We start from the raw sequence: 72,089 nt of genomic DNA on the forward strand, positions 1-72,089 counted from the left end.
TGTGTTGACTGCATTTGTAGAGAATTGTCTAAGCTAGATCATATCAAAATTTGGAAGAAAATTGATCATTGTTTACAGAGATACAGTCAATTTTCCAGAAATATGCTGACGTCATAATATGCAAATTGAAATTTTGAGTTTGGAGGCCATTATGATGACGTCATGAGTTAATTGAGGGTCAAATGAGACATGAAATCATACCTCCAACTCATACTCTATCAAAATATGAAAAAAAACTTGGGGTCACCTTACATCCTAAAGCGCTACAATGGATTTTGTACAGGCATGTTTTTGCCCATGTATGCTATGTATTACAAAAGCTCGCGCGCACGGTAATTATCTTAAACGGACGCTCATTCCGTTATTAATGGGCAGAAAAAGTTGAACAAGGTATCAAAATGCTTGAAAAAATGTGCCAAATATGATGACAGAAAAAATTTGGCGATTCTATGTTGGAAGATGCAATTACGCGCGAAAACGCGCGCGCATGTGCGTGCGCGCGTTTTTTTGCAAAATGCTTAAAATGGCCTGAAACGTGAAGAAAATTAATTTGGAACGAATTTGAGCATTTTAAAATTTTAATGCGCGCGTACGTGCGCGTCGAGGTGCGCGCGCAAAATTTGATGACATTTTTAGTTGACCTTTTACCTGAAGTTGATGTATACCAAATATGGTTGATTTTTGATGACTCGTTATTGAGATATGATAATGACCTGATTTTTACAAAATGGCGCCTGGATGACGTCACGATGACCTAAGAACCTTGAAAAAGTTGATTTAACTTGAAATCATAGGGCTTGATGACTGACAGAAATTTGAAGGAAATTGACCATGTCGATTTCGAGTGAACGTGTGTACAAAAAAGTGTACGGAAGAAATGAAAATAAACTAGAAATTTAATTCGTCATGGGGACGATTTAGGTGGTCTGTCTTCAATTTTCATGATCATTGACAAGTCAAAAAGTAAAACAAAATTCAAGTAAAAAAATTGTTGGAGACGCCCGGACTCGAACCAGGGACCTCGAGGTCGGAAGTCAAGTGCGTTACCGATATACCAAAACATTTCCCATAGAGATTACACGTAAACGGAAAATAGTTCTCAAATCCCACTTTGTTCGTGAAATATGAGCATGATCCCGGCATCTGATCGAAAGATAAAGGGCACACCATTGATAGCTCATTGTCTCAGCTACAACATACTCAAAGCTCAGCGTAAACAAAGATAAAACGACGGAGATATTGCTCGCGAAAGACAAGAATGTAGAATCCAGTTTTGAGAAAAAGTCATGTCCCGTAGAGAATACACGCAAAATGTAAAAGATTGACATGCCTCCTTTAATCGCAAAAATACGCCATGATGCCTTTGTCAAAATGAAATATCGTGGCGACTACATTTGTAGAGAATATTCTGAGGTAGAACATATCAAAATTTGAAAGAAAATTGATCAACATTTGCAGAGATACAATCAATTTTCCAAAAATCTGCTGACGTCATAATATGAAAATTGAAATTTTGAGTTCGGAGGCCATTATGATGACGTCATGAGTTAATTGAGGGTCAAATGAAACATGAAATCATATCTCCGATTCATACTCTATCAAAATATTGACAAAAACTATGGGTCACCTTGCATCCTAAAGCGCTACAATGGATTTTGTATAGGCATGTTTTTGCCCATGTATGCTATGTATTACAAAAGCTCGCGCGCACGGTAATTATCTTAAACGGACGCTCATTCCGTTATTAATGGGCAGAAAAAGTTGAACGAGGTATCAAAATGCTTGAAAAAATGTGCCAAATATGATGACAGAAAAAATTTGGCGATTCTATGTTGGAAGATGCAATTACGCGCGAAAACGCGCGCGCATGTCCGTGCGCGCGTTTTTTTACAAAATGCTTAAAATGGCCTGAAACGTATGCAAAATTAATTTGGAACGAATTTGAGCATTTTAAAATTTTAATGCGCGCGTACGTGCGCGTCGAGGTTCGCGCGCAGAATTTGTTGAAATTTTTAGTTGACCTTTGACCTGAAGTTGATGTATACCAAATATGGTTCATTTTTGATGACTCGTTATCGAGATATGATAATGACCTGATTTTTACAAAATGGCGCCTGGATGACGTCACGATGACCTAATGACCTTGAAAAATTTCATTTGACTTGAAATTATAGGGCTTGATAATTGACAGAAATTTGAGGGAAATTGACCATGTCAATTTTGAGTGAACGTGTGTACAAAAAAGTGTACGGAAGAAATAAAAATAAATAAAGAATAAATAAAGAAAGAAAATTCTAACGAAATCAATAGGTGATCTGTCATCGACAGACCACCTAATAAAGAATAAAGAATAAACTAGAATTTAAATCGTCACGAGGACGATTAAGGTGGTCTGTCTTCAAGTCTTATGATAGATTATAATATTTACTTTATTGAGAAAGGGAGAAGTTATATAGACATGTAAACAATGATGATCATCATGATGATGATGATGATGATCTTGATAGTAATGGTGATGACGATGATGATGATGATGATGATCATGATGATGTTGATGATTATCATCAACAGACCATGATGACATCAGACTGACAAAAATGAGAGAACATTTAGATAGTATATAGTCACAGCTACAACATACTCAAAAATCAACAAAAATCAAGCCGAAATAACGGCGATATTGCTCGCAAAAGACAAGATTTTGTAGAATCCAGATTTGAGAAAAAGTCATCTCCCATAAGGATTGCACGCAAAAAATATTGGATCAAGTGATAATAGGGTAATAATAAAGTAAATATGGTTGTTTATTACATTATTTACGATTGTACGTGTTTTAATATTGAAAGGAGATGGTACAGTGATAGGTCAAAAAGAAAAAAAAGTGAAGAAAACAAATTGTTGGAGACGCCCGGACTCGAACCAGGGACCTCGAGGTCGGAAGTCAAGTGCGTTACGGATATACCAAAACATTTCCCATAGAGATTACAGGTAAACGGGAAATGGAATTCTGAAATCCCACTTTGGAAGTGAAATATGAGCATGATCCCGGCATCTGAATGAAAAATAAAGGCCACACTTATGATAGCTTATTGTCTCAGCTACAACATACTCAAAGCTCAGCGTAAATAAAGATAAAACGACGGAGATATTGCTCGCGAAAGACGAGAATGTAGAATCCAGTTTTGAGAAAAAGTCATGTCCCATAGAGAATACACGCAAAATGTGAAAAATTGACATGCCACCTTTAATCGCAAAAATACGCCATGATACCTTTGTCAAAATGAAATATTGTGTTGACTGCATTTGTAGAGAATTGTCTAAGCTAGATCATATCAAAATTTGGAAGAAAATTGATCATTGCTTACAGAGATAAAGTCAATTTTCCAGAAATATGCTGACGTCATAATATGCAAATTGAAATTTTGAGTTTGGAGGCCATTATGATGACGTCGTGAGTTAATTGAGGGTCAAATGAGACATGAAATCATACCTCCAACTCATAATCTATTTAAATATGAAAGAAATTGGGGGTTATCTATCAATTCTGAAGAGTTAAAATGAATTTTGTATAGGCATGTTTTTGCCCATGTATTGTGGATACAGATAGCGCAGGTCGGCGCGTGCGTTCAACTTTGACAGCCGCTAATTGCGGTATTACTGGTCGGAAACAGGTAAACAAGGTATCAAAATGCTTGGAAAAATGTAATAAATATGATAACAGAAAAAATTTGGCGATTCTATGTTGCAAAATGCCAGGACGCGCGCGCATAATTACGCGCGCGCAAATTTTGAAAATGCTTAAAATGGCCTGAAACGTATGCAAAATTAATTTGGAACGAATTTGACCATTTTAAAATTTTAATGCGCGCGTACGTGCGCGTCGAGGTGCGCGCGCGGAATTTTTTGACATTTTTCGTTGACCTTTGACCTGAAGTTGATGTATACCAAATATGGTTGATTTTTGATGACTCGTTATCGAGATATGATAATGACCTGATTTTTACAAAATGGCGCCTGGATGACGTCACGATGACCTAATGACCTTGAAAAAGTTGATTTAACTTGAAATCATAGGGCTTGATGACTGACAGAAATTTGAAGGAAATTGACCTTGTCGATTTCGAGTGAACGTGTGTACAAAAAAGTGTACGGAAGAAATAAAAACTAGAATTTAAATCGTCACGAGGACGATTAAGGTGGTCTGTCTTCAAGTCTTATGATAGATTATAATATTTACTATATTGAGAAAGGGAGAAATTATATAGACATGTAAACAATAATGATCATGATGATGATCATGATGATCTTGATAGTAATAGTGATGACGATGATGATGATGATGATCATGATCATGATGATGTTGATGATTATCATCAACATACCATGATGACATCAGACTGAAAAAAATGAGAGAACATTTAGATAGTATAAAGTCTCAGCTACAACATACTCAAAAATCAACAAAAATCAAGCCAAAATAACGGCGATATTGCTCGCAAAAGACAAGAATGTAGAATCCAGATTTAAGAAAAAGTCATCTCCCATAAGGATTACACGCAAAAAGTAATGGATCAAGTGATAATAGGGTAATAATAAAGTAAATATGGTTATTTATTACATTATTTGCGATTGTACGTGTTTTAATGAGCAAAGGAGATGGTACAGTGAAAGGTCAAAAAGAAAAAAAAAGTGAAGAAAAAAAATTGTTGGAGACGCCCGGACTCGAACCAGGGGTCTCGAGGTCCGAAGTCAAGTGCGTTACTTATATATATCAAAACATTTCCCATAGCGATTAAACGTAAACGAGAAATGGAATTCTCAAATCCCACGTTGCAAGTGAAATATGAGCATGATCTCGGCATCTGATCGAAAAATAAAGGGCACACTTGTGATAGCTTATTGTCTCAGCTACAACATACTCAAAGCTCAGCGTAAACAAAGATAAAACGACGGAGATATTGCTCGCGAAAGACGAAAATGTAGAATCCAGTTTTGAGAAAAAGTCATGTCCCATAGAGAATACACGCAAAATGTGAAAAATTGACATGCCTCCTTTAATTGCAAAAATACGCCATGATGCCTTTGTCAAAATGAAATATTGTGTTGACTTCATTTGTAGAGAATATTCTAAGGTAGAACATATCAAAATTTTAAAGAAAATTGATCAACATTTGCAGAGATACAATCAATTTTCCAAAAATCTGCTGACGTCATAATATGAAAATTGAAATTTTGAGTTCGGAGGCCATTATGATGACGTCATGAGTTAATTGAGGGTCAAATGAAACATGAAATCATATCTCCGATTTATACTCTATCAAAATATGAAAAAAAACTTGGGGTCACCTTACATCCTAAAGCGCTACAATGGATTTTGTACAGGCATGTTTTTGCCCATGTATGCTATGTATTACAAAAGCTCGCGCGCACGGTAATTATCTTAAACGGACGCTCATTCCGTTATTAATGGGCAGAAAAAGTTGAACAAGGTATCAAAATGCTTGAAAAAATGTGCCAAATATGATGACAGAAAAAATTTGGCGATTCTATGTTGGAAGATGAAATTACGCGCGAAAACAAACGCGCATGTGCGTGCGCGCGTTTTTTTGCAAAATGCTTAAAATGGCCTGAAACGTATAGAAAACTAATTTGGAACGAATTTGAGCATTTAAAAATTTTAATGCGCGCGTACGTGCGCGTCGAGGTGCGCGCGCAAAATTTGATGAAATTTTTAGTTGACCTTTGACCTTAAGTTGATGTATACCAAATATGGTTGATTTTTGATGACTCGTTATTGAGATATGATAATGACCTGATTTTTACAAAATGGCGCCTGGATGACGTCACGATGACCTAATGACCTTGAAAAAGTTGATTTGACTTGAAATCATAGGGCTTGATGACTGACAGAAATTTGAAAGAAATTGACCATGTCGATTTCGAGTGAACGTGTGTACAAAAAAGTGTACGGAAGAAATAAAAATAAATAAAGAATAAAGAATAAATAAATAAATAAATAAAGAAAGAAAATTCTAGCGAAATCAATAGGTGATCTGTCGTTGACAGACCACCTAATAAATAAAGAATAAATAAAGAAAGAAAATTCTAGCGAAATCAATAGGTGATCTGTCGTTGACAGACCACCTAATAAATAAATAAAGAAAGAAAATTCTAACGAAATCAATAGGTGATCTGTCATCGACAGACCACCTAATAAAGAAAGAAAATTCTAGCGAAATCAATAGGTGATCTGTCGTTGACAGACCACCTAATAAAGAATAAAGAATAAAGAAAGAAAGAAAATTCTAACGAAATCAATAGGTGATCTGTCGTTGACAGACCACCTAATAAATAATAAAGAAATAAATAAAGGCGATTTTAACAAAAATATAAGGTGGTCTGTATTAGATACAGACCACCTGATTAATAAGATGTGCTCAGAAACAAAATAGCTGCCTCTGGCTAGCCCAAGCGTAAACCGAAGAAAAAGAATGAATAGCCTACTTGGCGAATTAAACAAATAAAGACTCGTATTTAATCCAGCGAAGAAAAGAAATACTACCGCAGACGATTAAATAGACCGAGAAAAATACAACGTCGCAAAAATCGTACGCGATATGTATGAAGTAAGGAAAATGACTAAAACCGTAGACACGTGTAGCTCTGACGAGTACAAACGGGATGAGTGCCGATAATCACGCTGCTTAGCCAAAAACACAAGACTATGGAACGCCGTGATTGGCGCTTAGAGAAAAACAAACCATGGAGACCACAAATGTCATATCGCAGGTGCGAGGTAATTTACAAGACAAAAAGGAAGTGCCGATATAAATGAAAAAAAGAAATGCCGATATCTTGCAATCTCCGAAAGTTTGTTGACCCACAACAAATGGGTGTATGGAGCACTACAAATGAAATTAGGATGTAAGATTTCCTTTAGGCATCCTCTGTAACTTTTTTAATCAGCTGATCGTGTATTTGTCTTTGTATGTATAAAGGGCCCTCATCCATGCCTCATCTATTTATTTCTGTTGTCATGCTCAAGTATAATATGTTTTCGTGTACGTAAAACTGTTTTGAAATAGATATTGCCTTCGAGTTATATGTACGGTGCCATGTCGAAAGAAAATAAATTGATTTTGTAAACAAAAAATCAAATACCAGAAACGGTTAAAATATTTAATTACATGAGAATTTAATTTTGAAGATATTAAAGTATCTTCCTTCCTCGCTCGCTGACAGTATTTTGACAGCAAGGCAAATAAGGGCAACGAGAGGCCCGAATATCCTCATATTCGTGTATCAAGGTCATGACCGAATATATCACTTTTTATTTATGTACATTCGGCGGGAAGGTGCCCGCATACAGTACTTTAAATAGTTTCTAGTTTGTGGATTACAAACTAATTTTTTACCAGTTTGAAAATGTCTTCAACTTTTTATTCTTAAATGTGCCTTTACGTGTGTGCATAGCACTTGACGAGAGCCAGAGTCATGCACAATTAATAGTCTGTAAAGACTTTGGGATTTGGGAGAAACTTATCATTTCTTAAGAGGGTACCGTGACTAACAAAAAGTTAAAATAACGCTGCTCTAAAGAAATGTATGTCTATGCATTTGAAAAGCGCTGGGCAATTACCTAAAACCTACATCCTTCGTGGTAATTAGCAACCGCACTGGCGTTGAATAAATTATAATAAAAGGGAAATGTGTAGTAATGAGAAACACAACGCTATAGTATTTGAAAGCATATGGGCTCATGCAGGGGATCTTATGGGCTCGTAGCCATCTCTTAATGTGTCAGATCGTCTTTTGCTATTGAATGCTGATTGTCCACGGGGGTAGTTGTCCTCGGGGGGTAATTGTCCTCGGAAGTGATAGTCATTCGGCGGGGGGAGGGGGTAGTTGTCTTCGGGGGGTAATTGTCCTATGGGGTAATTGTTCTTGGGGTAATTGTCCTAGGGGTAATTTTCCTCGGGGGGTAATTGTCCTTGGGGTAATTGTCCTAGGGGGTAATTGTCCTCTGGGTTAATTATCCTAGGGGGTAATTGTCCTCGGTTGGGTGATTCTTCGGGGGTTAATATTCCAGGGGGTAATTGTCCTTTAGTGGTAGTTTTCCGGGGGATAATTTTCCGGGGGTGATTGCCAAGAGGGTAATTGTCCTAGAACCGATAATCGCATATCGTGGAAATATTGTAAAAGCGTGTGTTTTTTTGTTATAGGGATGAGAAGACATGAGCCCCTGAACGCTGGCGTTCTGATAGGGGGGGGGGGGGGGTAGGTCATTTCTTATTCGATATCAATGATTTACAAATGCTGCTGAAACTGTGAAGGACATATTTTTCCGGGTAAGTCATTTCCTGTTAACTTTTCTTTGAATGGAATTTTATGTGTTTTAATTCAGGTTTTGTTTATAATTTTTATGTTCTTTGGGGTTAAAAATACAAACCATTTTTACTCCTTTACTGCTTTTCTTTTTTTTGGAGGGGGGGGGGGTCGTTTTTGGGGGGGGGGGGTAATAATGAATTTTGCCCCCCCCCCCTGCCACCCCACTCCCGGCGCCTATGTCCTACCCTTCCCCCGCCTCCTTATTATCATCATCATCATCCCCATCGTCACAATAATATATCATCATCATTATCACCACCACTATTATACCACCATTATCGTTTTCATCATCAACATCATCTTCATCATCATATCATCATCATCATTATCATCAGCATCATCATTATCATCATCATAATCTACATCAATATCTCCAATATAGAAACCGGTGATTTTCGCAAAGACGTGTAAAGAATATTTCGAAAATTCAAAAATTCGGAAAAGCAAATCTTATTTCATTTTTTTGAAAGTATAGACATTCGGAATAATGAACCCTATTTCACTTTTGGAATAAACGAAACTTCGGAATAACGCAACAAAATGTATAACATCCTATTTCATTTTTTCCGAATTATGACCCCCCCCCCCCCCCCCTGGTATAGAAATTTAAAATTCGGAATAACCATAATTATGATGATAAACCTACGGATTATCATGAGCATTTGGAAAATTGAACTTTCGGACAAATGAACGAACGAATGAATGAATTTATTACCATTTCTGAAAAGAATATATTTACAGGGTATAACCAAACTACATGTATATGGTAATGGGACACCACGAAATGGCTGAAATGGATAATGCCGGAAAATATGGTTCCTTGATCATGCTGATTATGATACGTCATAATACCATAATACTGGGATAATAATTAAATAATATTGACTGCCTTCAGGGCAATACGACATAATCGCCAGAACCGAAGGTGAGGGTGATATACAACTGTATGGATATGAGAAGCCGTATTGCCCTGAATTAAGCAATTAATAAATGTGCAATGAAAATTACAAATACTTTGAAGTTGGCTATGCATTATTGCCCGCTAGTTTAACACGCATTTTGCCGTTGACTTTTCTGATCGGGCAATAATATTTGTTCATTGGTTAACTGTGTATTATTATTCAATAATATTTCTTTCGCCCGTAGTTTTGTTGGCTTATCAATGAAAACTTGAAAATTGCCTTGCTCTGATGTTTAATAAGGTTAATAATATGATTTTTGTCAACACTAGTTAAAAAGAAAAGCACTGTATTTTATATCATAATAAATTAATATAGTAAACTGCTTTATGATTATATGCCTTGGAAATGGTTTATATTATGATGTATTTCAAAACTACTTAAAAAGCAAAGCACTATATTTTATCTCATAATAAATTAAGATAGCAAACTACTTTATGATTATACGACTTCGAAATGGTTAATAATATGATGCATTTCAACACTAGTTAAAAAGCAAAGCACTGTATTTTATCTCATAATAAATTAAGATAGCAAACAACTTTATGATTATACGCCTTGGAAATGGTTAATAATATGATGTATTTCAAAACTAGTTAAAAGGCAAAGCACTGTATTTTATCTCATAATAAATTAAGATAGCAAACTACTATGATTATACACCTTGGAAATGTGAAGAAAAAAAAAACGAGTGCTTCTCCATTGTTCTTGTTTTGTATTCTTTAGCTAATCTTTTCATATGTGACTAAAGAAATGAAATGAAATGACATAAAATCATTAAAATCTTGGTTGGAGTCGTTTGCCGACCAGCTCAAAACGGAATGAGATCAGTGTGGTCTTTGACGACCACCACGCCCACTGCGATATGATTGGTTTTCTTGGCTGTCGTTTGGGTTATCGGTGCCTTCATTATTATCATTCCTTCTGGGTTTCTAAATAAAAGTAATCATGACTTCATTACGATGAGGCTGAGGGTCCGTTGGTTTGTCATAAACTGTAAGAAAAATACAATAAATAAATAAGTACATCAAATTACTTGTACGTTTAATTTTTCTTAACTAAGGGTATACGTAGCCTCATCAGCTTCACGCTGTTCTTCCTGATGGCCCTTCAATTTGTTAATGTTGTTTGCTTGTTTGTTTGTTTTACCGGACTGCTAAAAAGTCATGTGTAAGTTTGAAGGAAGCAATGAGGGAACCGAATGCTTTAGGTCCTCTCCGAGGGACTTGTTATTGCCAGGTACACATTCACACTGAGGTGGAGAGTGGCAAATGTGGATTAGTGTCTGGCCAAAGGACGTTAGTGCCGGCACGCTGAGATTTGAACCCTCAACCCTTGGATATAAATTGAGTGAATGAACCACTATACCACGATACCCCCATGATGTGATAATGATGATGATGACAATTATAATAACAATAATAATTATAATCATAATCAATACTACTACTACTACTAAAATAAATAATAGTAATCATCATCACCATCACCATCTAAAATAATACACAATAAAGAAAATAATAATAGTATGGTTATCGGGAAAGTTTTCCTAAGTGGATGATTGCCACATGTACTACATAATTACTCACCTGCAACATCATAATAGCTTCCATAGTATAGAATGCCCTGCTCGTCGAGGTATTTACGAAGCTTTTCGTATTGCTCCTCCTCATTGTGATTGGGCCCAAGAAAGGTGATGCCGTAGATCTCAAAAGCATATGTGTGCATTAGCAAAATCCCAGAGTCCTTTAAAAAGAATGAAATCCACAATATCGATTAATTCGATTTGAAACATTTCCCGTTATTATCATGTTTTCAAACAGAAGTTGTAGCTTTTTTTCTGGGGGGGGGGGAGGGGGGGGTTTCAAATGTTCCCCCAATTGGTTCAGCCTTATTCAAGATTATTTAAGTAAAATTTGGGCCGTCAGTGCCTTTCAACAAGATGATAGTGAGAAAGAAAGAAATAACGAGTCCTTAGATCCTCAAAACTTTAGAAAGTAAGGATGACAGCAACTATAGCGGACCAGGCAGGTATGGCAGGCGGAACGTCCCATATTAATTACAGCTATAAAACTTTATATAACTCACTTAAGAAATCCAGCCGTCTGATTGGTCGGAATTGTAGACGTGATTTTAGCCATTCCCGTAAAGAAAAAGAAAAATGTCAATACCGGTTTAGTCCAAGATTGAGATCCCTCAAAACTCCGGTTACCATTAAAATAGCAAAATTTTGCTGCGATACCTATTAATTTACGTGCTAAAATGTTTCTTGTGCGAGCGCGGATACCATACAGTGCTTTTTGTCTGCGATTCCCAATGATTGAAATTTCAGTCATTTTTTAAGCAAAGATTACAGACAGTGTCTCAGATTTTCAGTGATGTTTTAACCAATCTCTACTCAATAAACGGATAAGGTAAGAATTTATGATAGATTTTTGTTTCAATTCGGCATATAAAAGACATATCGACTGCTTTGATATTCGAGGTCTGGCTGCTTTATATGCTGTCGGGAACTAGCACATCCTGCCATGATCCCTCGGTGGCCGGCGCAATTTTTGTGTACACGCTAGCCTCGCCAGTTTCGCAATAATACTCGTAAAAGTGCGCTGGTGGGAAAGCCTACACATAAATATAACATACTTTATAAATTTAGTCTTTATTTGTAGAGGACAAAGGTAGCCAGTCTAGCATTTTCTTATATTAGCAATGCCTTTACTCCTATGTGTAATTATAATTGAAGTAGTTATTAATTTAGGTATGTGCACACAACATGTTATGAGTTCAAAACTATCATTATGTCTCTCTATTTTTAGTCAAAATTGTTAAATTAATATCAATAATATTTTCATTAATTCATTAATTCATATAACAATTGACTGGTTCCAGTAACTTTCGTTTTCAATTGCTTCCATTTACAGGGGGTGGTTAATAATAACCCAAAGAGTAATGTTAAATCTCTGATTGTACAAAGACAACAAGCTTGGCATGAACATAACCAAGTCCTTTGGCGTCACTTAAAAAATAAGGTAATCTTTGCTATAAAAGCCGTAAAGTCTTACCCACCTACAATCGATGAGTTAATTAAAACCAATTGCACTTACTTCATATTTTGCGAAGATTGCAGAGTCATTTATTGCAAAATGGCTGTGGGAAGATATTTCAGCCAAATTGAACCAAATCAATTTGGAAATAGATAGAACATGGCTACATGTCACTATCTGATTGGACTATTACACGCCTTGTATATTAATGCTGAAAAACTTAAGTCACTGTCAACACTCATTCTGACTGATTTTTCAGCATTCGATCGGATTAACCATAATATCATCATTGCTAAATTATGTGAATAGATAATAGATTTTTTGAGTAGTCGTCAACAAACCGTTAAGTATAGAGGTCAGTTATCAGAATCAAAATACAATGGTTTAGGCGTGCCTTAAGGAAAAAACTTGGCCCAATTTTATTTTTGATAATGATAAATGATGCCTGCAGAGATACTTCGTTGTCATATTTATTATGTAGGTGATTTAACACTAGTAGAAAACCAACAAATACAATTTACGAAGCGTGAATAAGTATCAAGGATTTTCTTGTAAAACTAAGCGATTCCAGAACAGTGCTCTTCCCAATCTCACACGTATGTTAAACTTTTACTATGCAAATCCAAGCTTATAATTGGCTTAAGAACTGTGCAATAGTATGCTATTTTTAAAAGTATGGCAATATCTATCAGTCATTTTAAATTCAAATTTAAATGTACTACCTATCAAATTTTAAATGATGCTTGTACACATTATATTTAATTCCATTTTTCCTGATCTCATGTTGTTATTTTATACTTGCATTGCATTTTACCTGCACTGTGAAAGCATTACAATTCAGTCTTGACTGCCATTCATGTCTTTAATAAACCTTGATTGATTTGATTTGATTTGAGAGGGAGAAATTGACAAATTCAAACTGATTGTAAACTTCTCCAATACCCCAATGTGGGTGACATGAGAATACATTGTCATTGTCATTTGTTGCTCGCTGATAATTGGCATGCATGATGTGTATAATGCACCTAGCATGGAGGCTGCTAGACTCTATTACACTCACAGTAACAAAATGAAACGGGATGCGTTTTTGCGGGTACTTGAGATTTAATAGAGGATGGAATCTTGTTACCCCGAATATCAACATCATGACAATAATAACAACTACGACACAAACTTTCCCAACTGAATATAAAATACTTTTACTTAAACGTTACAATGCTCCAATCCGCCCCAGGGAAGGACCCGGGTATTATTTTCGAATCTTTTGATCAATTTATACAAGTTTCTGCACCTGAAAAAACTGGATGGAGCGCACAATCCAAAGTACTCACTGCATCGGGCCACCAACAGAAGAGAACTTGTATACAACCCCCCACAGCCTGTAAAAAGGCGACACTGTTTCCTCATTAAAGAGGGCGAGCAGAGTTTACCTTCTCATTTGGAATTTAACTGTGAGTACCACAAAGTGGGCTATACGTATAACACCCCTCTGCATACAAAGAAGACACACAGTTCCACTGCATCAAACAGGCGAACAGATGCCTACTTTACAGGCGGGTACATGTTATAAATAAACGACAGGACGAAATGCCTGTTATCATCGGGGCCCCAACCGGAAACCAATAAATATTGAGCTCTACAAGATGCAATGGCCAATTAAAATAATCCAATTCATATTCTCAAAAACACAACCTTCCCATGAGGTATTTTGCAGCAGTGCGTAATACACATAATAACCTTCATATGTATATATTAACATAAATTATACACACATATATATATATATATATGCGAAGAGGCAAAAATGCCAATTTCCGAAAGATATAGGGGAAAAAAGGAACTTGGACGAAGAGTTGTCATAGTTAATTTATGACAACCCCATGATCGGAACCACCAACGACTCCGCACCAGCCCGGGACGGCCCGTCGTCGCTCGCCATGGACAAGTTCGGCCAACATAAAGAAACGTACGCCCTCTTTCGAACTTGCCATCCTAAGTGCAACGAAAAAGCCGATCCGGCGTTAGTGCGGAGACGAAGGAGGTCCCGACCCTTACCCCAGGATTGGGTGAAACCCTGGTAAAACCGCAAAGCGCGAAAAAAAAATCGCAGGAAAGTCCCAACCTGCCAAGCATTGCTTCGACATCAAGATTACTTGACTGAGGTGAAAAAAACAATTATTACTAATCCGTTATATTAATCACTTGACACACTTCCAGACCACTTAATATTTAGTAAAACATACTATCGAATACACTTGAACAACGTAAGGAGGAATGAAGTTCGGGGTGTTGGAGGGTAAATTAATTTGCCACCTAATAAATTCTACGTCCATCCTCTAAAAAATCTGCAAGGTGAATGAGAATTCTCACGCCAACACCGTGGGAACCCAATACATCCCGGCTAAAATAATTCAATATATAGATTCGAAACATACCTTGCGCAAATTCCGTTTATAGATACGCGTACATGAAAGAAACCGCGCGGCTGACTCAAAGGGTGTCGGCATGTTATTGTTTTCTCCCAAGATGCCGCTAAGGGTCAACACAGAAGAGAAGCCGCCGCGAACTCGTGATGTCACTGATGAATGTATATCGCCCTACGTTCGACAAAATTTCTTATATACCTCACTTTAGAAATCCAGCCATTTGATTGGTCGAAATTAGAGTCGTGATTTTAGCCATTCCCGTAAAGAAACGTAAAATGCCAAAACCGGTCAATAGTCTTTTGAAAAAACGCCCCAGGGCACTTTTCAAAAGACTATTGACCGTTTTTGGCATGTTACGTATATGCGTGTAATCTCAATGGGAAGGATTTTAGCACACAAACTCGAGTGTTGCGTGATAAGGCAGCGTAAAAAAAATTGATTACCATAATTGGTGATCGCCACGACTGTATTCGGACCCTTTTTGGTATATAAAAGTTATAATGACTGCTTTTATATTCGACCATAGTTGTCGTTATAGGCTCTCGGGGAGGTTACATCGTGCTATCCTCCCTCGGCACGCCTCAGGGCGAAAGCACGATGTAACCTACCCTTGGGCGTATACAAAACTATGTCTCTCATAGCAATCATTATTTTACTATAATATTAGTCGCTTCCATGGTATTTATCACAAAAATGGCCAGGCTAGCGTGTATACCAAATTTGCCCGTGCCGCCCACCCAGGCGCATCTCAGGGTCATGACAGGAGGTGCGCGCGTTCCCTTGAGCATAAAAAAACAGCCAGGCTTCTTCAAGCAGTCGATATCTCTACATTTATTATATGGATGTATAGTTTTAACCAATCAGAACGCATGAAACTGTACGAATATACAACCATAACGGGCCAAGCAGGCCAATATTTGTATAATTATTCAACTATACGATTATACGTCTATCCAGCCATCCAATCAAAACGCAGGAAATTCTACATCTATACAACTATAATTTATATACAACTATAAATCCATTCGAAGGCTGTATAGTCGTATACAGTCGCACAGTTGTATAGTGTAAACACGTACAGTAGAAAGTACAGGTTCCTGCTGTACTGTACGTGCCGAGCAGGCCAATATTCGTACAATTATCCAACGATGATTATTATAAACTGTATTGCCCGAACTCACAAAGCCAAAGGAGGTTTGTCGACAAACCTTGGTTTTCGTGCGTCATAATGACGCGTTTCGACGCGTTTTTACAAACCAGGTTTGTAAAAAAAAACGTGTAAAAACGCGTGTATGGTGACATAAATTTCGTCGCTTATTTTTCTTCTTATTTCTCGGCTATTTCCCCGGACATTTTTCACCTACCCCTTTCACAGTGGCCGTTTCATCTGATGCGTCCGCACTAGACGCATCCGATGAAATTTTGGGCCCCGTTGCAAAAAAAACTTACCATTGATGGTAACTGTGCCATCAATGGTAACTACCATGGAAACCTTGATTTTGAATGGCTCTTGAGCCCTCTTACCATTTTATTTGCTATTGATGGCAAAGTTCCCATCAGTGGTAAGTTTTATGCAACGGGGCCTTCACTGTGCCCTAAACTTACCGCCATAAGGAATTCTCATTAAAAAAAAGGCTTCCCTAATCCAGGAGATATGGATTGACAAGCTGAAGTATTTTCTGGCGGGACAACGGGTTCACTGTCTGTTTAAGATGTTTAAGCGCAACCAAATCTGGTGTCAGCGAATTATGATGCAATACACCTGGACACTATACTACTGCGTGGTTTTAAAGGTACTATGTCCCATTTGCAGGCCAAACAAATTAAAAGGTAAAGACCAGTTATGGTCATGCGATTGCATTATGAAAGAAACGTTGTGGAATCGATCAGAAAAGGTTGATCATCTAGCATTTAAGTATTGGTGTGTACTGCAAGGTTCTGGAATCATCAAAATGATAAGAAATATGGCCCAGTCTTCGTAAAGTTACAAGCACTGTACACAGAAAGATATATATTGGACTATACGCACACATGGGCGACACGTGCGTTTATCTCTCACATACCATGTAGATAAACTAATTTACCCAATATATCAATTAGTAGGTGGTTTCCCGGCAAATTTGTTATCATCATGTATTAGTCAAAACATATTCCTTCACATGATTGGTAATTACAGCTTCCATTTCATTTTTTGAAATTGGGGCGTTTCCAATACTGGTCTTTACCTTTAAAATAAAAGGACTTGAAAATGTCTGTTGAATCGAATTTTAGCGAGCGCACTCGTTTAATTAAATAGTCTGATTTTCAGACCCTTGTACCCAATGGTCGTACGTTTTGTGCTGCGTAAAGATTCAATCAGTTTAAATTTAATTACAAGAAGTGTGTAATGGATGTAGACAAATGCTCATGTAGGCTACTGTATGTTATCACCACAGAAAGAAAAGTCTGTCAGTCAGTCACTCAACTAGTGCCTGACAGTGAAGTCTAGAAAGTAAACGAGTTTCCGTGCATAGTTTGAATACTAGGACACTGCTAACGTTTAAATATTACCGATATGATATACGTATTATTATGTATATTATATTCATAATTCCTGCAAAGTTCTACATAATTTGATGTTGGCTGAAAAAGGAATACACTACCTGGGATTTAATTTTTGTACCTGTGATGGGATTGGAGCGGTTTCTTCCGAAGCTTCAGGGATGAAGCGGAAAAGTTCGTAGATTTGGTCACAGCAAGGGAAAGATCCTGATTGGCCGGTACACGAGGAATTTGGCCCGGGTATGTTTTCCGCGACTTCCAAAATGATTGGTGTTGACTCATTTATGTTGTTGTCTAGCAAAACAATTCGACATGAAAGAAATGTTGATAAAATACAAGCCAAATACAATATTTATCTTTACAAGTGCCATATTATACATCCCTCCTATATTAGCTTGAAACAATTCATCAAGAATACAAAAAGAAACGGAATATTACATTGCCAAAAAAGAATGTAAATTGCCGTTTCATTTTAGGAAGCGGAAGTTTAAAATCTAATCTGCCATCTTCACTTTTCTCCCATGTCGAATGACTGATTTAAAATGATATCTATGCTTATATTTTAAAGGAGGAGAGGGAGTCATTTATTCTTGTTTGTTTTATTTAAAAAAGATAAAGTAGGCATAGTAAGATATCTGTAGAAGTCCTCATTCCATTTTCTTCCCTCGGCTTGTCCCCCTCCCCGCCCCTCCTCCCTTCCATATCTTTTCTCTTACTTTCTCTTTAAAAAGGCTTTTATATTCAAATAGATAAGGAAACAGGCTACTGGATTGCTATTTTCTATTTTTGGATAATGCTTACTATATATTATTCTTAATAATTAGAGGTATATTGTAAACAAAATATACGAATACATAAATTATGGCGATATTCTTCCAAAGCTAACGTAAAGAAAAGCAAGACGTTGGAAATCAAACGAGAATAAAAAAAATATACTAAATGTATAATTCGAATAGATGAAAATCATCAAGAAGTAATCATCAAAAAATGATGTAGAAGATAATTTTGATTTTATCAATTTCTTGCCTGGTTATGATTATTAATTACTTGTTAAATCCGATAAGGGTACGTCCTTTTTAGGAGTAGAATGCATTATGCTAGTGCACATAAACCTAATATTTGTTTGTTTTTGTTTTACGGCAGCTAACCAATGTTGTCCATTAATTATCAAATACCCGTTTAAACTTATTGTTTTAATCAAAGGTTTAGTATTGTAATGAACGATAATATCTTAAAATGGCTTTGAAATAATTGATCAACGATAAGCTAGACTTACGTTTGATAGAAAGCGTGTAGTATTTGGCGTATAAGATGATAAAATTAGATCGAATTCATTCACTTCCATGAAATCCAAACAAAAAGCTGACCGTATTTAAAGTAATTTTATCATCTAAAATCAAATGTTGGATAAACCTTCTTCTAAATTTGGCAATCTCAGTATAAGTGTTCTATGCTTTCTTCGGAATTATAACAAAATGTACAAAAGTCTGATTCTCAAAGCTTACCTTCAAGGTAGGCATCGAGGTCACCTACGACTAAACCTATTGCTTCAGTTCGGTCGCAGGTTGGAGCGACCTTATGCACCCATGCACTTTGTTCTATCCGTCTCTTCCACATATCTGAACCAATTTCTTCTAATGTAGTATAGACGGGGCACTCGTAGACTGCAGATAGATAATTAAATAAATTGATAGATAGGTAAATAGATGAAAAAACAAAAAAACAAACATGGATCAATAAATCAATAAATGCACAACTAGATAAATAAATGAATACATAAAAAATACTTTCATACATAGTCTACTAAATGCACAAATACATAATTATATACAAATAAATTAATATATCTATTGAAAGACTCACTTGCACATTTGGGAATTCCATTAGGAGGCTGTGGGGTCGTGGTCGGGGTCGTGGCCGGGACTGCGGCAATCGACATCGCGATGAAAGTGAGGAGACAAACTGCCAACATGATTAACGATTCTGTGTGAAGAAAACAAATATTGAAAAATCTTCTCAAACACGATGGCAAAGATTTTCAAAACAAATATTTTTAAAGGTAAAGACCAGTATTGGTAACGCCCCAATTTCAAAAAATGAAATGGAAGCTCTCATTACCAATCATGTGAAAGAATATGTTTAGACTAATACATGATGATAACAAATTTGCCGGGAAACCGCCTACTAATTCATATATCTGCTAAATTTATCTCTCTCATGGTCGTGTGAGAGAGATAGGGTAGTCCCATATACATCTTTCTGTGTATAGTGCTTGTAACTTTACGAAGAATGGGCCAAATTTCTTATCATTTTGATGATTCCAGAACCTTGCAGATGCTAGATGCTAGATGATCAACCTTTTCTGATCGATTCCACAACGTTTCTTTCACAATGCAATCGCATGACCATTACTGGTCTTTACCTTTAAGTAGATAAAGCAACTTTAATAACTAAACAAACGTGCTAAGGGTGGAAATTGAATTAATTCTTAATTTTTAAGCAAATAAGGTGGACGGTGCTCCGCATGTTAGTTGATGCCAAGAAAACAAAACTAACGGGTGTTAAAAAAAGCTACAAAAATCGGATCGCAGCTTTGCGGCTCGTAAACGATGCTCTGCATCGTAATTGGGTCACCCCCCCCCCCCCTGGGAAAAAGCTAGATCCGCCCCTGCTTTTTTGTAATATTCATATGGAAACGTTTGCTTGTATTTGTCTCATAAAAGAATTTGATCACGAACTGACTCCCACACGATGTTGAGTGCTCAGTGGTCATAGGCCACTGGCTTCATCGGGCAGGTAGTTCCATTATGTGAACGGGTAAATTAACTATTACAAAAAGAGGGGACACATTACATTGTACAATAGGGACACACATTGTTTTTATTGTGCAAAACATACTCTTTTATTGACTTACTTATTGCATGGAACTATAAAACCAAAATGCATTTTGTATTCTAACAATTGGAGTACAAAGAATAATAACAGGTGAATGAAATGCATAAACAGCACAAACACCTGGGGAGGAAGCATTCATAAATTTAAATACATATAGTTGATAAACGACTCCGATGAAACTATAAAACCAAAATGAAATTTGCGTTCTGGCAATTGGAGTACAAAGCATGATAGTAGGTGAATGAAATGCTTCAACAGCAACACAAACACCTGGGAAGCTAGGAAGTATCCCTAAGTTTGAATAATTTAGTTGATAAACGACTCCGCATGTGGACGTTTGTTGGAGCAGAAAGCAGTGGATTCTTAACAACACGAACCCATTTAACAGAATGTCGGAACGTTAATTAAATTTGGCGCGGTTGAAAAATGCATCTTTCTACCCTGCGACTTTAATGGTACGATCCAGTAAATTAAAACAGTAAAATGGGTCTTATTTTAAAATTACTCATTAAACAAAACCAAAAACTTCAGTGATAACAGAAAAAATATGTTATATCTTTAATACTAATAATTAAAAAAAGATGTATTAACATTGTGAAAGTGTCGCATTTTACGATAAAAGATACCGATTTAGCGAAGATGACGTCATTAGTGCGCTTGCATCAGGGAATTCAAGGTCAAAATGTCACTTCAGACGCTGATAAGTTATTGGTCGAGCCTTTTTGTTTCCTTTATTCCGACAAAATTATACAATCAATCAAAATAAGTTTGATACCAGAAGAAAGCTAACGATTAGTATTTTCATTAACCGCAGTGAAACGAGTGAGAGCTTGCGAGAGCGGCCAAAGTGTGATTGAAACTCGCTATTTGCTCTTCTCCAACGCAAAAAGAAACGACATTGTGCTGGATAAATGTATTTTTCCGACAAAAGTACAGAAAATTTGCATATGGTCTTTTTATATTATACTTTATGAAATGTTACCCGAGTGACTTCCGGGCGCCCCAATGATGGAAAGAAACGCACATTTTTAGAAAACTTCACTTTTTCATGGAAAAATGCTTATTTGTTCTATGCACGCAAGTCAGATTGAGCGGATGATACAACGTTTCCATATGGTATGCAAGAAATTGCCACTCCCGGTGGTAACATTTCACACTGACTATATGCGTACGCATGATTATTATAACTTACGCGTAATTAATAAATGTAATTTTTAGAGCGGTTTGCAAACACTAAAAAGCCTACATGTACTTGTATTATTTTATTTTATTTTATTGAAATATATTTATTCAGGATAACAAGAATGAGATATACATTGTCGATACAAAATCTGTTTACATCATGGTCCTGAACACGATAAAAATGAAGTACACGGAAGTAATGACTATCTCCAAAGCTCACAAGCAAAGGTAAGAACAGTATAAAACTAACATATAAGCATAATACGCATTAAAAGTTGTAAAAAGCACAAAACAAAACAAAACAAAAACGACAATGTAATAATTGAAATTAACAGCGGAAAAAACATCAAATCACTTTAATAAAAGGCATTAAAATATCACCCCCCAAAAAAGAAGAGGAGAAAAGATATAAGTAAACTGGTAAAAAGTAAAGGAGGAAAAAGGGAAAGAAAGAAAGAGGGGAGAGGGAAATGGAGAGAGAGAGAGAGAGAGAGAGAAATAAGCCATCATGATGTCAAAGCAGTAATGAATCGGCATTGTATCACACAGGTTTAAAAAATTGTCCTTGTACATACGTTTAAAAACATCGATAGATTTAGCATTTTGAAAAGCAGAAGGTAAACTAGTCCTGTCATTTTACCACCAGCGTATCTAAAACAATTCTTAAAACATTCAAGATTAGGCTTGGGTAAAACAACATCCAGCGTATTGCCAAGTCTAGTGTTAAAACCATGTCTGTCAAAAACCATTTCCACTTCATTGCATAATCGTACTGGGGCTTTTACATGAATACAGTTGTTGTTGTTTGGTATTATCGGCGTTTCATTCTTTATTCTGTACATTATACATGATAAAAAATAGTCCCGTCATTTTGGATTGCCATTTTAATGAATTCATTATATTCAAGCTATGTACATCATAATCAAAGTTCCCTACGACAATACGTGCGGCTCTTTTTTTGTAGTCTTAAAATAAATTTCTGTTTTGTAAAGAACAGTTTCCCCATACGGAACAAGAATAATCTAAGATTGGCTGTATGGTACATTTGTATATTTTATTCAAAATGGAAGAGCTTAAAAATTTACTGAGCTTTCTCAAAGTAAAAATCTTATAACTTAATGATTTGGTAAGAGATTTAATGCGGATATCCCAAAATAATCTATTATCAATTTCAATCCCTAAATATCTGATACTTCTTACTTGTTTTATTGTTTCAGTATCAATATGCACCTTCAGACTTAATTCATCGTTACCTCGTGTGTTACTACTCAACAGCAACACACTACTCTTATTAGTATTAATACGTAATCCATTTTTACAATATCGTTCATTTATAGCATATAAATCTGCTTGGAGCTTAGATGATATAAATATCCATACCAGAAACATATATTTGTAAAGCGCTTAGAGACATTTGTATTAAGCGCTATATAAAAATTAAATATTATTATTATTTTTATTTTTATATACGACAACATCATCAGCGTATATATTACATGTACTTAACCGTAAGCAATCAGTTATATCATTTATAAAAACTAGAAAGAGGGAGGGGCCTAAAATACTCCCCTGAGGAATTCCTATAGTAATGTCCTTTGTTTCGGACAGTTTACCATGACAGTAAACTGCTTGTTTCCGACCAGATAAAAAAACTAGAAAACCATTTCAGTTCAGTATTTAAAATACTTTACTTATTCAATTTGGACAACAAAAGTTCATGGTCAATACGATCCAATTTTTTTGAAATATCAAGGTAAAAATCCACAATTTAAACCTTCATTAAAAGGACAGTTAAGAGAAACATTAATATAAGGAGCTGAAATTTGAAGTAATTTTCTATCAAATTCTAAGATATCAAGGCTACTCTCTTTCGACAATAGAGAGAGATTATGTTTAGTTTTCCCGGGACTGATTGATTTCAAGACGAAGTATGTATACTTTCAGGATCGTTCCATGATAGATCATGATTACTGAGAGCTTCTGAATTTTTTTTACCAATATTTACAAAATAATCGTTCAATTTATCACTGTGTAAATCAGATGGTAAAACATAATCCGCATGGCACTTCTTTCAAAGAAATGAAACAGTTTCGCGTCACCCCAATCCTAAATAATTTACAGAAGATTCAGTTAGGATCACTCTAACACGCGTCAAGTACCATCTACACTATGGCAAATTTTTTCTTCTAAATTTTGCGACCGACCGGAGCAAGCGAGCAAAAAATTATGATACTTTTGTTATGATAACAAAATTTACCTTATGATTAACACACATGATAAAATATAGAATTAAGAGCGCGAGAATCTCGCTGCAGAAAACATGAATGCCAAAATCATTTGATGCGGTCGATTCGATGCACGAACATGAAGAGATTCGGGTTTCTCATTGGTCAGAATAATTATCATCTTTCTAAATGTTGCGAGCGAGTGAAGCAAATGAGCGTGGTCAAAATGTAATTTGATATAAAGGATGTAATATATATTCAGGCAACTCTCTATTAAATAAAAGTCTATTTAATGGGCACTTCATTGCTCAACGATGAAGGTATTCAGGCACTTCGCCTGCCAGAAATTATCCTGTTTTTAAAAGTTGTGAGCAGCGAAGCGAGCGAGGAACAAAGACACTCTATCACCTTCGAAATGCTATTTCCTCATCAAATTACATACTCTAACGGTTTGTAATAATTTGGTTTTCATATAATCGACATTATTCCCAAATAATGATTTTTAAAAAGTATTACTCAAATTCTCTCGCGGCACCCCGGTTGAAAATTAGGTGCCTTCTTAGATAGCACAAAATCTAATAAAATCTTATTCAATGCGCTCAATGTTCACGAACTCGAAAACGGGTATTTCTTTGTAAAGATCAATTAATTTGAGGAAAAGCGACATATTCTCAGTATCGATGTTCGCAGACTTTGCAGATCGACATGTGAATGTGTATATATATATATATATTTGTTTTGTTGTGTGTGTATGTTGCGAATGAAACATGGCACTACTTTTAAATGTGTACTCAATTAGCAAAAAAAGGGTTAGACCTATAATTTATATAGTTCCCATTTTGTACTTGTAAAGTTAAAAAAGGGGTCACGTACGTATTGAGGTAAATATTCTTGAACGTATGCAAAATTAAAGGGTCATTAAAGGGACTTTGTAACATTGTACAGATCAGAGATAGCAGTGCTAAGGTAGTGACTTTAATGCTAGATGTACAATTGAAGATAATCTGAAAATCTGAGTGAAAACGGATCATTATTCATGGTACAAATTAGGAAAAACTGATCTGATCGATTCCTTAATTCTCCCAACTATATTATTCTACTTCTATTCTGCTACTTGTCAAAGCCCGTTCAGCATCAATACAAGGACAATTTAATTACATTTTAGGTGAATGTAAATCGTCACAAAGCAATAAAATGGCTCTACATTCCATTCCAAACAGTTAAGAGTTGACATATTTTTATAGCCTGTTTTATGTATTTTTCTCATGGAAAAACGGTTGGGAAAATTCAAAAATGGTTGGGAGAATTTACTGTTAATCACTGTAAGAGGGTGCCTCACATCGACGCCTTAAAAAAAACCCATAAATATCTTTGTGGTTTAAGAATTTGTTCAGGATTTGTTGCATGTCAAAGGGTTAGTAAAGTAGAAGGAATATAGTAAGTAACATTTTATACAACAAATTTAAGCAATTTTTTTCATCAACCTTCAACAATGTTACCGAGTCATTTTAAGTTATTGACTCCGCGCTAACCAGCGTGATCGAAAACTTTAGAACAGTTGTTAAAAGTGAATTGGCATCACTGCGTCCACTAAACGTAACTTACCAATGGTTTACTGTATTTGTAGAGAGTCTTTAGAGTCTTGCAAACGGCCACCCTTTGTGCTGCTCAGTGTATGACGTTCTGGTTTGCCCGTATCAACAGCTTTGACTCCAAGCTGAGGATACTGGTGGTTTTATGGCTTTCCAATAGTAGCGTATGAAAAGGCCAGGCCGGGCGGCGATTTTTTTTTCCCAAACAGTTTTACCTATGAGCGTAAAATCCTACCTGATTGGTTCAGAGGTATACGCATCATGAGTATTCATGACTGAGCTGCAAAGATACTAGTAGTATTACGCATGCGCGTGACACAAGTCGAATTAGCTGCTTATATCATGCAGCTATATGCTAGCTAGCTGTGTACGTACGTACTCTGCATGCATGCGCAGTGATTGCTTCAAAGATGTAACTTTTACATGAGCAATTATGGCGGCGTCTGAATCTTAGAATAAATAGTGAGAGTTCAGGTTTTATTTAAAATTGGGATATTTTAATGCTTAAATTCATGAAAGTAGGTCAAAGGTTATGAACCTGCTGATTGTATTTATTGTTGAAAGCTCAAATTAATGCAAAGAAATATAAGTCCTTTAAATATTGTTTCGTTTCTGATTTAAGTTGGATGATCTTGAGAAAAGGAGTTTGAAGATATATAAAAGATTGCAAAAGGACTTAGTCAGATAAATCAGTATAATGTGCACTAGGTATGCATATTTATAATAAAAGCTTGTCTTTGACACGACTTATGTAGAGCCTGTATGTATTACTTTATTTTCTTTGTTTTTTCTGGCCAGGTTCTTCTGTCACAAAGGAACCAGAACCACTGATATGTCAGGATATCACGTCCAGAGCAACACAGTAGCTTTGACCCACACCTTAGGCGCCTTGGATTAATTCTCATGTGCGAGAAGCTGTGTGTTTTTAACCTGAGAGCGCATGCATGAAAGCCGTATTGAGTTAATCCCGGATGCACGATTTGCCCACGAGAAGACGCATTGTGTGTGTCCGAACACCGTGACGTCCTTTTCAAGCCAGAAAATTTTCAACCCATTGAAAGATTCGTCATACTTGTTTAGCTCCCTCTGCGGCTAAACTAAGTTATTTAGCTTAGCTTGAGTTCGTGTCTAATTAACACTGTACTCAGTATGTTTGGAATGGATCATTATGCACAATAAAAATACCGTTTAAAAGGGTTGTTTACAAGTAATAAGGCCTGTTTAAAAAATTCAACAAGCTGTTGTATTGTAATGAACTGTTAGCATTTTAAACAATTACGTTTTTATCTGTGTATATATAACCGAATTAATTTTTAAAAAGGAGATTTTTTTCGGGGAGGTAACTTGGAGGTGTCAATCTAGACACACGGGTTATGGGCGCCCCATTCAAATTTAATTCTCCAGCAATTAATGGAAATAAAGACTAGTGGGGTTTTTTCTATCTCGCCGTTAAAAACAATTACGTGCTGGCCATAAAGCCAATGTGTTGATTCATGAATTCTTGTTTGGAGACTATGCTATTCCATTGTCATTTAACTTATAGAGGCAAAACACATTTTACGGAAGGTTTTAAATATTATTTTTTTCTTTGAACTTGGTATAAAGCCCTCTCCAAAGAAAACATTTTCTCTTGCTCTTGTTCATCTCTTTTCCTCTCTCTCTTCTCTTTCTCTCTCTTTTCTCCCCACTCTCTCTTTTGTTTCTTCACTGGCCACCCATTATGGGTGCAGTCTGCCTCTATATCAGCATTCTGCACCGTGCCCCCCCCCCCCGTACGCTAGTGTTTCTCCGGCTTATTATTATCATTATTATAATCATCATCATCATATTATTATTATCATTATTTAGATGGGGAGGGTGATGAATAATGAAAGGAAAGCAATGAATTATAAAAATTCGTTTATAATCGTTTGAAAATTTGGGTTGATTTTACTCTTCCATTCAATAAATCTCATTAAAATGTGAAAACTGCACTCATTATACATTTTTTGTTTTCCTCCCTCCCCCAAGTATACGAATGTGTCTCCGGCTTTTCTTTGTTTGTTGTTAGGTGGGGGTAATGGAAGGAAGGTAACAAATCATTGATTTACATTCGTTTAGAAATTAGCGTTAATTTTGCTCACATCACAAAAAAAAATCTTTTTAGGATAAATCAATACTCTTGCACAAGATTCAAGATACTTTATTTCTCCAATCGTGCAACATATAAACTAACATTACCAATTGCTCCTGTTTCATATTATTCATTATAATCGTTTTTTTTTTCATAAGCATGTCCATTTTTCTTTCATAATGAAATTCTGATACTGCTGGTAATTCATTGGGAGCAGCGTAATCCGCGCTCGCCCTGAAGAAATCTCATGACGGCAAGCACCCTAGTACCTTATAATCCGCCCTTCCTTTGTTCGAGTTTATAACCATGACAACGAACTCTACCTTTGCCCAAGTTCATTGTTTCTCTTACGTAACATAGATGTAAATAGGCCTCAGACATAACTCTTTTCGTATAATCATTCTATATACCGGTAGTTCTAAAATCTTTCAAATATTTTGTGTCGTTTTTGTTTGTATATACTTTGTTAATTTACTTACAAACTATTATTGTCAAAATTTGCCAATACTACCAAACTATTACGTTTTCCCCATCATCTTCCGCTCTAGAATCTTCTTATTTATTCATTTTTATTTGTTGGGTCCTTTTCACATTTTTCTTGTCTCTCTCTCTTCAAGATTTATTCTGTTTTTGTAAGGGTATTTATGCTGTTAATGTTTGTATAAATAAAAGAGAAATCCTTATTCTTTCTCTTATAATGTTGTCCACCTTCTTCTATAGATAACCCTTTTGTGATTTGGTATAATGTCCGATGTATATTACATCTGTCAATAAGCTTTTGGAGCTTTGTTGGAGTACTTGTATGAAAGACAGCGTTATGAACTATATAATGCACATGATATGTATGACTTGATATTGATCGCGATCACTTTGCCATTCAGTCAAGTAATGAATAATAATTAATATTATAGAAATTCAAGTATTTATTATGTGTTTCTATTCAAGCTTGTATTATAGAAAACAATATAATATAAAGAAAGTACAAATTCAATTCATTATGTCTGTACGATGGACATAGTACAATCATAATCTAGTTCAAGCAAAGCGTGACCAAAGAAAATCATTTTAATAATATATCTTATAAATATATATATTTGTGTAGATTATTCATGTTTATTTATACAAGCATATAATGTAAGTATAAATACTTGAATTTGAATTCAAAACAAATTGTTCATAGTATTCGGCAATAATGGTCATAAACTGACTTGCTAAACAACAACAACAAAAACCCATTCACCGGCCTGTTTGTGTGTGAAGATGGAGCTGGGGGGTTATTCCAATGAAAGAAAACAATAGCCGGATTATCTGAACTACGGTCTGCCCATTTTCATTCGCTTTGTTATGATCTGCAGTGAAAAAGCAGGAAGTCTATTCATGTTATTGATTTTCGAACCAATCAGTTGCAATGTTTTGTTTGCATCCACTAAATACTAGCTTCTGGTGTTTATATTTCATCAAGAGATTAAGAAATATAACGTAAACATTCAGAAGAAGCTAAATGAACGGAGATAAGAATATAACAGTACAATAATAATTATCAGAAGTAAACTTTTAAATATAAATCTCTGTTGCATCAAACTGATATGACAACAAATGTTTATTATGCTATATTGAAGGTGTTAATATACGTCGGACGTTATACTTAGGCGAAAATACATAAACAAACAGAAAAGAAAGACAAAAAAAAAGAGCCCAGGGGAGGGGGGTGGGGATTAGAGAGACAAATATGATAATGATGAATACAGTACAGACTTCGTCCAACTTTTTGTCTCTCCAACCCCTCTCACTCATATTGTTTATTTCTGAACTCTAAATATGAAAGCCATCTTCCTTCGCTTGCTTTTATGTCAACCTCAACTGGCAATATGATTTTGTGTGTCTTGTTTCCCTGTTTAATACTTTTTTCCCATCTAGTTACCATTCTTTCGCTCAAAATCTATCACAATCACTAACATAATGGCGCATAAAATGTTAACGCAACGTATTACCATAGCATGAAAGGCGAGTTTGATAGAGAGGGGAGAGGGGAAGGGGGGACGGGGACTGGGGAGGGTGTCTAATCAATAAAGTACTGTTTAATGCGCGGAGTTCGGCAAAGGCAACGTTGAATGTCCGAGATAAAATCATTAGGAGCCAGAGCAAATAACACTGAGTTCCCATAGGAAATATATTTATTCAGATGGTCATATCTCAGCCAATACTGTTATAAATATTAGGACATTATTTTTTATGCTCTTTCGGAAAATTAAGAAAAATTGAGAAATTCAAAACATAGATTAATGATGACGTCACACTTCACCACTTATTTTAAATTTGTTTATTACCTGTGTAACTGTGTTAGATTCTTTTCATTTCATATACCTGGGGACAAACCTTTGATTTTTCCTTCCTCTCGATCACTCCTATTGTTTCATTTCATATTGTTTATTTCTGAACTCTAAATATAATATCCATCTTTCTTCGTTGATAAAATGTTACGTTAAAACGATTGTCTAGACTGAGTCGTTGGTAAGATTTTTTTTAGGCATGATTGTGCAATCAAAGAAAATAATAATAAGCTGGTAGAATTGTTGTGTATACTTTAATTTTGTATGTAATGTTTCACTCGTTTCACTCATGACAATCATTGAGTAATTAATGTAAATATGTATTGAAAAAAAACCTTGCTTGAGGATAAAAGAAAAAATGAAGTCTGCTGCTGTTGTTGTTGTTACTTATTTTTTTACGGCGCTTTCATTTAAAAAGCTCATATTTTGCGCCATTCATTTATAGATATTAAACAATCTTTTCATGATTAGTCAAGCGTATTGCCCATAAGTTTATAAATGTTCCAGAAGTCAAATATTGTTTAAGATAACCCAACACAGATTAATGAAGTTTGGAAACGAAAACGAGACAAATGAAGCTACAACAAAGCGAAACATATCAAAGGAAGAAAAAGCATTAATGTATGACTTGTATAAATGTGTGATAAATAATTTGTATTAATAAGTTATCCCTTTCAGGAAGGGAATCTGAATTCTGACCCTAAAAAGCAGGGGCCGCGGAGCGTTTTTGAGAGTAGGGTGGGGGGGGGGGGGAGGTCTGAACATGAAACGTGTCTACTAAAAAAAAAAAGACCCAGCCACTCGCTTCCGCGGCCCCTGCATAGTGTGTGTGTGTGTGTGTATTGGGTTTTTACAGACGTGTATCAATCAGATATGATTATTTACGTCTGGGACCGACCTTTAGACGTCACCATCCGAAAGACGTGACTCAGTTTCGAACCTGCGTCCTCGGCTGAATCAGTTTGTAACTTCCACTTTTTAGCTGGATTACAGGCGCACGCCACAACGCCTAGTTGTTTTAGAGTTTTAGAGTTACATGGCAGACTATAGAGGGCGGTCAACTGGTATCGGTTGAAAACATTACGAGTAGGTCAAGCTATGTTCTTAAGTCGTTGAAGCGGACGCACCTTTACACGGGATTTTCGCATCCGGCTTTTGAATAGAGGGGTGCGGACGATTGTGGCTTTCACGCAAACTAGGCCGCGTTGCATAAAGCCGCGTGTTTACTGCCACTCGAATTAATCCAAGGCGCCTTACTATCCAATTTTGTTGCTTATGTGTTTGTAAATACATGAGGGTGGGTTGGTATATGTTTAGAGAGAGAGGGAGAGAGAGAAAGAGAGAAAGAGAGAGAGAGAGAGAGAGAGAGAAAGAGAGTGTTTGTATGTATAGCCTATGTGTGAAATTGCAAATATAAGTGTGTGTACTGTAAGTGAACTGTGTGTCAAAAAATCCGCAGTGTAAAAAATAGATGTGGGAAACTATACAAACCAAACATGCACCAGAACAACCAGGAATATTCACAAACACACAGACACTCCCACCCTTTCTATGAACATGACTGACTAAGAAAGCGGACAAAATATACAGTTCCTCAGGTAGACAAAGGAACATCCCTTCACTGCTATTATGTAAAAAGGTGAATATGCATGTGAGTGACACCTGTTTTACATAATAGCAGTGAAGGGATGTTCCTTTGTCTATCTGAGGGTCAGGTACAAGTTGCCAACAAGTTGCGGATCGGGATTAGGGTGGGGCAAAAGGCCTTTGCCCCCTCCCGCCCCCGCTAAAAAAAGAAAGAAGGAAGGAAAAGGAAAAAAGGAGAGCTAAAAGGAACCAACAAAAAGGAGGAAGAAGACAAAAAAGGGTGAATTTTTTTTTCGATGCGGTATTCGAGTAGAATTCTGTGAGATGATGCTATACTTTCTGACTCGTAGCTTGAAGTGTCTATATCCAGATATCTGTTGATAGTATTATAGAATATAGGAGCCTGAAATGACCTTCTGCTCGTAACCGACAAGTCACCGCATTGAAATTAAATTGCAAATAGTGTTCAACAACACGATGGTGGATGAAGCTTTCTAATATTCGAAGATATATGACCCTGAGACCATATTGTTTCATTATTTTTTATTCAATCAATCAACGTCAAAGAATTGATTTATCATCGCTCTTCAATTTATTATTTCACCTTTGTATGTACTTTCATTCGTATGCATCACGACAGAACACTGAATTGGATTCTCCAATGTTTGTTTTGATTAATTTTCTCTCCTTTTCTTCTCCCTGTTAAACACTGATACAATTTTCAATTTTTCTTAATCAAGGCAAAATATTATTTTCATATTTACCTTTATGCAAGACAGGGAGAGAGAGAGAGAGGGAATATGTTAAAGGGAAAGTCCACCCTGAAATTAAGTTAGTTTTAATAGGAGTAGAAAAATGAGAGAAACAAGTCAGTGAAAGTTTGAGCAAATTCCGATTAAAAATAAGGAAGTTAGGATTTTTGAAGTTGTGATCAATCAAACACAAATTGGCAACTCTATGACGTATCACGCGAGCTCAACTTCCATTTGCTCAGTACTAAAAAAATCTAAAATTTTCATTTTTCCTCAAGAAAAATTTCAACCATACATGCACCCTAAATATAATAATTGCAAATATGTTTCTATACTCCCCCTGCAAGGAACAAATATATATTCCGACATCAATAACGAAGAAAACATGATTTTATGGAATATTATGCACAAAGCAAATGAAGGAGAGCTCGTATAATAAGTCACAGAGTTGCCAATTTGTATTTGATTGATCACAACTTCAATAATTCATAACTTTCTTATTTTCATTCAGAATTTGCTCAAACTTTCACTCACCTGATTTTCTTATTATTCTGCCTCTATCGAAACAAACTTATTTTGGGGGTGGACTTTCCCTTTAAGTGAGAATTATCGAGTACAACCATGAATTGCATCCTTTTTTAATATTATTCAATTCGCTGAAAATATTCAGAATATGAATATGATAAATCCACATAATACACCAACGCTGTTCAACGCATCCAACGCTCCAACCATAGCCCATATGCCAATGCACCATATTTATCAAATATGAAAAGATTTTTAAATGAAATGTGAAGAAAAATCAAATGTACAATGCACTAACGGGCATCAGTTGAAATCATGAATTCTCTGTGACTGGCTTAGCACTAGTTTCTGAGGGACCAGTCACTGAAGAGGAGATAAAGGGAAGGAAAATTAAGGAAGAAGTGAAGAAAAGAAGGGGGATATCAGTTGCAATTTTCCCGCCAACAAGTTGCGGATCGGGATTAGGGTGGGGCAAAAGGCCTTTGCCTCCCCCCGCCCCCGCTAAAAAAAGAGAGAAGAAAGGAAAAGGAAAAAAGGAGAGCTAAAAGGAACCACAAAAAAAGGAGGAAGAAGACAAAAAAAAGGTGAAAAGAATTTCGATGCGGTGTTCGAGTAGAATTCTGTGAGATGATGATATACTTTCTGACTCGTAGCTTGAAGTGTCTATATCCAGATATCTGTTGATAGTATTATAAAATATAGAAGCCTGAAATGACCTTCTGCTCGTAACCGACAAGTCACCGCATTGAAATTAAATTGCAAATAGTGTTCAACAACACGATGGTGGATGAAACTTTCTAATATTCGAAGATATATGACCCTGAGACCATATTGTTTAATTATTTTTTATTCAATCAATCAACGTCAAAGAATTGATTTATCATCGCTCTTCAATTTGTTATTTCACCTTTGTATGTACTTTCATTCGTATGCATCACGACAGAACACTGAATGGGATTCTCCAATGTTTGTTTTGATTAATTTTCTCACCTTTTCTTCTCCTTGTTAAACACTGATACAATGTTCAATTTTTCTTAATCAAGGCAAAATATTATTTTCATATTTACCTTTATGCAAGACAGGGAGAGAGAGAGAGAGAGAGAGAGAGAGAATATGTTAAGTGAGAATTATCGAGTACAACCATGAATTGCATCCTTTTTTAATATTATTCAATTCGCTGAAAATATTCAGAATTTGAATATGATAAATCCGCATAATACACCAACGCTGTTCAACGCATCCAACGCTCCAACCATAGCCCATATGCCAATGCACCATATTTATCAAATATGAAAAGATTTTTAAATGAAATGTGAAGAAAAATCAAATGTACAATGCACTAACGGGCATCAGTTGAAATCATGAATTCTCTGTGACTGGCTTAGCACTAGTTTCTGAGGGACCAGTCACTGAAGAGGAGATAAAGGGAAGGAAAATTAAGGAAGAAGTAAAGAAAAGAAGGGGGATATCAGTTGCAATTTTCCCGCCAACAAGTTGCGGATCAGGATTAGGGTGGGGCAAAAGGCCTTTGCCTCCCCCCGCCCCCACTAAAAAAAGAGAGAAGAGAGGAAAAGGAAAAAAGGAGAGCTAAAAGGAACCACAAAAAAAAGGAGGAAGAAGACCAAAAAAAAAGGTGAAAAGAATTTCGATGCGGTGTTCGAGTAGAATTCTGTGAGATGATGGTATACTTTCTGACTCGTAGCTTGAAGTGTCTATATCCAGATATCTGTTGATAGTATTATAAAATATAGAAGCCTGAAATGACCTTCTGCTCGTAACCGACAAGTCACCGCATTGAAATTAAATTGCAAATAGTGTTCAACAACACGATGGTGGATGAAACTTTCTAATATTCGAAGATATATGACCCTGAGACCATATTGTTTCATTATTTTTTATTCAATCAATCAACGTCAAAGAATTGATTTATCATCGCTCTTCAATTTGTTATTTCACCTTTGTATGTACTTTCATTCGTATGCATCACGACAGAACACTGAATGGGATTCTCCAATGTTTGTTTTGATTAATTTTCTCTCCTTTTCTTCTCCTTGTTAAACACTGATACAATGTTCAATTTTTCTTAATCAAGGCAAAATATTATTTTCATATTTACCTTTATGCAAGACAGGGAGAGAGAGAGAGAGAGAGAGAGAGAATATGTTAAGTGAGAATTATCGAGTACAACCATGAATTGCATCCTTTTTTAATATTATTCAATTCTCTGAAAATATTCAGAATATGAATATGATAAATCCGCATAATACACCAACGCTGTTCAACGCATCCAACGCTCCAACCATAGCCCATATGCCAATGCACCATATTTATCAAATATGAAAAGATTTTTAAATGAAATGTGAAGAAAAATCAAATGTACAATGCACTAACGGGCATCAGTTGAAATCATGAATTCTCTGTGACTGGCTTAGCACTAGTTTCTGAGGGACCAGTCACTGAAGAGGAGATAAAGGGAAGGAAAATTAAGGAAGAAGTAAAGAAAAGAAGGGGGATATCAGTTGCAATTTTCCCGCCAACAAGTTGCGGATCAGGATTAGGGTGGGGCAAAAGGCCTTTGCCTCCCCCCGCCCCCACTAAAAAAAGAGAGAAGAGAGGAAAAGGAAAAAAGGAGAGCTAAAAGGAACCACAAAAAAAGGAGGAAGAAGACCAAAAAAAAAGGTGAAAAGAATTTCGATGCGGTGTTCGAGTAGAATTCTGTGAGATGATGATATACTTTCTGACTCGTAGCTTGAAGTGTCTATATCCAGATATCTGTTGATAGTATTATAGAATATAGAAGCCTGAAATGACCTTCTGCTCGTAACCGACAAGTCACCGCATTAAAATTAAATTGCAAATAGTGTTCAACAACACGATGGTGGATGAAACTTTCTAATATTCGAAGATATATGACCCTGAGACCATATTGTTTCATTATTTTTTATTCAATCAATCAACGTCAAAGAATAGATTTATCATCGCTCTTCAATTTATTATTTCACCTTTGTATGTACTTTCATTTGTACGCATCACGACAGAACACTGATTCAGAATCGGATTCTTCAATGCTTTCTTTTGATTAATTTCCTCCCCTTTCCTACTCCCTGTTTAATACTGATACGATTTTCAAATTTTCTTAATCAAGGCAAAATATTTTTTTTCATATGTTCGTCTTATTTCTCTACTGATTTAATGAAACGTCAAAGCTTCCGCGCTTCGCGCGGACGGGGGAGGGGGGGGGGGGGTAAAATGAATTCAGTCGAGGATTAATTTTCGATAACGGTACAACGAAACGTCCCTGCAACATCCTTGCTGATGTTCTTCTCAATATTTATTTATTGGTCGAGTTACATTATTTGTTGTTCTTTTAGAACAACCATATTTCAGAGGATTCTTTTTACAACGAAAAACCTCTCTATGTTTCAGTCCTTGCGCGATCGTCTCCAGCTCCAGCAGATATTGGGCGTCAGCGTGCACATCGGTACTACCGGTGCAGTATAGCCACTGCTGACGGCCGCATTAGCTGCACTGCGAGCTTCCGTTGTTTGTACCGGTAATACATAGAGATGGGAGAGAAAGCGCCATCTAAGTTCCATTTCATTGGTTTAAGGTTTGAAAATTGAAACTTATTTTGTGTTAAAGTTATATAAGAAAATATAATCTTTATTTTATAATTCCACGGGGGTGACTTTTAATTTTGCAATCGTCCCCGTGGGCAACCTGACGGGGGCGATTATGGAGCTCACGAGGGCGAGATGCCCATCGCCCCCGTGTATTTTGGGCGCTGATAAGGAGTAATATGAAAGTACAACAAACAGGAGCAATTGATAATGTTAGATTATATTTTGCACGATTGGAGAAATAAAGTATCTTGAATCGTAATCTTGAATTTTGTGCAAGAGTATTGATTTAACTTAACCCGTTCAGCTCGGCATTATTTAGCCTGATAGCCACCTCACAAACGAGATTAAAAATCGAACATGCCGTACCGTGAGACCGCTCAGCGCGCGCCACAATGCGTGTGCGTTCAAGCGGCCAGAGGCTTCGACTAACGGGAACCTAGCGCATGCGCAGATCATTTGCCAATCTGGTCTTGTCATGTCGAGAACACGTTGCATGGCCGTTCTCTGCTGTGCTCCAAGCCTCTCAGTTCTTTCAGCTCTTTCGTAGGGTTTTCTTCTTCGTTATCTTTTCTTCTTCTTCTTCGCCTCATTCTTATTTTGTTCTTCTTCTTTCTCTTTTTATTTAGATACTCAATTTTATGAGAAAAATACACAATTTATAAGAAATTAAGGATTTGAATGTAAATCTCTGTTGCATCTTATTCATATGAAATAATTTACCAGCCTAAATTGACGGTTATAATATTATTTTGTCGGACATTATACTATAGCGAAAAGATATAGACATGATAAAATGAAACTAAAGAAGAATCCAGAATGGGGGAGGGTTGGGGTGAAAGGAGAGACAAAATAGAATAATAATAAATAAATACAGTACAGACTATACCGATGTGCCATTTGGAGAGCAAAATAATTAGTTTGTTTTATTTACTAATGTAAAGCGCTTTGAGCATGTTTATGCCATATAAATATCAATATGTATGAATATATTGCCAAATTTTGACAATTGTAGTTTGTAAGTATATGTATTGACAAAGTATAAATACAAATAAAACCGATACAGAAATGTCTGCAAGTATTTGGGACCTATATAGAATGTGCGAAAAGAGCTTTGTCTTTGTCTTTGGCCCATGCATGTTCCCACAGCTGAGTTACGTAAGAGGAACAATGAACGTTGCTGAGGGTACGGGTCGTTGTCAAGGCTATAAACTCTAAAGAGCGGAAGTAAGGTAAGGGTATAATTGAATAATTGGATGACAGATCTGAGATTATATTATCAAAAAAAAAAAGAGAAGAGTATGAATTTACAAATAGTACCAAAAAATAGAAGAAAAAAATAAATAAAGTGAAAGGCGTAAATATTCTAAAAAAAGAATGAAACGCCGATAATACCAAACAACAACAACAACAACAATGAACTGACTTTGTATTCATGTATAACCCTGCTTTATGTTGTTTTGGGGGAGGGAAGGGTCTTGTTGTTATTGCAGTTGTCGTTGCTGTTTTTTAAATTTTTAAATGGGATCACGTTCCGACATTCTCATAAATAAAAATCATATAACGTAAAGCCAGACTTTACCCTATCTGAAACACTCATTCAAAGACAACAATCATGCACGATAAAGGAATGGACAAGAATATGTGATAAAGATAAAATGTCACAGACAAATAGATAATTATAAGAAATGATTGTTTCTCTCTCTCTTTCTCTCTGCTTATGTGTCTCTCTCTCTCTCCCTCTATCTCTCACTCGGTCGCTTTCTCTGTCTATCTGCCAATTTTGTTCCGCCGTTTGCTTGTATGCCGGCAACATTCCTTTTTTGAGATAGATTATTATAAAATAATGATGATGTACACACTTTATTATACCTTATATTTATTATAGCGAGCGAAGTGAAAAACGAGCGGCTGATAATGTCTAAATGCGAATAATTATATTTCCAAAGTAAAACTTTTGAATGAAAATTTCTGTTGCAACAATTTGATATAAACACTGTTTATTATGCTATATTGACTATACTATTATACGTCGGACATTATACTTCAGCGAAAAGATATCTATATGATAACAAAAAGGACAGACTAAAGGCGACAAAAATCGGAGCTGGGGTGGGGGGGGGGGGAGGATGATCGGAGAGACAAATATCATATAAATAAATACAGTACGGACTACGTCCAACTTTCTATCTTTCTCTCCCCCTTCCCCCTCCCCTTTCTCTCTCTCTCTCTCTCTCTCCCTCTCTCTCGCTCGTTCTCTCTTTCTCTTTCTATTCCCCTTCTCTCTCTCTCTCCCTCTATATGTCTCTCTGTTTATCTGGCAATGTCGTTTTCCATCTTCATCTTTTTTTATTAAATGTTTTCTATTCCTCCGTTTGCTTGTATGCCGACATCATCTCTTCCTTGAGATTAATTATTATAACGTAATTATCCCTGATGATGTACACATTATACCTTATATTTATTATAGGAAACGAAATAGAGAACGAGCGGCTGATAATGTCGAAATGCGAAGAATATTACTGAACAATAATTATATTTCCAAAGTAAAACTTTTGAATGAAAATTTCTGTTGCATCGAATTTATTGATATAAAAAAAATGTTTAAAATGCTATATTTACAATACTATTATACGTCGGACATTATACTTCAGTGAAAAGATATCTATATGATGAAGAAAAAAAAGGGCAAACTAAAGGGTAAAAAAAAAATCGGAGCTGGGGGGGGGGGGGGGTGATCAGAGAGACAAATATTATATAAATAAATACAGTACGGACTACGTCCAACTTTCTATCTCTCCCGCCCCCTAGCTTTCCCCTCCCCTTTCTCTCTCCCTCGTTCTCTCTCTCTCTCTCTCTCTCTCTTTCCCCCTCTCTCTCTCTCTCTCTCTCTCTCTGTCTTTCTGTCTATCTGGCAATGTCGTTTTCCATCTTCATCTTTTTTATAATGTTTTCTATTCCTCCATTTGCCTGTACGCCGGCAGCATCTCTTCCTTGAGATTAATTATTATAACGTAATATCCCTGATGATGTACACATTATATCTTATATTTATTATAGGAAACGAAATAGAGAACGAGCGGCTGATAATGTCGAAATGAGAAGAACATTACCGAACAACAATTATACCAAGTAAAACTTTTGATTGTAAATCCCTGTTGCATCAAACTGATTGATACAAAAAGTGTTTATTATGCTATGTTGACGGTACTATTATACGTCGGATATTATACTTTAGCCCAAAGATATAAACAAAACAAAACAAAAAAATGGAAAGAAAAAATGTGAGCTTGAGGGGGGGGGGGGGGGGGGTCGGTGAGAAAAATATCATAGTAATAATTACAGTACAGACTACGTCCAACTTTCTATCTCCCCCGCCCCCCCCCCCCCCCTCTCTCTCTCTCTCTCTCCCTGTCCGTCTGTCTCTCTGTCTATGTCGTTTTCCATCTTCATCTTCATAATGTTGTCTATTCCGCCATTTGCATGTATGCCGACATCATCCCTTCCTTGAGATTAATTATTATAACATATCCTTGATGTTATATACGTCGGACATTTTACTTTAGCAAAAAGATATAATCAAACAAAAAGGAGACAAAATAAAGAAGAAAAAAAAAATCAGAGTTGGGGGGGGGGGGGGGGGTGACCGGAGAGACAAATATCATTAAACATCATTGTACGCATATTTTATTTGTTTTGTATGTAATGGAAAGAGATAAATAAATGACAGAGATTAGAACAAAATCATAATTCATCACAATCATCTCTCTCTCTCTCTCTCTCTTTCTATCTATTTATCTATCTTTCTCTGTCTGTCTCTGTCTGTCTGTCTCTATCCTCCCCCTTCCCTCTCTGAATACGTCAGGAATTTCGTGAAATTGGAATTGTGCTTCAGTGTATTTTATTTCCGTATCGCGTTGTTGTGTTTGTTTTTTGTTTTTTGAAAGGGTGCGGCTAATAAGGAGTTAATCGCAGTAGTATTGGTAGTCTTTTATTTATTCGAAAATAAATGATATTGAAAATATAGTAATTCATTATATTACGGAACAATAAAGAAAGAAGTGCAAACAACGTGATAATTCACTTTATTTGTCTTCGTCTCCATCTGTGTCCTTGTTCAACCTATCGTGTCAATAAAACTTAGATAATCCTCGTTTCATGATCAGTTCTGTAGATGGCATGTACATGCGATGATGATGATGATGATGAAGATGATGCTTACAATATTGTAATAAAATAGTAAGAATAATAATAACAATTATTTTCTTCATCTTGCACTCGCTTTTCTTCATTGTCAGAAAACTTGTTTTATGTTGCCTTGCATTTTTTCAACAATGGTAGCATCTTTGCCCGGGAAAAGTCTCATATTCGTGGCTTTACCGCCGGAGTTGCTCAAGACAAGAGTAATATTCCGTAGGGAGAGAGAGGAAGAGTAAGGGGTCGTTTTTCAGAACATAACATTTGAACATTTCATATGCTCGCTCAATCCAAGACCGGCTTTAGGTTGATCAAGATATTTTACTTCAACCTGCTCTAAAACTGGTACATGCCCTCGTAAAGGTGTATAAGTTAGAGTGGTTGTTTGTATTGTAATGTAAATTGACCTATTTACGCCTACATCCTCTTCTTTCAAAACGGCAATCTTCCAGAGTAGTTACTTCTTTACATTCTTTTGTTCCCCCTTAGCGTGGGGCAGCTGAGGGAGCCTGGATAAGCCTTTCATAAAAGAGGAGGTCCATACATGAATGATTCGCTAAATTGGTCAAGTTGATAACATGAAAAGCGTATTGTCATGTAAATACAATGACGTAAAAGATAGCTGTGGAGTCAAAACTTTTGAGACGACAGGCTTTATAGATAACTTATGGAAATATCATCGAATGTCGTTGTTTCATATTCTTCATTTTCTACGTCCGATGAATACTCTTCTTCGCTTGATAAGTCCATTTGTATCATATTCATTTTCTGAGTCCGAGTCAAGGATCGCTTCTCGAGCATCTTCAACGCTAAAAATTGGCTTTCTCCGATGACGAGACATTTTGAGAAACTATCTTACATAGATAAAGAGCAGTTATAAGCAAATAATTGAGAACTAATTTGTGCAACCAACTATCATGAAAATCAAAAAGCTGAACTAAATAGTAAAACTCTGACACTTTATAGCACGATAAGTAAATAATAGCCGACAACCTTGAAACGAAACAATGGGATGGACTATATCGAGACTAGCTAATCTCCCCAATGATAGGTCGGCCCGGTACCCTGTATACGTACGCATGAGTAAACTGAACTGAGAGCGCTAGGTCGAACGAGACTGTAATATACTATAAGCTTTTCAATAATCAGCCCGTTACTATGAATAGGCGTCAATGACCATAAGGCCAAGGCTCATGCATTGAACGGTGTATCCGCGCGTGCCGAGTACAAAGGTATCCAGAGCGATTGTGGAATTCGCTGCTTGCAAAATCATTATGTCCGGCTTACACAGTCCTAGGCATAGTAGACCCAGCTAGCTAGCAGCAGCGAATCCGAAAATCTATGAAAATAACGTAAACTGACTTGCATGTGTTCTATACGAATATCCTGAAAGAGGACTCGTGCATTCTCATACTAAACTTGTAATAAAACAAAAATTACGCATCTACAGTCGGTAAAAAATGAGATGCATGTAGCCAAAGGTTCAAGGTTTGTATACAGGTAGTTTATATTGTATTTAGAAGGTGAATAGATGTACTTTTCTGCAATAAAAGAAGCCCTTGCTCGGACCCGAGAAATCTCGGTTCCCGTTTGTGAGTACGTACCTCGGGACCCGAGAAATCTCGGTTCCCGAGTTGAACGGGTTAATAAGATTTCGTTTGTGATGTGAGCAAAATCAACGCAAATTTCTAAACGAATGTCAATCAATGATTTGTTACCTTCCTTCCATTACCCCCACCTAACAAAACAAACAAAAAACCGGATACACATTATTATACTTGGGAGAGGGAGGAAGAAAAAATAATGAGTGCAGTTTTCACATTTTAATGAGATTTATTGAATGGAAGAGTCAAATCAACTTAATTCATTGCTTTCCTTTCATTATTCATCACCCTCCCCATCTAAATAATGATAATAATAATACCAAGATGATGATTATAATGATAATAACAATCCGGAGAAACACTAGCGTACCGGGGGAAGGGGGGGGGGCACGGGGCAGAATGCGGATAGGAAGGCAGACTGCACCCATAATTGGTGGCCAGTGAAGAAACAAAAGAGAGGGAGAAAAGAGAGAGAAAGAGAAGAGAGGGAGGAAAAGAGATGATCAAGAGCAAGAGAAAATATTTTCTTTGGAGAGGGCTTTATACCAAGTTCAAAGAAAAAAAAATATTTAAAACCTTCCGTAAAATGTGTTTTGCCTCAATGAGTCAAATGACAATGGAATAGCATAGTCTCCAAACAAGAATTCATGAATCAACACATTGGCTGTATGGGCAGCACGCAATTGTTTATACCGGCGAGAGAGAGAAAAAAAAAACACTAGTCTTTATTTCCATGAATTGCTGAAATTAAATATGAATGGGGCTCCCATAACCCGTGTGTCTAGACACCTCCAAGTTACCTCCCCGAAAAAATCTACTTTTTAAATATTCATTCGGTTATATATACACAGATAAAACGTTGTTTAAAATGCTAACAGTTCATTATAATACAACAGCTTGTTGAATTTTTTGAACAGGTGTTATTATTTGTAAACAACCCTTTTAAACGGTGTTTTGATTGTGCATAATGATCCATTCCAAACATACAGTGTGCAGTGCTAATTAGACACGAAATCAAGCATAGATAAAATAACTTAGTTTAGCCGCAGAGGGAGTATGACGAGTATGACGAATCTTTCAATGGGTTGAAAATTAATCGCGGTTTTTCTGGCTTGAAAAAGACGTCACAATCTTCGTACACACACAATGCGGCTTTTCGTGGGCAAATCGCACATCTGGGTTAACTCAATACAGTTTTCATGCATGCGCTCTCAGGTTAAAAGGCTGCAGCTTCTCGCACATGAGAATTAATCCAAGGCGCCTTAGGAGGGTCTGCGCTGTTAAGTGGAACTATAATAATATGCAATCCATCGATATTTTTTAAAAGTGCCCCAAGAGTGAAGGCCTTTAGAAGAAAAACAGCAATTAATGATATTTATGCACATGACAAACGGCAGACTTACCCGCGACTACGTCACAATCCACTGATCAAACTGCAAATTTGGGATTCGCATATAATTAGTGAACTCATATTTCAAACATCCATAACTTTCTTATCATTGGCCCGATTTGTTTTAAACTTTCGCCATTGTGTTTATCTTTTTTTTTATGCTTTAATACTAATGAACTTATTACAAGGGTTGGATTGTTCTTTAAGAAAATGCTCATTTACAATCACAATTCATGATATTCTCTTTGCAATGATCACATAATCTTGAATATCTTTTTCATGAAAGTATATTTTCAATTTTTTGGGTAATTTATCAACAAGTTTTCTTTCTTGTACTTACTAAATCTTTGAGGTTAGTACACTTATGAGTTTTCATGTGCTGTTCGTGACAAAAACTTGCATGCACCTTTAATACACATCTTATGCAATTTGAAATGATGCAACGGACAAGTGAACAGGTAGATCTTAGATAATAAGACAATACGTTAGTAGGCTGTTTCAAATAATTTTAGGTTATCCTGTCGATTGAAACTATGTCCTTTGAAAGCTTAGACAAATTGGATCACTTTAAACAGAGTGCGCCCCACATTCTCGAGCACCCCCAAAAGTACCCCTTTATTTCTTTCTGGAAAATGCCCCTTTACTTCAAATTAGTGTCCCACCCCCTTTTCAAAAGTGCCCCTTTTCACCTCTGATGAGTGCCCCTTTTTAAATAGGAAGATTGTATCTTTGTACTTTGTACTTCGTACAAATGAGTGCCCTTTTTACTTTCTAACAAGTGCCCAACGTTCCCTATTCTTATATAATAGGTTCCCTTTTTACTTTGACAAGTGCACTATTGTAATAATTTGTAATAAATGCACCCATTTCACATTTTATAAGTGCGCCTTTTCAGGTGCAAGAAGTGCTCTTGTTTACCTCTGAAAAGTGCCCCTTTTCCTTAGCTTGCAATAATTGCATTTCCCCTTCAAAGAAGTGTACCCTTACATCTCTGATGAGTGCCCCTTTTTACGTATGAGAATTACCCATTTTAAGCTTTGATTATCAAGATATTTATGATTGGAATTACAAATTTACAATTTTCATAACACTACCCATAGGAAAGAAATGAGCCTGCCGCATACTCCTGCGGCAGACTTGCGGCAGACTTGCCGCAGATCTGCAGCAGACCTGCCGCAGACAGTCATCTTTTTCACATGCAAATTAGTTTTGCCGCAGACTTGCCGCAGACAGTCATCTTTTTCACATGCAAATTAGTTTTGCCGCAGACTTGCTGCAGACTTGCCGCATACTCTTTCAGTATGATAAAGAGTCTGCGGCAGGTCTGCCGCAGACTTACTGCAGACCTGCCGCATACTCTTTCATATCCAGTACGTGGCAATAAAGTATGCATGTAGAAGAACCAGTGATAAACTGATCGATACTTCATAATTGATATTGGCAATATCGATATTACCAATTAGGTAATACCAATATATATCGATATTACCAATTAAGTATATTCTATTCTCAATTGTATTAACTCCATCACATAGATCATTTGAAGTGTATTCAACAGTAACATTCAAAGTGACACAGGCTCGTACACTTATAATATATACTAAATATGTATATTGTTTCTTGGTTAGTAATCATATAATCAATATCAATCTATCAATCTATTGCTAAAACGTGAATGTAATTGTAACATGATCAGACAAAATAATCTATTGGTTATTAATGGCAAAAGGAAAAAAGAAATCACAAAAATGATGTACATGGTCTTAATTTGCTTAACAAATCATGATAAATGTATTTTTCTGTCACACATGTAAAGTAATAATGAATATGCATGAGATGATTGGTTTCAATTGGTTTCAATTGGCCCTATTAGACTTTAATGGGATTTCAATTGGACCAATCTGCCCCATTAGACTTTAAAAGGTTTTCGATTGGTTTCAATTGGACCAATTGAAGTCCAACTTCAGGCCAATGGGGTCCCATTAAAGTCTAATGGGCGTAGGCCAATGGGGCCAATGGGCCCAATTGGTTCAAAAGGGACAATCTGGACCAATTGAAACCATCTGAAGTCCTATTAAAGTCCCATTGAAACCTGTTAAAACCTATTGAGACCAATTGAAACCAATTGAAAATTCAATTGGTGTTCAATTAGTTTCAATTGGATTTTCGTCTTGGGTAGTTACAACAAAAAAGTGAGTTAGTGGGGCTGAAGATAAGATCACATATGGCACAACAAAAAAGTTTGAAACAGTCCGTTAATTCCTCAGTCTCCTCTTATGTAATAAATTCCTCTTATGGTACCAGTTGAACTTGAAGCAAATTGTTTGGTTTGACAGAAGCTAAAAGGACAATTAACAGTGTTAATTAACACAGGAATTTACAAGATCATGGGCTCAGCCTTCAACCTCATATGGTACTGCATGTCCTACAAAATGGCCGCCTTTAGCCTTGCTTCAGACTGTATAATTTCCCACATTTCTGTGGCAGACCTGCCGCAGACTGTTCCTGTGGCGTACTGGTATGCGGCAAGTCTGGAGCAAAGTTTCGCCCTGCCGCAGACCGTTCCTGTGGCATACTAGTATGCAGCAAGTCTGGAGCAAAGTTTCATCCTACCGCAGATCTGCCGCAGACTGTTCCTGTGGCATACTAGTATGCGGGCGGCAAGTCTGGAGCAAAGTTTCATCCTGCCGCAGATCTGCCGCAGACTGTTCCTGTGGCATACTAGTATGCGGCAAGTCTGGAGCAAAGTTTCATTCTGCCTCAGATCTGCCGCAAGCTGTTCCTGTGGCGTACTGGTATGCGGCAAGTCTGCAGCAAAATGTCATCCTGCCGCAGATCTGCCGCAGACTGTTCCTGTGGCATACTGGTATGCGGCAAGTCTGCAGCAAAATTTCCTTCTGCCGCATACTTCGGCATACTCTTTGCCGCAGACTAAAAGTCTCTGCGGCAGGTCTGCGGCAGGTCTGCGGCATACTTTTCACTTTCCTATGGGTACATTCTAAAGGGGAAAACGAGGCACTTCTTGATCATTATGTAGCGCCTCTTTTTTAGGGATCCAATATTACATCATATCACCTCTTACACACCCCCCCCCCCCCCTTGAAAAAATCCTGCGTACGCCACTGGTTACATGGGATGTTGTACAGAACCCTCCGAGGAGTCTTTCATTGTGCGCTCATCCTTGGGATGCACTAAGGAACCACGTAGTTTTTGAGAAGGGTGTTGTCGTGGTGGCAATGTTGTACTTCTTGAGGACCCTCTGGAAGCTAGCTTCTGATGTTCCCTTGACCTATGATGGTAACCATGTCATCCAGGGGTTGTGGGTTTCATGGCTGCTTCCGTTCTTCTGAAGACCCATTAATCCGGGTAGCCACACCTCTTAAGGCATGCTTCGATGTGGTTGCTTTCTGTCTCTAGACAGTGTCTGTGAGTGGAGACTTGGCATCCCATCGAGGCTCCGAACTTCTTGCGGTAGATCTGACCATCGAATTAGAAATAGGTGGTGGTGACAGTGGCGGATCCAGGGGGGGGGGGGCCGCCCCCCGGGAAAAAACGTGTAAAAACACGTGATTTTTAGCCCTTTTTGGGGATGCCCCCCCCCCCCCCTCAGGGGACCAAGGGTGGGGGGGGGGTTGCAAATTTTTAAATTTTCGAGGCCCCCCCCCCCAAAAAAAAAAAAAAAAAAAAAAAAAAAAAAACTGTGCTCACACAGCGCTAATATTGCTGTAAGTTGGTATTCTGAACCTTGTTGTATCCCTGTGTTATCTCTTGAAGGACCGCCTCTATCTTATCTTTGATCACTTTTGACACGCCCATCTTTATGGACCCTACCAATCAAAATCTGTTTTATATAAGCATGATAAGTAGGTTAACCAATATGAATACTTTATGCCATATCAGAAGATGCGCCTAGCGCATACTAATCTTGGGCGTAATTAGTTAATTGAGCGCTTATTACGCGTGTCATCATATGCGCTGTGGTATGAACACATGTTCATGAACATGAACACAAGTCACGCTTTCACTTTTATTGGTATGATGAGAGCATTAAAATCGTCATATCCTAGCTTGTAATATCTTTAAAAGTTCTCATCTGTGATGTTTCTGGTCAACACACAATCTTCTTCCAACTCGTCTATTGGCACGTAGTTTGTTATGGGCAAGAAAGATTGCCGCCATTATATCACCACAACAGATACAACAACCCCCTGCCTGTTGTAAATATTGTTGTAAATATCATACATGTGAAAAACCAAAAAAAAAAACGGCCTAAAAACCCTCTATCCGGCGATGACTTGTCCAAATAAAAATTAAAAAATAAAAATAAACAAAAGAAACAGGTTAGTGTCACACTCTTCTTCAGTGGCCAGATGTGAGTATGTGACAGATGTTAAAAAAAAAATAAAAAAAATATTAAATCCGTTTCTGATGCAGGCACACATAAGGTGGTCTGCATCTGGCCAGACGGATTTCAAACTAACCTGGGGCGGTATTCTGAACCCTGTGTTATATCTTATATTGTTGTATCTTTGAAGATAAGATAAAGTTGGTATTCTGAACATTGTTGTAACTTTTGTGTTATCTTTTGTTGTATCTTTTCTCTCATCTTATTGGCCGCGCCTGCGCTCATACTTTGGTGCGCTTGTAATTGTGCGTATTATTAATAAAGTGGTATTTAATTCTCATTTGCATATGCGCAGGGGAGATAATATGTCGAGATAATTGGTATGCTGAAAGTTGTTGTATCTTTTATCTTATCTTATCTTGCATGGTATTTACCAAAGACGTTTAAATATAATTACTAGACGGAAAGCAGCACGCGCGGAAACCATGCAGACGAATGGGATTAGGCTCCGCCTCTTTTGGATCATTTGAAGACAAAATAAGCTACCGAGGCGGCTTTTTGATTGGATATGAGCCTCATGAATATGTATTTTATCGATAGTATCGTATAAGAAACCGGATAATATATTTGACCTCATTGCGTCACTTTAATTATGCAGATTTATGCACGACGCTACTACACTCGCACAAACTGAGAAGAGTTTAGTTCATTGAGAATGGGTGAGTAATTGATTGAAATATGAGTAGATTAAGTGAATTTAGTCATCAATTTTGAAAAAGCTGCAATAGTCTTCGTGATGTACGGTAATTTCGTTACATTTGGAGACAGTTCTCAACAGATTTTTGGGGAAAAGACTAGTAAAATATTGCTCTTGAAATTGCACTTTGATTTTCATCGTCATGAAGTAGTTTGACTGCGGCTTGCTGTCATTTCACCCTAGTACTCCAGTTAGGGCCCCGAGGGGTTCCGGCAGGCCCACCCCGGGGAATTTTGGTGCTCATTTGCATCAAGATCAAACTTTCTAATCAAGTTTTATTTGAGATTTGATCGTCATCATGAATCTATAATTCACCAATCACCGATTTAATTTAAATCTAGATTTAACGTTATACCTTAAAGTAATCTACGAAGCATGATTTTTTTGATAATCCAAGTGGATTAATTCTTGTTAAAATCTTTAGTAGGTCTAACAAAGTTAGATGTGGACTTGTGGCTTTACTTATCAATATCGGTGCCATCCGTTCGCTCAGTTGCATACGCGGTGCGTGTCAACTTTATTTAGACCAAAATTATCTGTGACCATTGATAATCAAACAACTCCAAATCCTATTCATTTAGATGTAAGCCTGAAACTTATTAATAAAATATAGATCTAGACCTAGACCTATTTAAAAAACATCAACACTAGGATTTGTTTATTTAATATTTAGATTTTGTGTGGGTCCAGCGTGCTTGTCAAGTTGTCTAGAGCCTAGATCTAGACCCTAGCTATCAGTGGCGTACGCAGGATTTTTTCAAGGGGGGGGGGGGTTTAACATTTTGAAATCGGGCCAAAAACTTTGCAACAACTCAGCCAGCCGCTGAATAAGCGGGGGGGGGGGAGTCATCTTTTTTAGGTCATCCATTAGGATTTTTTTTTTTTTTTTTTTATTTAAAAAAAAATCAACACTAAAAAAAGGGGGGGGGGTTCCAGAAAAAACATACATATAAAAAAAAAGCTCAAGGGGGGGGGGGGGGGTTAACCCCCCCCCCCCTGCATACGCGCCTGACCCCTATTAATTCTTTTAATATATTAGAGATTTTTTTTCTTCTCCAAATTGTGCAGTTCATGTTGATAAATCTATTTGTTTGTGTAAGAGAAGACCCCTACTAGTCCACAATTATGTTTACTTATGTAGTCCAATTCTTCTTGTCTTAATAAACCAATTTTACTTGAGACTACTTTATATGTATAGGCCATATAAAGCACTTCTTGAAGCACAAGTTTAATCTTCCATTTAATTTTAATTTGTACTGTGGTCCATTAAATTGGAATGTTGATTTCCACACCATATTAAAATTAAGGCCAACCATGACATGAAAAATAGTTAATATGCTAGATCTATTTTATTTTGTTATGGAGAAAGGGACGCCTTGATTGTCATATCGATTTTTTAAAATTTTTTGTTCCAACAGAATGAAACTGATGAAGATCTGGAAGGAGTTAACTGATGAGTGGACATTAAAACATTTCTTATATTTGCAAGATGAAGCAGAAAGTCCCATGCAGGTAAAATGTTCAGGCTATTTAGCACACAAATATTAAATGACCACCTGTTAATTCACTAAAAAGGAAATGGAACTAAGTTTTTGTTGACAGCATATATTGTGGAGGTATATTTTATTCTAGTTCTGCACTTAGCACACAAATATTGATATCTTTCCTTTCTTTGTTTACAAAGGAAATTTGTCCTTATTTACAGGAGGTCCTGTGTGTAAAAGAACCATATCTAATGCACATTCAAAGCACTACATGATCATACATGTAGGGTATACACAGAACCCCTCATCACTTTTTTTTGTAAGTGGTCCTTTCACTTCTTGAGCAATTAAGATGACGAAGAACACAAAATAAAATTAAAGAAAGTCTGTTAATAGGATGTATTATGGTTGATGTATATCCATTATTATCGCTTTTAAATTGAAGTACCTACATTGTTTTCTCTCATGTAGGATGATGCTTCTCTACAGTGGACGATGAAGGCATGCTGGTTTACAAACTCAGGAGAGGAACAAAGAACAGATATTGACGGATCATATCTAGAAATGCGGGCCTACTACACTTCATACAAGCAAGTGTGCTAATATACATGTAGGTACCCCAAATAAACTATTTTGGAATACATATCATGCAGAAAGTTATAGATATGACAAATATATTTTTCATTGTCCGTTGACTTGTAAAAGAATACTTGACTGAATATCACAATTGTGATTTAGATTAAAAATAAAATGTCAATATAGATGAAATAAAAGTCTACATAACGTATGTTTCAATAGCATTATTTCCAGTACATTCTCTGTTCCAAGTTGTTTGGTCATTTTATGTCCCATACTTAACTGAGTATTATTCAATTATGAGCACAAGTTTACATTACAAGTACATTGTACATGTATTACTTATTTCATACCTTGTCTGATCCAAGCTCTAGCAGGCCTATCGTCTTAATGGAATCATCAGAAATAATCTAACATGAGCAGTAACTAGTCTTGTAGGAAAAATAGTTTAGGTTTGCCCACTAGAACTCCAAGTGAATTTTAGTCCTTCCTCTTTTTTGTCAGGGCAGGTATCAGGGTGTATGTTATTATTTATTAATCGTTGTTGATTTTCTTATACACTGTATCTTATTTTATTTTTCCATTCAACAGACTTGGGTTATCATTACAGCCCTTTCTTCTGAAAACTAGGCTACAACTTTATTGATGAATGCAGAAGACATCTACATGGGACTACCTCTTAAAGATGCCACCCTCATATAATGAAAGAGGACAGTAGAGATGGGTTTAAACTTGAACATTTACATACTATTCATTTGTTACTTGTATTATATGTTTGTAGAATACCACATACAAAACTAATGAATTTATCACCTTGTCAACATTCAAATAATTAAAGATAAACTAATCATCAGTGAATAAACATTAACATTTTAACAATGTCAACTACCATCTTATAGGATGAAACTGAGGACTGGGCAGAAAGAAATTTCCTTGAAAATTGAGTGATAAAGATCAGTCTAAATCAAAGATTGAATTAATCAATGATATTTTAATTGTAATTATACATGTTTAAATTCATTTACCTCTATGGACTTCTGTATTAGAAGTTTTTTAGATTATTATATTATTGCTGCTTCAAGTATTGTATGTAAGAAGGTTTGAAAGACAACCCTCTAAATGCACTAAATATGAAAACTGCTAATCATCCATGCCTTTCGTATCCAAACTGCTAATTTTAATAGAATCATGTTTTTATACTTCCTAGCTAAAGAAAACATGGGGGGGGGGGGCTTGCTATCCTCTTGTTGTTTCTACATGGACCATGTAACAGGTTGCAAAAGTGTAAACAATATTATGTTTGTTATATTAGTTTATATTAGAAGGATTTAGAAAATGAAAACTTTTGAATTATAGAATTACTGTTGCTAGAAGTAATGGCAGTATTGATTTTTAAGGGAAGGGGGTAGTTTTCCCAGAGAAATTAACGGTATACCAATGTAAAATTAATACAAAAGAGAAAACTATTCTTAAAAATAAAATTAGAAAGGACATGGGCCTCCTAACTAAAACCCTGGAAACACTTCTGGGTCTTTTTTTTTTCAAATTCGAAATTTCCAGTGTTAAATTCCATTGTCTTACAAAAAAATTATGTCAAGATGTTGAAATCAAACAATGTTTCACTTTCCAAGTTAACAAAATTGAATAAAATAATTAACATACTTTCCGGTCTCTCTGGTCTCTAAATTAAAAATGTTCAAAGCTCCTGCAAAGGTTGCAAAAAGGAAAAGTGAAGAGAATCCAATTGAAATGTGGACAGTAATGGAGTGAATATGGAATGGTTGATCATAGTTGATAACGAGTGCATGTAAATGAGTGGTAATAACAAGTACGACTAAAAGTGAGACGGAAAAGAACTGCAACAGGTTATTTAGTCAAGACAACAAACCTTCAGTTGCAGAAGATAATTTACGAAAGATAGAGAAAGAGAGAGAAAGGGAATCATTAAGGTACTACGATGAGAGTGGGTGGGGAAAAAACATCCACTGTGCCACATAATTTGTTTGTCTAAAATAAGGAAACTTTATACATGAGCATATTAAAAATGTAAAATCATAGCCAGAGAATGTGTTGTTATATGGCTTATAGCATGTTTGATTTAATAAACAAAAACAGACCCAGTTATTGATAGACTAAAAAGGGAATAGATCGATCGACACAGTATTTCTTATTCAATGAAGTTAAGGCCACTCCCCCATATCGCGATGCATCCTGGGTATGAGGGGTGGAGCTTAGCAAGCCTGAGATCTGTGAAACTGGATGGTTATTATTATTTTTTGGACAATAAAGAGATTTTCAGAAAAATTTATGCTGGAATAATAATAATTAGAGGTGTAATGATGTTTTCAAAGGCTACTTAGTTGGCGTAAATATTCAGAAATGAATTATACACGCCATTAAAACCTTAAAAAAAAAAAAAAACACACAACAACGAGTGGAACTTTAAGGTCCATGCACTTCCCGATGCATCCTGGGTACACCAGCTGTTATACTGGTGAACGATAATACAAGTTCGAGCGCGTATTTCACCTAACGGTGATCGCATCAGAATATTCCACGCTGATTCGCTGAATCACTTGCGTTGCTAGCGCGCAGCGTGATGAATAAATTACCCATAATTCCGTACAGTAGATTATTTGACCTTTCTTATTACGCTGATACGCGCATTGTCTTTTACCATGTAGTGAACATCATTCCAGTACACTTTTCGCGGGGAGCATCCTACAGAATGCATAATTCATAAGGCTCATGAATTATGCAAGGTAGCTTATTTTGGCTTCTAATGGATCCGGACAAAATGGCGGAGCTTGGGGGGCCTGGTATTTACAACAATATTTACAACAGGTAGGGGGTTGTTGTATCTTTCGTGGTGATATAATGGCGGCAATATTTTTTGCCCAGAACCAACTTCGTGCCAATAGACGAGTTAGAAGAAGATTGTGTGTTGACCGGAAACATCACAGATGAGAACTTTCTAAGATATTACATGCTAGGATAGGACTATTTTAATGCTCTCATCTTAACCAATATAGTGAAAGCGTGATTTGTCTTCATGATCCACATTCAACAGCGCATAATGATGACGCGCGTAATAAGTGCTCAAATAACTAATTACGCTCAAGATTAGTATGCGCTAGGCGCATCTTCAGATATGGCATAAAGTATTCCTATTGGTTGATCTACTTATCATGCTTATATAAAATAGATTTTGATTGGTAGGGTCCATAAAAATGGGCGTGTCATCAATGGTCAAAGATAAGATAGAGGCGGTCCTTCAAGAGATAACACAGGGATAAAACAATGTTCAGAATACCAACTTACAACAATATTAGCGCTGTGTTATCTCTGGAAGATACAACAAAAGATAACACAAAACTTACAACAATGTTCAGAATACCACCCCTGTTTCTTGAATAATGCGTCTATGTTGTTGCTTCAAAACTGCGCAGCTAGTGATATGCTGTGCGTATGTAGCAACGACGCGTTGTCATGTCTGATTAAGTAGATACAGGGCGTGTCCACTCTCGCTCATCCTTCCTGAGCCATAGATGAAATGACGCCTTTACTGCGCATGAGCAAGAAAGTGACACTATCTTGTTTCTCAGCCTTGCGCCCACACCAATTTGACCGAGAGCCCGGAGGAGTGTGTTGTTGGAGAAACCACGACAACCTATTTCTTTGGGCCAAAGTTCAATTCTCCAACCGTTCTGCTCAGCCTCTAGGAGTAGCTCTTCGTATTTCCTGCTCTTCCTCTCGTGAGCTCACTGCATATTTGCCTCATGAGGTACCGTCAACTCCAGAAGAATTGCCCTCTTTGAAGTAGGGGACCAAATTACGACATCAGGCCGCAGGTTTGTCACGACAATGGCTGGAGGAAAAATCAACTTCTCCCCCAAGTCGATTCGAATGTTCCAATCGCTAGCTCCATCAAGACAAGTCCTCTGCCTTCCTATAGACCTTCTGCCTGAAACGTTTGTAGCCTCTCCTTCCCTGACGAAATGGATAAAGGATGCTTGTGTTTGGGTCGGCTTTTGATTGTGTTCTGATAACCTCGTCTTCAAAGCATCCCCGATGATACCCAGTACACGGTTGTGACGCCAAGTATACCGGCCTTGTTTAAGACCTATCGGGCAGCCAGCAAGAATATGAGTAGTCGTTCCTTGACACAGCTTGCAAGATAAGATAAGATAAAAGATACAACAACTTCCAGAATAACAATTATATCAACATATTATCTCTCTTGCGCATATGCAAATGAGGATTAAATTTTATGAATAATACGCACAATTACAAGCGCACCAAAGTATGAGCGCGGGCACTAGGCGCGGCCAAAGAGATGAGAAGAAAGATGCAACAAAAGATGACACAAAAGATATAACAATGTTCAGAATATCAAATTTATCTTATTTTCAAAGATACAACAATATTAGAGATAACACAGGGTTCAGAATACCGCCCCAGGCCACGTACGACTTTCCCTACCCGGCGGCTTGCCGTGGATTTTTTAGACCATAAGGGACCCTTCCGATTTTAATTTCTACGGCATGTGCGGTCACATATAATGAGGCGCCCGGGAGGTTCCCGGTAAGAATTGGTCGAGTGAAAATGCAAGTTGCCCATAAGCTTGCCGATGTCCGATGAACAGGTGCTCCCTATGGCTCCCGGGGCCTGGCCGGGGTCCTCAAGACGCCCGGCTGGGTGCCGTGCGGTGCACTGAACTATTTTTCCTCGTACATCCGCGCCTCCATTGAGAATTGACAGAAAAAAAATCGTGAGGGTTCTGTCCGGGCAACGTCCGGAGCTCACACGGTGCGCGTACGGTGTCCCACGCGCCCTTTACGGGCTTTCTACGGCCTGTCAGATGAAAACGCCGGTAGAACTGGGAGCAGCCAACTCAGCACCACGGCGCCCGTTCGGCTGGTGAAAAATGTCCCATATTGTCTCATTTTCGCTCGCTGGATGTATATATCAGACGGCAATCGGTGGAATAGACGACACTTGGTAGTGAATTTGTATGTGAGATTGCTTAGCTATACATAAAATACAAGAACATTTTCCATATCTTTAAACTATCATTGATATCTGATAATTAAACAGTTAGTAAAATAAACCTACCAAACTACATAATACAATGACATAATTGACTGAAAGTAGGGGAGTTTGATGATGTGCACAATTGCACCCCTCAGTTAATAATCGAATAGTCCATGGTGTGTCATGAATATTCATGTTTTTGCTTACATCGGCAAAACGTTTGCCCATACTAAATGGATAAATTACGGTGGGGGGGGGGGGGGGGGGGTTGGCTGAAGTGGACATAATGAACCGAGCAGTACTGATCTCTGATAATTCATGCTTCTCATCCTTCGTGTGCTTGACCTATAATCTTACAATCTCGTGGTAAATTGCGTCCAAAGTTCGACTTGTTACACATGCGTTATATATGCAATGGCGACCTATTTTACACAAATTACGATGGGTGAACTTTCAAAAGTCAATGGGACATGAGGGTTCCAATGAAAGAGCTAGTGATAACGTACGTCGGTGGTTGACCTTTTCGTTTAAACAGTAAATGAATTTTTAACGATTTTGGGGGGTAAAAGTCCATAGGCTAAGATGTTAGGCTGCTGACTCTGACGATAGGGGGCGTTGTCAAATGAGACTAAACGGAGCTATATGCGGCCTCGTAGAAAATGTCAGTTTTTTACTCGCCGTACGGGCCCCAGATTATGTGATTAGTTTAAACCTTTCGCTAATATTGATGTTTCCGTTGGCGAAAGCTTGTGTTTGGAGACATTGACGACCCGCTTTCTCATGTGTGATCCTGATTAGTCGATGTCGTCCGGTGTCTGGTGACGATGTCGAACAATCAGGCATTGTAGTTTGAACCTGAGCCATCTATACACATCCTAATCGATGGCACTGGCTTGAACTGTCGTACTACCCCATCTAGTGGCGGTAAAATGTCAGTCTGATGATGCCTACAGCAACGAGAAGGCGAAAGTGTCACAGGTAAAACAACATTTTTTATTGTGATACAGTGACGATTAAATTTATATAAACATTCATGATTACACAGTATATTAGAAAACAGCATTCTTTTCACTGCTACTTTGAATGCAAACTTTGACTGAATATTCATTTGATCCAAAGGCAGGGAATTTCATATGTTCGGGCCTCTATGTGTAATTGATTTATATGCCGTAGTGGTTTTGGGGATTACATATGTGAAAGCTATTTGACTATCTTGTTGGATAAGAATGACATTTTTTTATTCTTAAAAAGGACAGTTAGAGCAGGAGGCAGTTGGCCGTGGTAACGACGACACATAAAGAGCGAATTAAGTCTGTAAAAGTAAATATATGGAATTAGAAATATGATTGATAAAAAGTCCAAAAAAGAGTGGGCCTAATATTGAGCCCTGGTGGACTCAACATTTCATATCTAATATTTCAGAATTAACATGATTATAAGAACTAAACTGTTTCCTTTTTGACAATTACCGTATCCGGACACCTACCCCCTGGACATCCACCCCGGGATAACCACCCCATGCAGTCAACTATCCACTTGGAAAACTACCCCCTAGGGCAATGACCGCCTTCTAGGAAGACAAGCCCCGGGACAACTACCCCCAGACACCGACCCGCTAGGACAACTACCCCCTTGGACAACTACCCCCCTAGGATAGTTGTCCTAGAGGACGGTTGTCGTAGGGGGTAGTTGTCGTGGGGGTAATTGAACGGGGGTAGTTGTCCTCCTGCAAAATATAAAATGTATTCTCTTCCTCGACACTCTCATAAAATAAAGATCAAACTTCCTAAGGTGAGTTCTCGTTTAATCTTACTTAACATTTCATTACAAAGAATCGGTAATAAACGTGCCTTGCGTATTTTGACGATATATCTAACAATCCACTGTTTGTACTGTGCATTTACTACTTTCCATTTTGATGCGAACTACCATTAGTCTTCCCCACAATGCCTACTCGATCCAACAAACATCGAAATATTTATACCAGTATTCCTTGTACAATGTACATGTATATCAAAACTGCTCGTTCTAAAATGAAATAATCGCTCATCCTCCAACCTCACTTCACATTTTATACCGTAGAGTGACGAATAAAAAGCCACAGTAGAATTGCAATACAAACCGTGCACGATTCCTAAATATATTCTTCCGACATGTTTATATATATATATATATATATATATATATATATATAAATATCATCACTATTCCCAAATGTATCAGACTTGTATTCGCCCTGCCCTCTATCACAGTTTTAGAATTTCGGGAAATTTTGAAAACTAAATAATAATAATAATAATAATAATAATAGCCTAATAGTCCACTCCAAATTTTTATTAAACTGAAACGGAAATTCTTTTTGCCCAATTGATCATGAGCCCGGCAGCCACTGAGCAGTGCCAGATCGACGTTGCTCTATCCCTTATTGTTGAACACCAAACAAGGTAGCAAGAACTCCCATCTTTTAACGTCTTTTGGTATGACGCGACCTCGATAAAGTCATTTATTTATCCTCTTTCATGTGTTTAAAATAGTATTTGATTCATTGCCTTCTTTCCTTTCTTTAGGATTTAGCAATTTCTAGAAAGTAAATTTAATGTCAAACTAAAATGAAATGTTAGCGCTATTTTTTAAAACATTTATCGAAAAAAGGGTCAATGTTTACAAATGTATCATTTTTGTAATCACGTTCCCTTTTATCAAATGTCTACAAATTTTAGGAAATGAAATTTTTCTTGTTTATAATATCATTTTACATGAAACCAATCAATAACAACCTTTGATAAAGAACTTTCCTATTTCAACAATTAATAACGAAATTATTTTCAAAATAACAAATTACATTACTATGGCGTCCAATTGTCAAACAACTGAGATAATTGAAAATAATCAAACCGATCATTTACTAATTCCGATCACCTGTTTACAAAACATATCATTAATTCCTATTATCCTAAAGGAATTTCTGTCTTCCGATAATTTCCCCGCTTGAAAAACGTTTGACTCGAATGATTCTATATAAACAATACTATTTCGTCAATACACACTGAACGCTCATTCCTTCTATAAATTCAAACACAATCAGATCTTCTATACTTTTCTGCAGAGACATGTACTAATCTTCAATAAATATTTTGTGAATATAGCTCTATACTGAAACACAATAACAAATGGGAATCAAACTCGCCACAATTTGCTCTGTGCACTTCATACAAATTTTCAAGAAACTATTATTTGCAATATTTCTATCCTTTTATTTTCTTTTACAAGAAAAACTCCTGAAACACATCAGTTTTGCCTGAAAGGGTAGTTTCTTCCCCACATTTATAATTGTTATCTAAATAGGATCAATGTTAACAAATGTATTATTCTTTCTGTTTCTGTTTCTATTCTGTTTTATCTTTCCTTTTAATCAAAGTTGTACAAATTCTAGAAAATGAAAACTATAACCCTTACTCAATATTTTACATTTCTTTATGATATTTAATTTTTTTTTTGTCTTGTTGCCTCATTTTATATCTTTAGCCGAGCAAGTAAAAGTTAGAATCACAATAAAGTCACTTGTTCAAAGTACTTGTCCTACTTAAATTTCAACCATAATTACAACGGTTAACAAATGTACATGTATTAGACTTGTTTTTCACTCATTTTAATCACATCTACACACGTTCTAGAAAGCGAAAGCTAAATACCCCTCTTGTATACAATGTTCGTCTATTTTTTTAATTAACAAGACCTTCATCGAGGAGTGTAGTCATTTAGAAGATCCTCGATCGAAGAACGTGACAGAGCGAGTCCTTGGCATGAGCGGAAATCGGAGGAGGGGGTGGTGCGAAGCCCCAAGATTTTAAATAGTTTCTAAGTGGCACACAATTTCTAAACCACTCCCCACGACTTATGTTTGCTTTATTATATTTATAGGGGTAGAAAGAAGTAACGAATTTACATAACCTATTGCAATTCCAAATGCTTTTTAAAAATATTATTGCAAGAGAACTTGGGAAGAAAATAACTCCCAAAGTTATGGTGACATTTTTAATGTATATTCTTATTTCCATTCTGCAAAATAAAACGATCGGGAATAACAATGTTTCTCCTAAAATCCTAGGTTTTAATCGTAAAAAGCTTTGAAATTTGAAAGTATACTAAAATATTATAAATTTCCAATTGACTCCCAAATTTCTTCTCTAAGAAGACACGTGCAGAAAATGCTAATCATGCTGTTCTTTTAGAGAAGACAATAAAGGAAACCGAGTAAAATTAGTCGGTACAAAATGTCAATGAGAAAAAAAATATTTCTATCATAATATATAACTATATGGGAGTTGCTGTACAGTATATATGATAGTGATTAAACGAATCTAGCCATGAGAGATTCCCATAATTATTTACAAAAGGTTGTATTGCAGAGTTTAAAATAAAAAAGAATGTCCCTTGTGTAAAGCTCCACTGTGACCAAATAGTTAGTCAGAAAAGTTTGGCCGAATGCGATTTTTCTTCCAGTTAGAACATGTCGATACAACAACAAAATTTGTCCAAACTTGTTAATACCGAATCTTTAGAATCAAACATCGGGTTCCTTTTCAGTAGGCACATTGTATCTTGATTGTAAATCATTACGAACGGTCTTATATGCTTCATATGCAATCATGGCTGAATGAATACCATACAGCGAGGTTAGGGGCTCCAGAAGAACACCGATGACCATGCCTTGGGTATGTCCGTAAAATGTTGTCAGCTCTACCCAGGAAGCAATTTCCAAACTTTCAATGGCCCACTGAGTCGCGTTTAGGATACCGGTGTAGATCAGGCATATAAGGGTCCATCTCGCTTGATCCGTACCAACAATCTTCTGCCGCTGAACGACGACTAAGAAGGATGTCATGACCCAGGCTGAGTAGGTTTGGAAGATGGCGAATATACCAGTGTAGCATGCGAGAACTGTGTTCTCACGAGGTCCGGAGATTTCTGCAAGGATACCTGCTGCACTGGCAAAGCGGAATATGTTCAATGTGAAAATACCAACACAGCTTATCAGGATAACGCGGTCTTGTTCTCCTATTAAACCCGATACGAGAGATACTGTGTGTCTCGGACGAAAGGTCTTGGCACTATCAGTCAGAAATATACGAAAGTGATACATCACCAGCAAGGGCAGATAAAATACAATATGCAGGAACCATTTGAGATATGTTAGAGTTATTTCGCTTGAAGGAAGTGATTCTTGTAATCCCAAGCTGGAATAATAAAAAACCTGGCGTAAGGAAAAATAAGTGATTCCAAGAAATACATAGAAGGCCACCGTTAAAGTAATGTTGAATGGGGGTTCTCGGAATTCGCTTTCTCTTCGGTCTTTTGGTGTTGGCACGAGGCTTCGTCTTTCTTCTTTAGATGATCCTAATAAAAGGAACTTCAACTTTCTACAGCGGAAGATATTCTTCAGCCAAGCACGAATCGTTCCCCAGAATGGTCCAACGTAGGTTGGACCGAGACTCTGACACTGTGAGGTGCTTTGAGCCGTCTTCAGAAGGGCTTCCGGAAGTGTAGAGTACCACATCTGCCACATCATTGCAGCAGCAATAATGGCACTTTCAGCATAAAAAGGAGTCAGAGCTAACTCATGGTGTTTTGAAAAAAGTTCGAAGTTTCCAGGAAGGGAACAAGAATAGTCCGGCTGCCCGTAGTTTGAAGTCATCAATTCACCTAAGGGTAGTATTATCTTGACGGCGGCGATCCAGAAGCAACCGGCGACCGCTACTGATAGTGGGAAAGTAAACTTTTGTTTGTCGACGAAAGCTGCATCATAGTAGTTCCTGAAGAAAAATATCGTAAATAATATCGAAGTGGCGAATGTGAAATCTAGCAGCACTTGCCCTACAAGGACAACATTGGCAACTACGGAACCGTCTAAGGTTATAAGGCACATGATGTTGTCAAGGAATGGTATGGGAAGGTTGATCACGGCAATTGTGCCAAAAATGTAGAATGTGTTCAGCAGAGACATGTGTGGTTTGTGATACAGTTGATGAACTTCACTGAATGGATTCGCCTTTCTATCCGGAGAAGACGAAAGAGGTTCGGCCTCACCATCTTCATCGTTATCCGTAAGGTACGGTAGAAGGCCTACGGCATGGGCACAGTGTCGGCATCTCAATGGCCAAAAGACTTCCTGCTTCTTATGAAAACTGTCTCTCTTCCGAACAACATACCACACAAACATTTCAAAGAATATCAGGACGACTGTGAGACAGGACCGAGTGATGGCGTAGGTTAAATCCCCGCGTGGCGAATTTTTGTCGTTTTCTCCGAACGGTAAGCTCGGGAGGACAGCGGCGCATATTCCCAAACTGAGTATAAAGCACAGCATTAGCGAGTTGTGGTAGACAGACCGTTTTACCCCGGCATCTACCTGCTCTGAATTGCACTCCATTTCTTTTATTTTTTGCGGAGTTCAATCATTGAGTTTATTTTCCTCCTTTACTCGATACAAAAAAAGGTATGAAGTACTAACAATAGCTGACTGGAGAATAGTACCTCGGAGGTTGTGTTCAACCCAATCTTTGAAACTGACTGCTGGAGCTAGGCCAAATCATGAAGTTATAATTGTTTTTAAGATCAAGAAGCTGATGCATATGATATGTAATTTAAAAAGAAATAGGTAATTGATACAAACATTACTTGTAACTTGACGATAACAAACTCCTGATATTTTATATCCCTAATAAAATTTGTACAGCGAAACCAAAACACCCATAAATAATTTGTTCGTCAATATCATGTAAACAATATATACAAATAAATTAAACTTTTTTTTATAATATGCATTGAAGATAATATCTTCAATGCATATTATAAAAACAATTTTTTGTTCTTCTTCTCATTATTATTATTATCATCATTACTTACACCACGCTTTTTCCATAAGGCCCAACGCGTTTACAGTAGATTACAATTACACACATACACATACTGATCAAATCAGCAACGCAACAGGGTATGGGGTATTAGCGGCGATTGTAGTTCCTGTAGCTTTAGAGACCGTGGATAGGGATTGCAGTAGGATATGATTATATAAATTATATAATTAATTGGTGTAGTGTTGTTTATTAATGTATTTTGAAGAGGCTCTCATATAATATGATGTGCTTAATAAAGACTTCGAGATGATCTTCATTATTACATTGTCATTGAATTCATGCAGATCTAATTTGAAATATCTTTCAAGTTCATTTATTCAAAAGTTCATTTATTCAAAACCACACAAAACATGATATAATCTTTTACATGAAAAAGAGACTGGTAATAGTACACCATTAAGTGAATGGTTTTAGGACCCCTGTAGAAGCTAAGCTTGTGAGCGGGGCCCTATAGTCAACAAAATACATACATTAACGATATGGCAAGGTGAATAAAAAGAATGTAATGTTTATACAAGGGATGGAAAGAAACTAAGCTACAGAATATAGAACACAAACAAATATTCACACACACGCGCGCACCCTCACACACACACACACACACACACACACACACACAGTCCTTAGTGGTCTATAAGCATTTAAGAATGAGAAATTATTAAGATACAAAGTAAAATTATGTCAGTCTTCCAAGTAGGTACGTTTTAGATAACCTTCTAAACCTAGAAAGAGTTGTACTATATTTTATATCATCAGGCAAACTGTTCCATTCTTTGATGCAAGAGATATGGAAAGAGGTCAGAGTGATATTTGTTCTTGCAAAAGGCTGATGAATAAGACCCCTTTGACGTGTATTATAATTATGAATTTGTGAGTTTTTACGGAATAAATCTTTTAACGTACATTCATGAGGCATAAACTGAAGTTTATACATAAACAATACGCAATTGATTGACACAAGTCCACTTAGTGGTAACATTCTTAAGCGAAGGAACAATGGAGAACTTGGATGTCTATAATTAGAATTAGTAATAAGCCTTATTGCCTTCTTCTGCAATACTCTTAACTTATCAAGATATGACTTAAAAGTGTTTCCCCAAGCAACATTACAATATGTCAAATAAGGAAGAATAATACTATTATATAATGTTATCAGCACTCTTTCAGGTAAAATCAATTTCAATCTAAAAATGACACCTACACTTCGAGACAACTTAGTGCATACAACATCTAAATGATTCTTCCAAGATAAATGTTCATCCATAGTTAACCCTAAGAACTGAACATTGTCACTAAGCGCAACATCATGGCCTCCAACATTAAGAAAAGTAATACCATCTGGAAGCGTTTTACCCTTTGAGCGAAAAATAACACATTTGGTCTTTTGAACATTCAACAATAACTTATTACAACAATACCATGCATACAGTTTCTGAATCTCTTGATTTGCAATTAGTAATAAATCTTCAGCCTTCTTATCAACCAGCATCAAGCTGGTATCATCAGCAAACAGGGAGTATGAGAATAATGTTGACGAGTGTATTATATCATTTATATAAATTAAAAACAACAGGGGACCAAGAACAGAACCCTGAGGTACACCATATTTAATAGAAGCAAGTTGGGAACTACTACCATCCACCACAACAAATTGAGTCCTGTCAAACAAATAGCTTTGGAACCAAGACAATGCTACACCACGTATTCCATAATGCTCTAGTTTTCTGAGGAGGATACCATGGTCAATGGTATCAAACGCCTTAGATAGATCTAAGAACATCCCCAGACAATACTTGTCTCCATCAATAGCTTTTATGATATTACTTAATAAATTAAACACACCCATTTGTGTGGAGAAGTGCTTACGAAAACCGCACTGCTGAGGAATCAAGATATTCTTTTTAGATAGAAACTCATTTAAGCGTTTATAAATTATTTTCTCAAGAATTTTAGAAAAGATTGGTGACAGTGCTATTGGCCTATAATTAATGACATTTTTACGGTCAGATTTTGTATATACTGGTACCACTTTAGCTACCTTGAGTTTATCTGGAACAACTCCCTGAGATAAAGACATATTAAAGATTTTACATAAGGGATCAATCAAAAGGTGAATGCACTCCTTTATAATTCTAGGTGAAATATCATCAGAACCACTAGATTTAGATGGTTTCAAAGATGACACAATATCAATGATCTCAGAGTTTGAAGTTGAAGTTTGAAGTCTTTATTGTAAACCGAAAGTTAATTGGGTTTGTTTATTGTAACAATTAATTGGTGTAGTGTTAATAATTAATGTATTTTGAAGAGGCTCTCATATAATATGATGTGCTTAATAAAGACTTGAAGATGATCTTCATTATTACATTGTCATTGAATTCATGCAGATCTAATTTGAAATATATTTATTGTAAACCAAAAGTTAATTGGGTTTGTTTATTGTAACCGAGAGAACAAGAGACTGCAACTCGGTAATTGGGGGTTGGGATTGGAACATTTTAATATGTTTGCAAGTTTCAATAAGAAGCCTATACGCCTACACTGATAATTAATAATTATCTATCTAGTTACCTCGCCTACATTGTAAGTTGTCAGTGATGAATGATGATCCTGCAAAACTGACTGGTTAAACATGTTGATGAGAATCTGTACTTGCATTTATAACTGCCATTTCTTTATTGATTTGCGGGGTTTATAATTACTGCTGCAGTAGATGATCATCAAATAAATTGGCTCATCACCCACTCCTCACGTACTAGCTGCTTGGTTGAGTGATTCTTTGTGGCTTCTGTACTACGCTCTACTTTTAGTCTTACCCCGTATTACGACATTTCGAGAGAGAATAAAGTCCATCAAGCGTACCTTTACAGATAATTACGTATCAATTATTCATGATCGATTTTAATATTTTTAGCCAAGGTAGCCTACTCAGAAATTAGCTGGTCTACCGGGGAAGCCCTGGAAAACATGATAACAACCTAATACATGTAAGGCCATGAAATAAATACTCATAAATGTGTAAAAGCATTAAAATACAATTGAATTCGATATAAAGTATAGATGAACATAAATTGAAAATAATACTAAAAATTACAAAAGATTTGTATGTCATGTCTTTAAATAACTCACTGCTAGAGAACAATAATCATTAAATCGTATGCAAAACCGTTTTGTGGATGATTTTTGTTATATCTTGCGTGAAAATGATTGGAATTGTCAGCACACTTAAACATATTATAAAAGATTTGTACATACAAGCCAATTAATATATACGTCACACGATCGTTGGATGAGAGCCATTTCATGTTATGAAAGTTTTCTTTTGAGGGCGTATAAAAGTTGCATGTTAGGATTATTCTAGCCGTTATTTTTGCAAGTTTGATGATGCGTCAAGTGTTCATTAAAAAAAACAGCCTCCATCTTTCATAGCAATAATTTGGACTTGATTTGACAAATCATAGGTACATTATTGTTAATTCATCAACATAAGGTCTGACCCTTCGTTACCAAATTATCAATATAGATTAAGAAAAGAAGGGGTCCTAGAATGGACCCTTGCGGCACTCCTAAAGAAACAGAATGTTTACATCAGGGTGTTTTTACTCTTTTCAGACAGATTTAGACTTTATTTTGTTGTTTGTTTTGTTTCATGAGATTCATTGGAAGCATCGTGATAATGTTGACAATGTATAAAGAAAACTGCACATAATTTCTAGCTATGTCTTCCTTGCCTAATTTCTAGTGTTTTCCCCTCCGCATAATCACATTATTTAACTCAAGTGTGACGTCGAATGTTAGTTTCAAAACGGCAGTTTAGTTATTTGGGATTCATCTCTCTGCAGTTAAAGCAGGATCTGTATCTTATGTCAAACTTGTGCAAATACCATGCAGTGTTTCCACTCGTCTGTGAGAATAACATTTTCTGAAATAGAACATCGGATTTCGTTGGTTTGAATTCCCTTACATTTCTCAAAATTCCTCTTACGTTTCATTTATGTTGTTTACTAGGCCGAGGATAACGTCATACGTCTTTTGGTACACCATACTAATCAACTAAAACCTCCAGTTTTGCGAGAAAAATTAATATACTGATTTCATGGTTCGCTAAACACTCAACTGTCAAAGCGGTCTGGGTGGGCACTGTGGGGATATGTCAAGTGTTCCTCGCGTTGATTGGTTACTTGAAACGGGCATGTCTCTTCCTGATCAGGGTTCCTGTTAGCCGCGACATCCGCATATTGGATATTAACCCGTGAAAGTTGGCATTAAACCCCGAGTGTTTCGAAAGAAGTGTTTATTGTTTCTCATTTTGTTGTCAAAATAGAATTAGGCAAATTGTATTGTAAGTCTCATTTCGAAACAAAATAAACAGACTAGTTGCAATACTGGATCTTTTATTCACGTTTTTACTTCATTTCGAGGAGTTCGGGAGTAAAGACTACATTGCAAGAAAAACTTTACAGAAACTATAATGCTGCTGGATAAACACGTGTCGAGTCGTATTTGAGTTATAAAGACAACACAGCAAGGAAGTTGAGCAAAATCTTCCGAAAACCTAAACTATGGTATTTTTGGAATGTTGCTTCGCATTTTAAATATATTTGGTCTTCTGAGAGTTAACTTTATTTGAGATGTGAAGACAACGTTGCAAAAACAAAATACAAATCAACCAACTGTTGTTCGACTGGATTTTATCGAATAATTGGGATTTTTGTTCCATCGGTCAAAATGGTGAGTCCTCGCCTTTATTTATTTAATTACAAACATAGGCATATATGCCCATGTATTTTTTCGCTTTGGGAAGCCCCTTGTAGGTGCCCCTATTTTCTGTAAAAAGTCCCCTTGTTGTTGGTGTCTCCACTTTGAAAGGTGCCCCGCCACCCCTACATAAATGAGGATATTGCTAAAATGAATACAAAGAAAATGTATAAATTATTACTTTCATCTGCAAATAGCTGGACAAACATATGCTTGGTATATAAGTGGTATAAAATACGATATCGTTTTGAGAAAATGTTTAAAAGATCGTGGATAAATATCTTGGATGTTTTTCTTTCCCCGTTTAAGTTATCACACGCATTAAATATTCATATTAATGGATGATACTTTTACTTCAGATAAGAGTCGAAAAGAACGCCTTGCCTGTTTTATTAAGAATATCTCAAATTTCATGGTATTTTTAATAATTCATTTTGTAATGCAACCAAATCTATTCTTGTGAAGCGCCTCGATACGAATTATTGTATCTCAATAGTCAGAATTCAAATTGGATACATTAGTTGTTGATAAGTAGGACAAACATTATGGTTCGCCTTACCTTATACAACACCTAATACATGAAATTCTGACTATTGAAATGCTGTGCAATCATTCGTTTGGAGGCCCTTAAGTATAAATTGGGTTACATTACAAAAATGGCCTATTTAGAGGGACTGAGGTCTTGAAGATGAATGTCCATTTACTGGATTTATCTGCAGGGAAGTAGAGTTAATTGTCCTGAAATGGCAACATATTACATGTAGTCTTTGTATTCTTATGTCCATGTACGTCAACTGTGCTGCATTTATCTGTATTAACTAATAGACATTTTGATCATCGAACTTTATGCCTCTTATCATCTAATATGAAGCCTTTTCCATTTCTTTTTTTTTCACATGGAAAGGAAAAATATCTCAAACGAGGCGTAATCCTTGTTTTCCTGACATGTGTATCCTTCGGTACGTATGATTCTGGTAAACGATGATTTATCAATATCATTATTATTATCATCATTATTATTACAGTGATAGTAGTAGTAGTAGCATCAGTAGTTGTATTCAACGTTAAAAAAATAAAACATTGATATTGACATTATTAATCAAAATTTGTCGTTATTATAATTTATTTATTTATTCATTTATTTGGCGCTTTCAATACACGTATAAACAAAAAGAACGTACAAATGAGTAAGCAAAATATGGAAATAATTTCATTTTCAATTTCAATTTTATCTCAATGGTGGATACACGTTCCGCTATTGGGTGTAGTTACGGGGTTCTAATGGGTTAACACCACAACAGATTTATACTCTTTACTCAATTTGTATTTTCTCCTGGTTTTATATCTCGTTCAAAGCCTCCGTCGTTTCTTCGAATGAGAACACGGGTACTTGTTGTTCGGACGGATTAGGGCTGAGTTACACCTTACCAATGTTCAACGAATGTAAGAAGGAACTAAATCCTAATGGCAGTATGGTACAGACAATTCCAAAGCTTATCCCATACACATCGAAGGAAGGTGCTTGTCCAAGAAGGAAGAGTAAACTTGGGATACCACCCGGACACAGAGTGTGCAGATTTTCTGGTAAGTAGTTGTTTCCGAGTTAAATGATGATGCCTGCTGTAATCGTGATAAATTGTATAATCTGTTCTCCAGCCCTTCTCCCACTTTACACACCAGAGATAGGGGTTGCTTTCAAAGGGAGGGAACATGCATACGCGTACCCTACATAACAATGAGTGTGTGTGTGTGTGTGTGTTGGGGGGGGGGGCTTGTTCTACTGTGCGATTCTTTTTAAAATGTAATCGTGTAAATCCTTGCCAAAAGTGTCATAAGATTCGACATCTATGTTAGAGACTATTTTAAAGACATTGGCAACAACGGTTAAAGTATATCCATAGCAACCGGGTGTTATATCCTGAGAGCAGCCGAAAAATGCCCCCCCCCCCCTTCCTCCCAAAGATGGTGTGACTCCATCTAGTCCATGAAAAACCTTCGTCAAAAAATGAAGGAATTTTACTGTACATCACAAAACACAAAAGACTGACAAAAGCCTAATTTAAAAAAAAACCTAGGAAGATGATTAATCCCTGGTAAAACGAGTAAAGATGGTTACATAATCCTCTACAGTCAATGATAAGTTTATTTACCTCTTTTTAGTATTTTGAATGAATCTAGTCATCCGATTGGTCGAAATTGGTGTCGCGATTTAAGCCATGCCCACTTTACGGTCAATAGTTAATGAAAAAGATGTCCGTTGCCCCTGGTAACGGGCTTCATAGTTTAATTTTGCTGAAGACAAGATTGAATCGCCCAAACGGATAGGGTTTTTATAAGGGGGAGGGGGGGGGGGGCTTTAGGTAATAAACCGAAGGTTAACGGTTAGGTTGACTTATCACGATGGAGAAACTCTTTTTTATGAAGTTCTGAAATTAATTGTCATATGATTCAATTATTTTAATTTGATTGATTAATTTATGTGTAGTTTTATTTTACAGGGTAACATTGCCAATTTCAAAATTGCTTTCCACAAAAGCCTTTGCGGTCATGAATAAGTATGTATACAATATGATTAAATACCAACATTATAATTTCTAATTTCTATTCAAGCCTATCTGCACTAGTTTGGCCAAGAGGGATTAGACCTCTCTGCGTGGTCACGGGCAGGTGGTTATCTCATCAAAAAGCTCTCAATTAACATGAAATAGAAGGGGATCAGGGGGACCAACGGGTACCACTTAGGCATTGTTGGCTATATAAAGGGCACAAGAAGCTACAAGTAGTGCAGTCCCGCTCTCAAGTGTTATTTCCTAAAAAAAAAGTTTAAATTCAATTATATTTCTAAAGGCAATTTGTTAACCAGAAATCGCTGATTATTGGAAATATGTCGGGGAAAAAAAATCATTATTTTGTGGGGGTGTAGGCGAATATGGACGAGTGTGCATGTGATCCTTTTTTCATATTTGGTACATGTTTAATTTACTGTACTTCCATACGAGGATTGGTCTGCCTGCCAACTCACGAATAATCATGAGATCAAGAACGAGCTACACTTACGTATATTAATACCATTTTGTTGGTGTGTATTACGCATGGCGTGTGGTTGTCTTAGCAACACAGTATGGCGAACAGGAGTAAGGTGGATACACTCGAGTGGTTCTAAAGCTAATCTTATTATTGGATTATTAACTAGCCAAGTGGTCCATTTACCAAGTTTACCATTATAAGTAGCACACTTTGTCAATGAGAGGTTTTCAAACAAGATCTGTATAAGTCAGTATTAATCAATTAGATTTAATAGCGGTGATCATGTGTTAGAAACTACTACTAACTCTACTACTACTATTACCACTACTACTACTACTACTACTACTACTACTACTACTACTACTACTACTACTACTACTACTACAACGAATACTACTACTACTACTGATGCTGCTATACTACTAATACTATACTACTACTACTACTACTACTACTACTACTACTACTAATACTATTTCAACTACTACTATTACTACAACAACTACTACTTCTACTATTACTAGAACTACTACTACTAATACAAATACTCCTACTGCTGCTGATGTTACTACTTCTGATAATACTAATACTACTTCTATACTACTACTACAAATACTATTAATTATAATAATAATAATCATTTATTACAATGCGTCGTTCCTATAATAATCTACAGCACTGGTGCAATTGTGAGAAATATGATACAATTGTATATAATTCATAATGATACATAGCAATACAAAATGTACGTCAGTAGTAGCAGACTAGTAGTAATACTGTGATGTAGCTGAAAGTCTACAAATTCTTATCATATGATCGGTTTTTCTGAATTATTTGTGAAACACATGAGGAAATAGCTGTGACGGTAATCCAAGTAATTTCCATCGCCATATTTTATTGGCATTGCTAAAATATTTGGAATTTAAGGTTAATATTTGGTGTAAATATGATCTATGAATATATAATTAAAAAAATGCCCCAAAAATGAACAGTTTGACTTTCCTAATTTGCATAATGAGTGCGCGAATATATAATTAGCTGTAATGACCTAATTTGCATATTTGATGAATATTCATGATTTTTTCTTTTCTTCAAATGAAATATATTTCCATACCTGTCTGATTTTGTTGTTTATTCATCTTTATTCAGGAAGGTATACATATAACATAATAATAAAGATGTGACATAAAACCCAGGACAGAGATTTGTATTACATTAAATGCATCTCATGCAGGGTTGAACACTTACAATACACAAAAACAAAACGGAAAAGAGAACATCATAACGTCAGTGTTTTAAATGAAAACATTAATAATTCCTAACAAAATAACAAAAACAAAAATAATTATTACTTTCTTAGTTAGCAATGCCTCATAATACATTTACATACCGTGGTCATATATATCAATCTTCTTAATGCGTAATCAACCACGGGAACCTATCTCCATAGAGAGAGAGAGAGAGAGAGAGAGTTGAAGAGGGGGAGAGAGCGAAAGAGAGAGAGAGAGAGAGAGAGAAGGAGAGAGAGAGAGAGAGAGAGAGAGAGATAAAGAGGGAGGTCCCGTTATACCAAGTTATATACGTATCCTAATTTAAAGTAATTACACCGCCAAGTGTTGTAGTGATTCCAAGTGAGTTCAGATAGGCTGTAAAAAACAATATAAACCCACAGAATATACTTTTGAAATATTACTTTTCCCAATTACATAATTATGCCACACCTTACATTTAGGTACCATCATCATATCTGTCAATATAGTAGCATGCGTAATCACACCACGAGAACCTGTCCCCATAGAGAGAGGGGGAGAAAGAGAGAGAGAG

The 72,089-nt window shown here is 36.5% G+C and overlaps 1 protein-coding gene and 1 long non-coding RNA gene across 2 annotated transcripts; one reads left to right on the plus strand and one right to left on the minus strand.

Annotated features, from left to right (window-relative positions):
- Positions 1-9,081: 9,081 nt before the first annotated feature.
- On the minus strand, positions 9,082-25,562 carry LOC591105. Its single transcript, XM_790686.5, has 6 exons — positions 25,263-25,562; positions 19,219-19,338; positions 18,861-19,019; positions 17,477-17,649; positions 10,937-11,093; positions 9,082-10,341 (listed from the first exon to the last, which is right to left on the minus strand). The coding sequence occupies exons 2-6, from the start codon at positions 19,325-19,327 to the stop codon at positions 10,280-10,282; spliced, it is 660 nt and encodes a 219-aa protein (XP_795779.3). The 5' UTR covers positions 19,328-19,338; positions 25,263-25,562; the 3' UTR covers positions 9,082-10,279.
- A 24,318-nt stretch (positions 25,563-49,880) lies between these two features.
- Positions 49,881-51,169, plus strand: LOC105443179. The gene is made up of 3 exons (XR_004066299.1): positions 49,881-49,981; positions 50,425-50,563; positions 51,121-51,169. It is a non-coding gene; the product is annotated as an uncharacterized LOC105443179 (long non-coding RNA).
- Positions 51,170-72,089: the final 20,920 nt, after the last annotated feature.

This window comes from Strongylocentrotus purpuratus, unplaced genomic scaffold, assembly GCF_000002235.5.
Source record: "Strongylocentrotus purpuratus isolate Spur 01 unplaced genomic scaffold, Spur_5.0 spur5_scaffold_4, whole genome shotgun sequence".
NCBI classification, from domain to species: domain Eukaryota; kingdom Metazoa; phylum Echinodermata; class Echinoidea; order Camarodonta; family Strongylocentrotidae; genus Strongylocentrotus; species Strongylocentrotus purpuratus.

Excerpts from the sequence above, each read along its gene's own strand:
- LOC591105 (XM_790686.5), bottom strand. The coding sequence starts at position 19,327 with ATGTTGGCAGTTTGTCTCCTCACTTTCATCGCGATGTCGATTGCCGCA. Across the intron at positions 19,020-19,218 it reads TGGAATTCCCAAATGTGCAA|TCTACGAGTGCCCCGTCTAT; the intron begins GTGAGTCTTTCA and ends ATCTATCTGCAG. Across the intron at positions 10,342-10,936 it reads AAGCTATTATGATGTTGCAG|TTTATGACAAACCAACGGAC; the intron begins GTGAGTAATTAT and ends TTTTTCTTACAG.